The 72,089-nt window shown below is 41.7% G+C and overlaps 1 pseudogene across 1 annotated transcript; it reads right to left on the bottom strand.

Annotated features, from left to right (window-relative positions):
- Positions 1 to 32,236: 32,236 nt before the first annotated feature.
- Positions 32,237 to 39,503, bottom strand: LOC307103486 (neurofilament light polypeptide-like; annotated as a pseudogene). Its single transcript has 3 exons — positions 39,444 to 39,503; positions 37,460 to 38,470; positions 32,237 to 32,250 (listed from the first exon to the last, which is right to left on the bottom strand). The product of its transcript is annotated as a neurofilament light polypeptide-like (transcript).
- Positions 39,504 to 72,089: the final 32,586 nt, after the last annotated feature.

Consider the following 72,089-nt stretch of genomic DNA (forward strand, 5'->3'; position numbering starts at 1 on the left):
TCATATGCCATGGTTTCCTAAATCTTGTCTAATGACAACAAGGATTATCTGGGGCTCTTATAACAATAAGTTCTAGTTCAGACTCTTGAGATTCTGCTCCAGAATCTGTAACAATCTCCAACACATTGTAGTATAATTAGCTATTTACTAGCCAACGATCTCAAGAGAAAGTACAAGGCAATTGCTCAACAGTTGTCTGTTGAATGGATGAATGTATTTAATAAGGCTTAATCTTTTCTAAATAATTTGCACAATTATTAAATAGGAAAGGCAAATAAGCAATGATAGTATTCTCCCTCTAGACTAATATTGATACATTCATTAATACATAAATTTAACCAACTACAAATTTGTCTAAGTGGCATTACCTTCCTACTAAGGTTTTCTCTTTTTTTCATGGACATCATACAAAATGTGTCAAATGCTTGAATGGGAGAGAGAGCTTTGCAGGACTTAGGATTTGAAAGCCTACATATATCTTAATCATCCCTTCTGTTTTTAAAATTTTGCTAGTTGTCAGTCACAAGTTAATCTGTCCATTTTTTCTTAAATTCACTTTTAGTTGCTTTTTGAAAAACTAATATTTTATCCATCTCTTGTGACATTTTTCTAATCCTTCAATATTTTAGAAATTCTTGAAAGTGTAATATATTTCAACTCAGAGACATACTTCACCTGAACTGAATTAGCTGAATAACTTAGGTCTGCTGGTTAACTATGCATTCATTCATTCACTCGTTCATTCATTCTATGTGAACTCTGGTGGTGGGCATTCTAGGCTCATAAAACAACTAACTACCCACCACTCAAATTAAGTTGGCATGGGATGAGGAAATGTATGGAAACAATAATACTCTAGCCAGTAAGCTGGCAGATTCAAATAGGTTCCTATGGGGCTGGTGGGAGAGAATGAGAAATCCTATAAATTGAATTCTGAGGAAGCCCATATTCATTTAAGTCTTATTATAAGCACATGCTTTGTATAATCATGCTAGTTAGTGCTGTGTACTCCTTATCCCTCTCACACAGCCGTCTGGAAAGCTGGGATTTATATTTATCTATGGCTGTGCTGTCTATAATCAAGAAGTCTTGCTTTTGACTCCCACAGAAGTTTCCATTTAAATAAAAATAAAATTGAAATCAAATGCTGCATTTGAAGTTCCTCTGCTCCCTTTGCTATTTACTAATCAGCCTTCCTCATTATTCAACCCCAGAAATCAGAGCCTCTGAAACTGATGAGTGTAACTGCATACATGCCATCCATTTGTTTATTGACTCTGTGTACTCCCGAGCTCCCCTATGAAACTGTCCCACATGACTGTTTAATGGAGTCTAGAAAAATAAGTGTTTTTCAAAGGTGTGGGTTCCAAACCATGTGAATGAGACTCACTGGAAAATTTACTAAAAATGAAAATTATCTAGATCCCACAGAGACTTTCTGCATCAGAAGGTCGGGAGTTAATGTCCCAGTATCAGCATTTTAAACAATGTCTAGTGGATTCCTATGAATATTCACATATTATGCGCATCTGATCTGAGCACTGACGATGCACCAGTGCCAGGGGCTCAAAGTAGAATAAGGCTCAGTTCTTGCTGCCAAGCCACAGTCTGGTGGGTGACAAATGAGCACACTCATTTCACTCCAACTGATTAGAGCAAGGATGGGCACACACAGCATTTGCGGTTAACAAATTCAATGCTTTGGCATGGTGGTGGGTGATGGAACGGAATTTTTTGCTGTTAATAAAAACATCAGTCTGCAAATGATTTTTAACAAAATGTGTATTAAGTATGATTCAAGAATTTCCTGTTATTTAAAAATATTTGTATTACAAAAACTTTCAAACATACAAAAAAGTGGTGAGGATATAATATTAATGCTAATTTTAATAGTATAGTATAGCATAATATGGTCTAATATAATAAACTTCATGCACCCAGTATATCTCTCAGAACTTTGCCTTTGTTGCTTCACTTCTACTCCTCCCCCTGCAACTCCACCCAGTTATTTGTATGTTGTTTTTGTCCAAATCCCAGATCTCAAGTAATTTCATTCATGCATAGTTTAGGATACATCTTTTAAGAATATGGACATTTTCTTAGCTAACCATAGCATTTCTTTATACCTAAAGAAATTCAAAAATTTTTAGTTATTTCAAAGGTATGGTATTACTGTTGGTTTGTTCAAGTCATGGCCTACATAAGATCCAAACATACTGAACTTAATTGTTTTTCTTAAGTCTCTTGAAATTTAGAACAGCCCCTCCTCCCTGTCTCCTTTCCCTGATTCCTCCCTTTTTTATGCTGTTTTCTTATTGAAGGAACCAGGGCTTAAATAAAGTCTATTATTTACAATAGCCAAAATATGGAAGCAACCTACATTTCCATAGATAGATGAATGGGATAAGATGTGAGATATATATATGTAATGGAATATTACACAGCAATAAAAAAGAACAAAATCTTGACATTTGTAACATGGATGGACCTAGAGTGAAATAAGTAAAATTAGCCAGACAGAGAAAGACAAATACTGTATGGTTTCACTTAAGAATGAAATCTAAAATAACAAAATAAATGAACAAACAAAACAAAACAAAAACAGACCCACAGAAACAGACCAAAAGGATGGTTGACAGAGGGGAGGGGAGTGAAGGATGGGAAAAAAGGTGAAAAGAAATATAATCAATAAAGATGTGATAAGTTTGTGTGGTAACAGCTAAGTACTAGAATTAGGGGGGTGATCATAGTGTAAGGTGTAAACATGTCAAATCATTACATTGTACACCTGAAACAGTTATTTGTATGTTGTTTTTGTCCATACTTAATACACATTTTGTTAAAAATCATTTGCAGACTGATGGTTTTATTAACAGCAAAAAATTCCGTTCCATCACCCACCACCATGCCAAAGCATTGAATTTGTTAACCGCAAATGCTGTGTGTGCCCATCCTTGCTCTAATCAGTTGGAGTGAAATGAGTGTGCTCATTTGTAGTTTATACCAACTACACTTAAATTTAAAAATATTAAAAAGTCCCACATTCTGAATTTGTCCATTTGCTTCCTTATGGTGTCATTTAACTGTTTTCTATACCCTTCCCACTTACAGAAAACAGAAGTGAGTTCTAAAGTCTTGATGAGATGCAAGTACAAGTTTTTTTCCAAGAATGTTTCACAGTTGGTGCTGTGGACTTACGTTGCATCACTTTAGAAAGCAGATAAAATCTGGTTGTCTGGTTGTACCATTCTTAATAATGCTGATTTGATCAACAGTTTCAGATGGTGACAGCCTGTTATCTCCATTCTAGAATTTTTCTCTAAACTTTCATCTAAGGGTTTCATCTGTGGATAATCTTAGCTTGAACCAATCATTTCGTTAGGAGTTGAAAGGTGGCAATTTTGCCAATTTTGTCATCCTTTCACATTTATTGGCTGGGATTTTTCTGTCATGACCCATTATGTTCACAAACTATCTGAGTACTCTGAAACATATTTCATTGAGGAAAACCAGGATAAATGCTTCTTTCCCTTTAATTACTGATTTTCAGCTAGAACATGGCGCCTAATTACCACTAATGGTGAACACTGAGAACCTTGAGATTATTGATTTATTTTCCTATTGAGTCTTTTTACGAGCACATGGGTTTTTATATGCAGTGTGTTTCAATACATTGCAGCCATCGTTATTTTGGTTATGAGTCCTTTTACCATACATACCCTCGGTAGTCTTTGATAGCTTCCCTACCTCCTAGTACAAGAAGTCCCTAGAACTTTTTGGTCCAGATCTTAAACATCATTCATTTCTCAGAGGAATCCCTGTTCCTTTGGGAGGGGAATGGTATCTATAAGGCACAATTTGTGTGCTGGAAATGTTCACTGTCATGAGGTCCTTTTAGTGGGCAGAGCTAGAAAATACCTATTTAAAAAAGATCATAGGTTCAAATTAATCATTTCCAATTCAACTATAGTAACATAAAGTTTAATTTAACTATTAGATTTACACTTGTATCTCTTTTCTCATACACACATCTTGGTTCCTGATAAATTAGCATAAGTACTTATTTTCTATAAACATATTTCTTTGTAGTCAGAAAAGATGCTTGATATAATTTAAATCTTAAATTTATTGACTTGTTTTCTCTTTTTCACTCTCACTTGCATTCCAATAAAATTTCTTAAGTGGGAGTCAAAGGGGTGGAGTTTCAGGTGATATAACACTGGCTGACATTTGTTGGGTGCTTTTCATGTGGCGGGAAAAATTTAAATGGCTATGTTCAAATAATTAACATTTAATCCTTATGCCAATGCTATGAGATCAGGTACTATTATTACTTCTAAGTTATGATTGAAGACACCAAGGAATCAAGAGGCTTAATAACTCTCTCAAGATCACACACATGGTAAATGGTGGAGCTAAACTTTAAATTGGTGAAGTTGGCTGCAAAGGACCTGCTCTTAACCTTAAGGAAACCCTGCTATTATAAAGCTATGTTCTCATAGTAATAAAAGAGCTTGGGAAATGTACTACCTAACGTTCTCAAGTTTACATCCACTACTTGTTTCTCCTTCAGTGACTCAGTTTCTCCTTCACTGACTAACTGTAGCTTATTTTGTTCTCTATGCTACACTATTGAAAGTAGTAGGCATTTAACAAATACTTTCAGGTTTGCTTATGGTCATTCATTCAGCAAACCATAACTTTGAAGCACAACCTGACTCATAAGTAGTGGAAAGAGGAAAGATAGTCTATGTTGGTTGTAATTTTTTTAGAAACCAGAGTACTCCTATTTGGCTATTAGCTTTTTGAAAACAAGCATGTATTCCAGAACACAGATATTCTTGTGTGTAGGAAGCCACCACTTACCAATACTGTCACGAGCATGCACCAAGGAACGCAGAAGGCTGATAGACCTTGGGCGTTAGCAGGGCTGACGCTAAACACCTCATCTGTTGAGATTGTGGTGGCTCAAGGCAATTCCCAAACCTGATAATCCTTTTACTGTTTACCAAACTTTACCTTTGATATGCATTGCTAAAGGGAAAATGTGTATTGAAGTAAATAAATAGGGAACCAGGCCAGAAGTCGGTGTGTCTCTTCAAGAAAGAGGCTCCACCTGGCCCCCAATGCCTTCTAAATTCATATTTCTTGTATAGTATTTTCATTTGTGCGTCAGCCCCTCCTTCAGATCCTGAACCCCTCAGCAAAGGTCATGGCACTTTTGCCCTCCCAATCTCCTTTAACGTTAGTATAACTTAGCATTAAGGCTGGGTGGTATAGTGAGTAGTACATGGAAGACTTGGGTTCTCTGCAGTTTGTCTTTCACAGAAAAGAAGCTGATGGAGTCCATTAGTGGTACTGACCATGAGGGGTGCATTGGGACTGGAGGATTCTGGACCCAAGTTGTAGAGTGAGAGTACATACTCAGAACTACTTCAGGCAGTAGAGCTGAAGTGACAATGGGACTGTCCAAAGTGGCCAAAATCTTAGCCTTAAGTCATCTTGCTACGGGAAACACAAAAAGGATACCATTGAGAAAATAATAGGCAGAGCCAGACCAGTGTGGCTCAGTGGTTGAGCATTTACCCATGAACAAAGAGGTCACTGGTTCAATTCCAGTCAGGGCACATGCCCAGGTTGCATGCTCGATCCCCATGGGGCATGCAGGAGGCAGCTGATCAATGATGTTTCTCTCTCATTAATATTTATATCTCTTTCTTTCTCTCCATTCCTCTCTCTCTAAAAATCAATAAAAACATATTTAAAAAAGAAAACAGGCAAAGTCAGTAGAAATTCAATAGTGGGATAGAAACAGGTGCAAGTGATGGACAAAGGGAACAGTTCTGAACTAAGGTGGTGGATAAAGGAAGGACATGTGCTGAAGTCCCATTTATATGGTGCTTAGTGTGGATTTCCAAGGTGGTTATGGCAGTTTAAAGGCTTGCTACACAAAAGTGGTCCACAGTCACCATCTTTGTCTCAGCTCAGATCTACTGGATCAGAATCTCCTTTTAAACATGATTACCAGGTAGACTGAGGAACACAGAATCTGAGGAACACAGGTCTAAGATATAGGGAAGTCAATTTCCCTTCCCGAGCCTCCAGTTCCTCATTTCTAAAATGAACAGGTCTTATTTAAGGTTTCAAAGTATTTTTCAAAAACTGGAATTTCACTCCTGGGCTGTGCTAGTGTTGCCATCTCCTCTCCTGCACTTGGGTGGAGCACAGCATGAAAGGACTGGGTGTTCTGCTACCACTGTGATGGTGACAGAGCTCCCTGAGCTGTCTGGGGTCACAATGCCCAGGCCTGCTTGGCCCACATAGCTAACAGAACAAGTTGGACCACATGGAGGTACCTTTCCACTGAGACAGAGGAAATGCTTCCTGATTGTCTGGCTATTAAGGAGCCAAGTGATATAACCCAGAGGTGTGGGGAGTGAGCTTCTTATGGGATAAACCTTCACCAATGGAACAGGGAGACAATAACCAGCAAGGCAGATATATGTCTTCCTTTTTTCTTTTCTGTGGAATACTGAGCTGCAGGGTTTGCTTGAAATCCTTCTGGAAAGTCATATTGACTGAAGGAATGAACATATCTTTGCAGGATGAACATCATTTGGCAGCTCACCCTGAAGAGTGGCCTCAGAGCAATGTATGTATCACCTTAGTTGATATATCTCTTTCTTTCCCTTCTACTCTTCTTCCTCACATTGACCTTGCTTGGCTTGCACTTGCAACATGAAGTACTAGCATTTTCATCATCACCTCAGACTGCTTTCTAGCAGATGAAGACACAATTAAATGTCATCGTGTTGTTTAATAGGGGAAGGTACAGTCATTCCATTTGAAGGAATATAGACAAATGGTGTGTGTGAGTTGTCCCAAGGCCACACAATTAGGAATTGCCAGAGCTGGACCTTTATCCTAAGTCTGCTGGCTGCAAGTCCATGTACTTCTTTACTCAGACAAAGAACTGAGATTATGGAACACCTGTTAACATGCCAGTCCTCCCACTCAATTCTCACAATCACTCTGGGTGGTAGGGATTATTGACCTCAATTTACAGATAAGGAAACCAAGGCTTAGGAAGTTATTGAATTTGCATGAGATATAACAGCAAGTAAGTGGTAGAACTTGGGTTCAGTCTGCGTTCTGCTTCATTTCATAGCAGTGAGCCAATATTCCTGATTCCCATGCACTATGTCAGGACTCTGCCTCCACATCACTCTGATGGCCAAGGCTGATTAAATAATATGAAAATCACTGTGACAGTAATTATTCTGTACAAAAATGTCAGAGAGAAAGGCTCAAAGTAATTTTTAAACAAGTGTCTCTTATGGTTAATCACTCTCATTTCACCAAAATGTGGTCTATAGAGTCCTTTATAGTAATAATAGAGGCTTGGTGCACAACATTTGTGCACTCGGGAGGTGGAGGGGTCCCTCAGCCCAACCTGCACTCTTTAGCAGTCCAGGAACCCTTGGGGGATATCTGACTGCAGCTTAGGCCCACTCCCCCTAGGGAGTGGGCCTAAGAGCCTAAGCCATAGTCGGACATCCTTAGCACTGCCACAGAGGCAGGAGAGGCTCCCGCCACCACTGCTGTGCTCGCCAGCCGTTAGCTTGGCTTATGGTTAAGCAGTGCTCCCCCTGTGGGAGCGCACTGACCACCAGGGGGCAGCTCCTGTGTTGAGCGCCTGCCCCCTGGTGATCAATGTGCATCATAGCGACTGGTCATTCCACCGTTTGGTCAATTTGCATATACCCTTTTTATTATATAGAACTAGAAAATTCATACACTGGAGCGGGGGGGGGGGGGTCCCTCAGCCTGGCCTGCCCCCTCACACAGTCTGGGAGCCCTCAGGGGCGGGAGGCCATCCAGGCGATCAGGGGAAGGCGACACCCTCATCATACCTCTGCTGCTGCCACTGCCATCAGTGCAAGCCTCTGCCAACCCTGGTTACCTACGCCTCAGGCTGGCCCTGCTACCTGAGCCTCAGTCAGTGGGGGATACAGGAGGCCCCAAAGCCCCTGGTGGGGCTGAGGGGCCTCTGATGGCAGTCAGTTGTGCAGAGCGGCCAGCCCTACCCCCCCTGTGGGCGCTGCCATCTTGTGACGGCATGGCGGTCAATTTGCATATTACCTCTTTATTATATAAGATAGGCTCAAATTGTGTTCCTGTCCCCCCACCCCCCAATGCTTAAAAAGATAAACAACTGGAATTCTCAAAATACCAACACTCAGGTCCGTGGAATGAATATTGATGTGGTGACTTTAGATTAACACTAATCTATTTGCATAGCCTTCCTTAGCCACCCCAGTCTCTGATCCCTTCTCTGTTGATGGTATAGAATTATTGAAACAATCACTGTTTTTATCTTCATCTCTTCTTTATGGCATATCATTTGTGTGTTGGGTGGGTGGGTAGGGGATACAGGGGAGAAAAATCCCCATCCTAGATGGAGTGCTTTGAAAAGCTGGAGGTTCTAAAGTCTGGCCTGGACTGGAAGAAAACACAAGAAGAGCATCACCTTGAAACAGATTCAAAACCTTTCATCATGGCAAAACCTTTGACAATGATGGATCTGTGGAATAGTTCCTCATGGCCAACAGCTACAAGATGAAACTGAAGCCACAGTAGATTGCAGGAGGCCAGGCTGGTAGTTCCCTCAATGGTTGGGCCATAAAACTCCCCTTTTACATGAGCTTTCACAGTCCTGTACCAAGGCCTCATGGCCTGGAGGTTGCACCAGCCACGTTTACTTTCCCTGTCTCAGTAGACAAATCTGAATGGTGTCGTAAGATCCATTAACTTTCTTTCAGGATAAAATCCAAATGCTTGAGTATCTCATAAAAGGCCTTTCATTTACTGACTCTGCCTCTTTCCAATCTCCTTTCATTTTATATTCTAGGAACATGAAGCTCATGACAGTTAGGAGAAGTTACTGGCAATGGCTTATGTCTTGATTATGTTATGTTTTCACTGAGTGTTGGCTGGGCCTCTGCTCTATTTCTCACTCACTGGCCAAGGGTCAGGAAGTCTCTACCATGTAGCTACCAGCTACTTCCAACACAGTAGCTACCAGCCCCCTTTGGCTACTGAGCACTTGATGTTCTGTAAGTGTAAATACACGCTTATAGCACATCTCAAAGACTTACTACAAAGAATAATATAAAATAACTCATTAATACTTTTACATCAATGATGTGGTAAAATGGTATTTTGAATACATCAGGTTAAACATTTACTATATATTAAAATTAATTTTATTTGTTTCTCTCATCTCAAACATCATCTGTGACATGTTATTTTATTTGTCATGACAAGGCTGGTGTTCTTTAGAACAGACTCCTTGTCTCACAGGTTAAGCACTTAGTGAATGTTTAATGACCAAATGAGCTTGGGATTGTAGAGCACCATTTATAAGCTGCTTTTCCATCTCCCTATCCTATGTGAGCCTGGTGGTACCCATGAGGGGGAGACTGTATTGTGCTTGTTATTTCCAGTTTACAGACAAGAACACTGAGGTCCAGAGTAGTGCAGAGGTTAGGCAAGGTCACACAGAAATAAACTACAAAACCAGGAACAGAGCACAAACCTTCTGACTCTTGACGCAGTGGTCTTCCCACAATTTGCTTCTTTTTTGTCAGGCTACTCTTGAAATGCCAAATTTGTAACTGCCTAATGTGACACAGTGACCATTCTTCCTATGTCTTTAGCATTTCACATTCAGTATCTCTCTCCACTCATCCATCTAATCCTCCATGTATTTATTTCACAAATATTTATTGAGTAACCACTACATGACAGGGATTATTTTCAGGAACATATATTCTTGAAACAGACTAGATCAAGTAGCCCTGCCACTTATTCGTCTTGGGTGAGCTTAACCTTTCTTTGTCTTAGTTTCTCATCAACAAAATAGAAATTACAATGACTCTTCCTCACAGGGCTGTGTTGAGGATTTTCTATTTTCTATTGCTGCTGTATAAATAACAGATTTAGTACCTTAGAAATAGCTCCATTTATTATTTCAAAGTTCTATAGGTCAGAAGTCTGGGCACACTGTGGCTCAGCTGGTTCTCCTTTGGGGTTCACAAGGCTGAAATCAGGTGTCAGTAGTGCTATGTTCCTATTTGGAGGCTCTGAAAGATCATTCTACTTCAAGTTCTTCTAAGTTGTGGTCAGAATTCAGTTCTCTGTGGTTGTGGGACTGTGGCTTCCATTTCCTTTCTGACTGTCAGCCAGAAGTAGCTCTCAGCTTCTAGGGGCCACTTGCATTCCTTGGCTCATGCCTCCTTCCTCCCAACTGTCAATCTGGTAAAGACCTTTTCTGAACTGTAACCATGAAGCAGGTTGCATGAGGCAGACCCATCTCTTGGCATCTGTCTCCACTGACATGCCCCAGGTTAGAACTGCATCCTTGATCTTGGTAATTACAACCCTTGCTTAACCACTTAGCCATACACCATTGCTACAGCAATACTAGTATACCTAGAAGTAATATTACCTTTAATAGCATTAACTGCATCCAAGACTGAATGCCCTCCAGGCCCACAGTGGGAAGTAGGGTCTCCATCTCTCCCACCTCCCTTTACCTTCCAGCACTGGTTGAGGGATGTTGTCTTCCCAAAGAATCTTTGGCATGGAAACAGTTTAGTCACCTCTCTGGATGGTCTTGGTCCTCTTCTGGAATCAAGCTGAGCCATCTGAAGGTCAGTGGATTGCGTCATCAGAGTGCCTTGCAGATTCAAGTTGGCTTATATCCTCTTTCCCTTTGCTGCAGGGACACTGTTATGAAATGAAGTTCACACATTGAAGTCCTAACCCCCAGTACTTCAGCAGGTGACTGTATTTAGAACTAAGGCCTTTAAAGAGATAATTAAGGTAAATGAGATAATCAGGGTGGGCCTTGATCAGATATGACTGGCTTCCTTACACAAAGAGGAGATTAGGACACAGACACCCACAGATGAAAGATCCAGTGAAGGCAGGGAGAAGAAGGCCATCTACAAACCAAGGAGAGAAGCCTCAGAAAAACAACACTCCAACACCTTGATCTCAGACTTCCTCCAAACTGTGAGAAAGTAAATTTCTGTTGTTTAAACCACCCAGTTCATGGTACTTTTTTATGCAGCCCAAGCAAAATAATCAAGATACAATTGCAAATATTGTTCACTACATCACAAAGTGCCTCCTGTGTGAAGCCTGTGGAAGAAATTCTTTCAGACTTTCTGTCCTGGGAAAGTAATTATGGATTGGTTCTCCTTTTTGCTTTGGCTGCCAGGAAACTGGCCGTCAAACTTGAAACTATACCAAACAGTCACGTGAAGCTTTGTGGTCTGGATTTTTGTGTTCTTTTCCCCATATTAATCAATGATTCTTACATGTATTTATTTCCTCTCGTTTTTATTCTTTATGCACATTTCCCCAGTCATTGGAAAGGATTGAAATTAAAAATAAAGTGGATAGAATTGTAGAAGTTAAAGCTTCAGGTAATTATCATAATAGTGATAATGAATAACACTTATAACATAATATCCCCCATGCAAGGTTGTTCTAAGTCCTTTACACTTATGTATTATCTCATTTAATTCTCACACAAATTTCATGTGGTAGGTGCTAGATTGTCCCCTTTTTACAGATGAGAAAACAGGCAAAAGAACATACATTATTTGCCCAATTAATGCAGAAAGTAAGTGGCCACATCAATCTGAAGGTGGGACAGTCTGACCCAAAGTTTGAAGCATGAGGCATTCTGCTAAAGGAAATAGGCATAACTGACTCAAGCTTTGGGCAGACTGTCTTTGTTTATAAGGGAAGTGAGATGTTGTGCAGGTATGAGGTTGCTTAGGCCTGGTTTACCTCAGTAGCAACTAGAGGAGCTGATGGATCTGAGTGAGGCAGAAGGCTCTGGAAGGTTCTAGAAGATGATTCAGTGTCACCTTCTCTGGAGTGAGGACATTCCTGAGCAGAGCCAGGGAAGTTATTTGAGCTCTGAGAGCTTCATCATACACACCCCACACTCCCTTACAACTTTAAGCTTCAGCAAGGCCAATTTTTTTACAGTTCCACACACTGCCAACTCAGATATCCTATCTTCCGTGGGTGTGAATACCCTGCTCCTCTTTCACCACCAGGTTTTGCCTAGCTGATTAGTCCATTTTTTCAGGAAACAGTTCAGAAATTCCTCTCTCCAAGAGTGCTTTCTTAGGTAAGGTCCCCTCTGTCACAGTCCCCACAATTGCAATCTGCTGAGCACACTTTTAAAGTAACCTGCTTATTAGTCTATCTTATCTGCTAGACCCTGAAGTACTTAAGGACAAGGACAGTGTTTTATTCATTATTTATGTACTACAATCAGGTTTGGCTCAATGCAGGGGCTTAGTAAGGGTGTGTTGAGTGAATGATTTTATGAATGGGAGGTTGGAGTCCTTAAATTTTGATTGCACTTGCAGAGTCTTCCTCCATGAAGATTTATCAAGCAGAGAAATTAATCTCTCTGTACATCTGAACTGATAGTCTGATTGTTGTCCAGTGTTACATTACCGTGTGTGGTCTCATTGCAGAAAGAAATAGATATAAACAAACGAGCAAGCAAATAAACACATGCAACTCAAGTTTGAATAATGCTTTGTGGTTGATGAAATCATTTCATATAGATTATCTCAGTGGTGATAGCATCCTCATTTTGTAAATGAGGAAAAAGAGAGTGACTGCTCAGGGTTGCTGTAAGGTGGTTTGGGATGGGTTACACTCCAGGCCAGGGGCTTTGGATCAGAAGGTCTGGGCATAAAGCCCATCTTGATCCCTAGTGAATCTCATTGAAATTCTATTTTCTCATTTCTAAAATGGCAATAATAATAGAAGCTAGAGTAGTTGTGCAGATCAAGAGAGTTATGTTTGGTGAATAAATTAATATACAACTTGACTCTTTAGAAAGTTTTACAAAAAATTCCAGGATGTAAGAAAGCATTGCAATTCCTTGTGGATTCCTGATCACACACAATCTCCCCACTAAAATTCTGCTCATTTACTTCTCCATAGATCTTGCAGTTGCTAAGATCCTTAGTTTTTGCCACGTGGACTTCATTTCATGACTCTTGGCTTTGCTTTGGACTCTCACTCATCCCCAGTTCTCTCTCCAAGCCTTGTTCTTTTGCTGAGTTGGAAAACTTATTTCTCCTCTTGCACAACTTCTCTGATTCCACAGCTGTGACGCCCCACCTGGCAGAGAGCTCTGCGGTGGAGAAAGAGCTGGCTTGGAGGACTCAGCCAGGAACCCAGAGGCTTCGGTGCATTGGCCTGTAGGAGAACACCTTCCTCTGCTTCTAGGCAATGCACAAGAGAGGACCTGCACGATTCCAAAGCCAACATATTTTAGGCATTGAACAATATGATGGTGAAGTTCATTCCCTCCTTCCATCTGTCTGGGCTCATTGTGATCTGTCAAGTGGCCTTGGGGCCAGAAGGACTGCCAGATTGGGTAATTTTCTCAGAAAAGAGCTGTAAAGATGAGGGTTTCAGATGTGCTTTCAGCATGAATCATAAGTTGCAGGCACCAGGGCTAATGTGAGGCACATGTCCACCAAAGGCAGTGAGGCCAAACAAAGCTGGGGTTAGGTGTGACATCCTCAGGGCTGTTACATTTCCAAGGAGAATTTGGCACCTGTGATTTTTTAGTGCTTGTTTTGGGTATTCCCGCCCACCCTTTGGATTGCATTTATATTAATATTTATTCAACAGAGGATTATTGAGCCTTGAAACACATAGGTATGGTCCTGGCAGTGTAGTTGGGAAGACAGACATGTGAAATGACAATTACAATATAGTGTGAAAAGGACTGTGGTGAGGAAAGTACAGGGTGCTATGGGATGCTACATAAATGGGTCTTGATCCAAACTTGGTAGAGGTGGTGAATATAGGGGGATAGGTATCAGGGAGATATTGTCAGAGGTATTTGGTATTTATTATTTAGCCAAGATCTAAGGAATGAATAGAAATTAGCTAGTTTAAGAAGGGAGATGAGGAGTAAACCGGGAGGAAGTTATAATATGTACTAAGCCTGGAAGTGAGAGAGCATGACTTGTTTGAGGATCAAACATAATTTCTTCATGGAACTGGGGTATAGGTGAAAATGGAGTGAGGGCAAATGAGAGATAAAGGATCTCATTCCCTAATTTTCCCTCTTTTCCCTGTACCCCAACTCATGTTCAGGCAAGTTTTGCATGAGTAAAATATGTTCAAGAATATATGTGTCAAATGGAAAATTTCCTACAGTCATAGATAAATTCCTGAAGTTCTGATGGGACTTTAAGAGCCACCCATTTGAGCCCATATTGCTTAGTTCTGATGCTTATTCTCTATGTTTATGTCTTGCCCTGTGGTCTGAACCCCCATCCATCCATCCATCCATCCATCCATCCATCCATCCATCCCTTATTCACAAAACAACTCTTGAATACTAATGTGACTTTGAATGGCATTTTAATAAATTGGAAGTGTAACCTGAAGTCAATAAGGCTGCATCAGAAGCTTTTAAAGAAGGACAGAGTCAGTTGAGAAAAGAAGTTGGTAATATGAGAGAAAATGGACTGGAGAAGGTAAGCCCAGAGGCAGAGAAACTATCTAGAGGGAAATGTAGTAGTTCAAGGTAGAGAAAGTGACCATATGAACCAGAGCACTGGCAATGGGGATGGGTAGGGAGATTGCTGAAAAGGGGTACAAAATAACCTCTGTCAGACTAATGTGCTTGTTTCTTCATTAATAAGGGGAGTGGCCCTTATCCCTGGCTACACATTAGAATCTTCTGGAGGACATACAAGCCCAGGATGTATCTCAGATCAATTAAATGAAAATGATTGAGGGTCGGGCCCTGGTTCCCAGGTGATTCTATTGTGCAACCACAGTTGAGAATGATCATCCTAGGAAGAGTTCTCCAGGCCTTTGCTCTCTGGTCTGGGAGAGATGATTTACATCAGGAAAGCTAGAAAGGGGAAGTGCGCTCTTATATGGATGAATGGGTACAGTATGTTAATAAATACCTAGAAAGAATTGTTTATACTCAGGATTATTATATAATTTATCATCCAGATCAGAACACTTTTAACTGGACATTACACTAGACAATAGGTGCAGACTGGGATAGCCACAGGCAAACCCAAACAAATGGCAGCCCTAGCTATACTCTGTCACCAGTGGTATCCCTCCCATCCTCTCTAGAACTTTCCCCCAGTCAGGCTTTCACCCCATTATTCACAAAACCTTTTCTAGTCCAGCTCACCAATTTCTACAATGTTAAAACTGATAGTCAATTGTCCGTATTTTATTTGGCCCAACAACTAACATAGTTGATCTCTTCTTCACTTGGCCATACAACACACTCTTCTGGTTTTTCTCCCAGTTCACTGGCTACTCTTTTTTTTTTATTACTGCTTTCTCACAAACTCTCAGACCTCTTAATATCAGAGTTCATGTGGGTTGGGGCCCAGGCCTTCTTCTTTTTTCTATCTTTATCCACCCCCTTGATGAGGTCATCCAGTCTCATGGGTTGAAATGTTATCATTACACTGACTTGTCCCAAATTTATGTTTCTAGCTCTTTTTCAGTGAACTCAGACTTTTTCTACCTGCTAACTAGACATCTTACCTGAATGATAAAGGTATCTCAAACTTTAGTTTCCAAAAACTGAACTCCCAAATCCCCTTCATTCTTGCACAAGATATTTTTCTCTCATAGTCTTTTATAATGAGATATCACCTCACAACCATTATGATGGCTACTATTAAAACAAAACAGAACAAGTGTTGGTGAGGATGGAGAAAAGGGGCCCCTTGTACATTGTTGGTGGGAATGTAAATTGGTACAGCCTCTATGGAAAACAGTATAGAGGTTCCTCAAATATTAAAAATAGAACTAGTATATGATCTAGAAATCTGCCTTATGGGTATAGATTGAAAGAAAATGAAATCAGGTTCTTGAAGAGATATCTGCATCTCCATGTTTATTGCAGCATTATTCATAATAGCTGATATAGAAACAACCTAAGTGTCCATCTATAGATGATGGATAAAGAAGATGTGAAGCATCTCGTATTTCTATCTCTGTCTCTAAGTCTATGTAGAGTGAAATATTACTTAACCACGAGAAAGAAGGAAATTCTTCCATTTGTGATAATATAGATGGACCTAATGGCAATATGCTAAGTGGTTGCCAGGGGCTTGGGATGGGAAAAAGTAAGATTTTGGCTAAAGGATACAAAGTTCCACTTATAAAGATAAGTAATTTCTGGGGATTCAATGTACATCATTTGGTGACTATAGTTAACAACTGTATTATATATTTGACAATTGCTAAGAGAGTAGATCTTAAGTGTTCTTGCCACACACACAAAAAGGGTAAATATGTGAGGTGATGGAGGTGCTAAGTAGTCCTATTATGGTAATAATTTCTCAATAGATAACATGAGATAAGTCATCTATTGAGCCAGTGATTTGTGCTTTATATTATTTTTTAAAGACTTAGACAAAATCAGACAACAGTAGCAGCTTCCATGTCTCCTCTCCTCAACTGAATGTTCTTTGAAAATTCATTTCTCTGAGTTCCCGTTTCCTTATCAATGAAATAGAGATAATTCCCCCTCCCATTATTTTCCAGTGATGCTGGGATGGCAAAATGAGTTTATGAATGCAAAAGCATTCTTTAAACCATGAAGAGCTACACACATGCAAATAAACATTGCCCTGGAGGCAGGACGGATATGTGTCAGACTAGCACACAAAGGCCTCCCAGTGAACCATGTCTCCCTGTGACCATGTCCCTTTTTTTAATTTGACTTTGCCTTCAAAGGGTGGAGTCCATTTCGCCAATCCTTGATTCTGGGCTGACCATGTAACTTGCTTTGACCAGTGGAATATAGAGGAAATGACACTGTGAGGCTATGCCTTAAGAGACCATATAGTTTCTACTTTCTCTTTCTTGGAGCACCATGCCATGTGACGAGGCCTAGTTCTAGCTCCTTAAGTATGGGAAAAAAAGAGGGTCAGAGCCCTCGCTGTGTCAGCTGGGCCCAGGTCCTAATTAACCTCCCAGCTGAATGCTGCTCCATGAGTGGGCCCAGGCAAGATGAACAGAACAACCCACAACATGTCAACAAACTCTTGATATTTTAAATCACTAAATTTTGGGGTGATTTGTTATATGGCCAAGGCTAATGAAATAAGGGAGGTTATCCATATTTTCCCTAGAAAACCAAAGTCCAGATAGGGAAGATATTCAAACTAGGCAGCTGTAGAACTAAATTAGAATTTAGGATTTATGACTTCTAGTCAAGTGTTCTTGCCATCTCCATGGTTCTTTCTCTTTTCCAAATTTACTGGCCATCTGAATCTAAACTCCATACTACCTTAAAGTAACTTCTGAGGTTGAGCTTCTTGTTACCTCAAGGAACCCTGTGAAATGAGCTGTGTTTAATAACGCTGCTCTTAGCCAGGGCCCTAGAAACTCCCTTGAGTGAAATAGAAACTGAAAATCTTTAGCTATATTTTTAATTCCTATTGTGACTCAGTCTTTGGGAAAACAAATTTGAAAATTCCCAAATTGGGGTGAGTATGGAGCAAAGACTTGCAATATGCATAGGGTTAAGGGCTTTAAAAAAAATTACCCAAGCATAACAACTGCTTTTTGTGTAAGTCAAGTAGGTGTTGACTGATTCTATCAATTTGTAAGTCCAAACAACTTCCAGATGGTTCTAATAATGGTAAAAGTATCTGATACTTGATTAGTGCTTTTCATTTTACAAAGCAGTTTCACATCTGTGTCCTTTCCAACCCATAATGGAGCTTGTGAGGAAGTAGGTGAGGGGTTATTAGTTCCATTTTCTAGATGAGGAAACTGAGTCCTAGGAAGGGGAAGTGAATTGCACAAAGCCAATGTCTAAGCAAGTGGAAGAACCAAGATTTAAACCAAATCTGATTTCATGGTTGTTGGTTTTCCCACTCCACTGTTTTACTCTTTTCCACTGAGTTTCCTTTGAATAATATTTCCATTTCAATAACAACAATGAAAAGAGCAACTCTTATGTGACAAGTATAGGAGATAGGGACACAAAAAGAAGTTCACAGTCTGGCAGAGCAATAGATATAGAAACAAATACTTATAATAAAATGCCATTAATCCATGCTATGTGTCTAATCTTATTCTAAAAGAATTAAATGTCTTATTTAACTCTCAAACAGCTCTATAAAGTCCATGTTGCTATTATCCTCATTTTATAGATGAAGCAACTGAGATATATAAGTAACTAACACTTGTAAGCTAATACTCATAACTAACACTTTAAGAAGTTACTTAAAGAAACACAGCTTATAAATGATAGAATTGGGATAGTAAGTTCCAGAGTGGAGGCCTGGAGAGGCGAAGAGGGGCACAAGGGAAAGAGATCCCTAGTCTTCCAAGAAAAATCCAGGAAGATTTCATTGAAGCCAGTTTACATGGACCAGGATATGAAGGCTCTGGGGTTTGTCAGGCAATGGCAATGTGATGAGTAGGAGTGTCAGGGAGAGGCATGGTCCTGGAACCATGAGGTGCTCGATACAGTGAAGCTTAGTATGAAAGTGTTACCACACAGAGACATACATGCACATGCAGCTATCTGACCTCAGATGCTTATATAACAATAGCTGCTTTTGGTGTTTATTAAACCCTTTCACCTCAACGCAGGGAGAGCAAGGCGCATCTGCTTGTCTAGCTCATTAGCTTGGTTCTGTGGACTTTTGCCAACTCTCACTTGTGATGTTTACTCCCAGTTTCATGCTAGTCCACACCTGACGGGCCACTTCTCAGTATCAGTGCTAATTACCATTATTATTGAGAGTTTTTAATTAGCATAATCACCATCAACATCCATTTTGATTAATAGTCATTAACAGTAATTTCTAAGATTCATTTTAAAGCAGAGATTTAATTATTTAATTAATGTAACAATTAAAAATAACTTATATTTACATGAGGCTTGATAGTTTGCAAAGTGGTTTCAAATACAAAATCCCATTTGATCCTCCTCGAAACTCCAGGTGGTAGGCAGGGTGTGGGTTATTAACTGAGTTTTATAGACAAGGAGGCTTAGATGAGAGAGGTGTGGGGACTCATCCAGTTTCCTGCCTCCCAGTCTGGTTCTATTTTTTCCTCCATTTCATCAGCAATTACTCAGAGTTTCACCCCAAGGTGATATTTGAATCAGATCTTAGGGGATGGGTAGCAGTCAGCCAGCCATCAAAGAAAGGCCAGAGCAATTGCAAAGATGATGGTATGGCATAAGGAGCATGGCTCATTCAGAGAACTGCCAGTATTTCAGAATGGCCATGTGGCAGAGTGGAAAGAATTTGGGAGTCAGGTGGACCTGGGTTGGGTCTCTTCTCTGTCACCTGAGTGATCATCAGCTGTGTGTTCCGGGATAGGTTCCTTAACTTTCTGAATCTCAGTATAATAAAGGTATAAAGTATCTCATAGGAAGTTTCTGAGAATTTGTGAAAAAGTGTTACACAGAATCAGACACACAGTGGGCCCCTATAAAAGATAACTATGCTAGTGTCATTGCCATGATGATAGAGTAGGATAGGTATGGATGGTATGGGGGGTGAGAATGGCAATGTGATGATGCTGGGAGGATATGCAGAAGACCAATTATAGAGAACACCACTAAATAATTTGGACTTTGTTATCTAACAAATAGGAAGCCACAGAAGGGTGATCAGCAGGGCTGACATGGCCAGACTTGTGTTTTTGTTTTTTTTCTCTAAATATATTTTTTATTGATTTCAGAGAGGAAGGGAGAGGGAGAGAGAGAGAGAGAGAAACATCAATGATGAGAGCAAATCATTGATTGGCTGCCTCCTGCATGCCGCCCACTGGGGGTCGAGCCTGCAACCCAGGCTTGTGCCCTGACCAGGAATCAAACCATAACCTCCTGGTTCATAGGTTGATACTCAACCACTGAGCCATGCTAGCCAGGCCAGATCTGTGTTTTAAGAAGATTATCCTGTACAGGTGAATGACTAGTTAGGAGGCTGTTTAAAAGTTCCAAAGTGGAAGTGTAAAGATCTGGGCTAGAGGCTTGGAAGAGGACAGCCTGGAGACGTTCTGGGAAGTTCATCACCTCGCCTACTTCCTGATTGCACATGTGGGTTTAGGATGGGGAGGATTATACCACAGCTCGTGTTTGGACAAAGTTGTAACTGATGGGCTATAACCAGAATGCTTGCTGACCAAGGCTTCCATTAGAGTCCTCCAGTTATTTCCTAAGGATCGGAGATTATCCCACAGATCCTTCTTTGTTTAATTTCTTCTTTGTTAATCAGTACTTCAGAGCATGAGACAGTTCAGCAGAAATCAATTACAAGTCAATATCACTGAATTGGATGAAATGAAAAAATAAGCAGAAACTGGCTGGTGTCAGTGAAGAGTGGATCCAGGGGAACAATGTTTGTGTCTGTTTTAAAATAACAACAACAACAAAAAACACACAAGAGGAGCCCAACCTTTGAATCCAGGATAAATTAACTTTATCCCTATTTGCTTAGTTAAATTCTGTCGATCTAGAGTTCTTAAAAAATATAGCCTAAGACAGGCTTCCTCAAGCTACGGCCCGCGGGCTACATGTGGGTGTTTTTGCCGTTTTGTTTTTTACTTCAAAATAAGATATGTGCAGTGTGCATAGGAATTTGTTCATAGTTTTTTTTAAACTATAGTCCAGCCCTCCAATGGTCTGAGGGACAGTGAACTGGCCCCCTGTTTAAAAAGTTTGAGGACCCCTGGCCTAAGACATCTGGGTCTGCCTATTGGCTCTTTACAATATACTCTTATTTCAAAGGACTGATTTTGCTTTATATAAAGTTTTAAAATCATGACATCCTGGCATTGTGAGAAATAAAACGATACTAATACCTCACTTTTGTTATCATAGAGCTCTTTTCTGAGCACTTTCACTTTCAGTCTCACTTAATCTTGTGATCATAAAATTAGGCAAGCAGAAACTATTACTCTCCTCTTGCACACAATACAAATGAGGCCTGGAGAGATTAAGGGTCTTGTCCAAGGCCACACAGCTTGACAGTGGCAGCAGTGGATCCTAGGATTCCTGGATTATAACCACCTCACTTTAGTTTCTAAGGAGTCTAAAGTGTAAGGCAGCAGAGGGGAATTAAGTGTGGGCGGTGAGTGCATGGCTTTGGAGTCAGATAGTACAGGATTCAAATCCTACCCCTACCACTTACTAGATGTAGGTCTTTCGTCAAATCAATAGGCCTCTCTGAGCCTCAGTTTCCTTATATAAATATTGGAGATCATTACATCTCATGGTTGCTGGGAGAATCAGATGAAGATGGAACAATGTGCTTTCTTAGTTCAGAGCCTGCCATTCATTAAACTTCCCATAAATGAGAAATACTGTTATGAATTTGACACTCTGCAGTGTGACTTCTTAACTCACAAAGAATTTTGGAGAATGACCCTCTATATACAGAGATGAAGCCATATTTGTGTCCGAAGTCATAACTGATTGATTCATGGGTGGACACTTGACTCACATTGGGCCAATCAGTGATCTTTCCTTGAATTTAAAAACCAAAACAGAAAGCAGGTCTCTCTGTAGTGGTAGAGGCCTCAGCACGATGGGTAACCAAGCTTCTGTTGCAAGAAGGAAGGAAAAAGGCTGGCAGTAGGAGAGAATGAAGGACCATGGTAGAGAGTTAGATGAGAGGGACAGAGAATCCTAGTGAATCCAGTTGTTCCCTTGCCCAGATGGATTCCTGCCCGTCTTATGCCTGAGTACCAAACATTTCCTCAATTCTGCCGTATCTACCATCTACCACTTACCTGAGTTTGTTGAATTTAGATTCTTGTCATTTACAGATAAGAGCGCTGACTTAAATGCCATTAGTGTTTGCCAATCTTACTCACATACTTGGGTAATATTCTGATTGAACTAGAAAGTTTTTGGAAATAGAGTCACAGGACAGTTTCAGAGTCAGCCAGGAAGAATGGAATATTAATGCTGGCTCATTGCCTACTCTATGCGTGACCTTGGCCAGATTGCTTTACCTTCTGGGGCCTCAGTTTCCTCATCCATAGAACGGAATTCTGCCTGAAAGTATCTGGCACTTAGTAGGTTCTCCGTAAATATTAGCTCCTTTCCTAATTTGTTTTCTCTTTTCCACTTTGCCCTCCTTTCATGATGTTGCCACCTATCTTGTTAATATCCACAAGAACAGATCTCTGACCTGCGAGTTTGCTGTCAGAATAGTGTTCCTCAGTACTGTTATTTTTCTTTTTAATTTTTTACCTTTATTGATTTTTAGAGAGAGAGAGGAAGGGAGAGGGGTAGAGAGATAGAAACATGGATGAGAGAAAAACATCATTGGTCAGCTGCCTCCTGCACATTCCCCACTGGGAATCGAGCCTGCAACCCAGGCATGTGCTATGGGCTCAAACCAGCAACTTCTTGATTCATGGGCCAATGCTCTGCTGCTGAGCCACACCAGCTGGGCTTCGAAGCTACCCATTAATCACCACCAATGCTACCTCCTTTAACATCCGTGCTCTCATCCTTTGTTCATTTTAGTCCCCATGACCTATATAAGCACTTGTGATTCTCCAAACATGTCCTGTGCTTTTTTATCACTGGATCTTTGTGTATTCTGTTTCCTCTGTGTGCACTAGTCAAACAATCTTTCATCTGTTGAATTTGTGTGCATCCTCAGTTCTTAGCTTAGATATCACTACCTCCTGAAAGTGTTTTCCATCTTGAGCAGCTGAGTTAGCCTTACTCTGTTTCCATAGCATGGTGTCTTTCCCCATCATAACACTGATTCACACTTTCTTATACTTAGTTGCCTGTTTTACTTGTCCCTTTCTCTCCTATTTTTCACCACTTCCTCCAGCTTATGTCCCTCTGTCCCAACTATTAACCCAGTCTTGCCTAGTTATCACTTTTTCAGGGTCTCCTTCTCTGACTTTAATGACAACACAGGTCTTCTCTTCCCCACCCATTTTACCCATTTATGGCTCCTTGTACCACTTCTTCATGTCACCCATTATGGTGTGGCACCCATTCATGAAGGCCTGTCTCTGCTTTTTGCTCACCTAATTAGCATTGGTACCTCACACATAGTTGCCACTTGAACACATTCACATACTGACTAACTAGCCTAGAGAATGAGACAATCTTTAAATTCTCTGGACCTAGAATAGCACCTGAGACACAAAAGGTACATCCCCATCAAAGCATGAGCATTTTTTTTTAACCAATGGACTTCTGTGAAACCCAGGACAAAATAATGACAAAAATTATACTTCCAACCAACTACTGGATTAATGATTTTTGGGTGATGTGGAAAGAGTAAAGGTTTAGAGCTCAGAGAATTTGGGATAGAGATTCTGGCTCGACCACTGCTCTCTGCATGATCTTAGGCAAGCAACTGAGCCTTTCTGAGACTGTTTCTTCATCTGTACAATGGCAAAGAGGGCTTGCGAAGAGGAAAAGACGTGCTATACATACAAATTTCTGCCTGCAGAGCAAGTGCTCAGTTTTGACTATTATAACATGGCCATTTTGGCCTTGCCATCTGATTAACCTTCCTTCTCCACTTTGTTTGGCATATAGCCTCCTAATGGACTGGCAGTTTTCCCATCAAGCTCAACCCTGGATTTTCCATGAGAGACTTTTTGCTGAACTGGAACCACTTTGGCTCTAGGTATCAAGGGTCAACATGTCCCCATGGAAAGAAGTTAGATGAAAATTCTGTATACCATGAGTGTCCGGAATGAAGGGAAATCCAAATTATTAGAGCCCCCTGAAACCCACTGAGTATAAAAATGAGTGTAAAACAGAGAATTGTTCATTATGGATTTCACTATTTTTGACTTCCATAAAGGATGGAGGGGTTGCACCAAGGCCACTAGATGTGTAAGGTTTTTATTATTGGGTCAGTCTCAGATTGTCCCTCTATGGCCAGGGCCAGTTTCTTAGGATTCAGAAGCAATGTTAAAGTTTTCTTATTCCTAGCTAAGGCTTTGGGAGACAGGTAGTGCCACTAAAAATTGGTAAGTACCAGATGGAGACAGTATCTATTGTTCCTCTGTGCCTTTGCCTGTGCTGTTTTTTTTTTTTTAATTTTATTTTTTTCTGCTCAAAACAGTGTCTCCAATTTACCCACGTGCTAGATTCTTGTTCTTATTAATGGAAGGCACCATATTTAAATAGTCAATAGAGAGCATGGGTTTAGGAATTAGTCTGACCTGGGTTTGAATGTTGAGTCTGCCATCTTCTCGCTGTGTGGGAAAATGACTAACTTCTCTAAGCCTGTTTCTTTCTCTTTAAAAATTGTGGCTGGTAATGGTACCCACCTAAAAGGGTTGTTGTGAAGATTAAATGAGACAATGCACATAAAGTGTTGAGCACATTGTAATGCTAAGTAAATGAGTGCAACATTTACTCATTCTTTGATTCTCAGCTCAAACTGTATCTCTTCTTTGTTTCATTGCCCCATTGCTTCTTAGCCAACTCTCTATTTGAGGGCTTATGCACTTTATGGTGACAGTCCCAATAATACGGTGCAAGCCTGAGTCCTCAGGACCAGGACATGTTTTGATAACAACCACCTCACTCTATGACTTTGACAATCTTTCTTCCCCCCCCCCCCTCTCTTTTCATGATCTGTCTCCCAATTTATAAATGAGGTTCTATGGTCTCTTACAGTTTCAAGCCTTCTAAAAACTTGAACCAAATTAGGGTGGGATGCCAACAACCTCCCTTCCCGAATCACAAAAATGTCTTTCCTCTGGAACATTTATTACTTATACATCACTGAGCCTGGATCAGCCATTTCTCAAAAGAGCCACACAAAGTGAATTCTCCATCAGGGGAAACAAATGAGCAATTGAAAGGGATTTCACGCCTGAATGCTCGCATTCTGCTCATGCCTGGACATCATGGCCGCTACCTTTCTGTACATTATCAAGGGAACTGGGGTTTGTCACTTGCACCAGACCCTGGCCTCTCCCCGAGAACCTCCAGAGAAGGCCTCAGCGGTTACCGTAGAAACGTCTTCCTTCCTGGATGTAGACCCATGAAGGCTCAGGCAGCCATGACCCAAGAGGGGCCTTGTTTAAACAGGAAAGAGCAGACAGTTTAATGGGTAGCTTTGCAGCTCAGATTCCTACACAGTTTACAGTAGTTGGAGTAATAAAATTCATAATGAATGTTTCTTTATTTCACAGCTAAATTTTTGAGCTTGTTCTTTTTCTTTTCTTTTGTTTGTTTTCATTTATTTCCCCTGAACATTATCTAACTGATGGTAGTCAGGGAGAGTTTTATTTATTGTTAATTTTTAGGGAAATAACATTGAGAAGAATTGTGCTCTATATACATTTATCTCATTGATTTTCATGATATTTTTATGACATTTGGAATTATGATGTTGGGAAAATTGAGAGTCATAAAACTTAAGTTACCAGCTCAGGGACACTTGGCTGTTTGTAAGAAGTGGAACTTTCAAATGGATGAGCACAAAAAAAATTTCTGTTCTGACTTCATTAATAAATTATTAATTAAACGTGGAATTTCCCATAGGTAAATAGCACTTGTAATTTGATCCACAAAAAAAGTGTAACATCTAGCTTGCAGGTACATTAATGAGTTACTAATTTAAGGAAATAGTCAAGGAAGCCAATTATTAAACTCTTGTCCTTGGCTGCCTTTGGAGACTTGAGACCTCACAATTGGTTAAGAAGCACATGCTTTGTGGCTGAGACTAAGGAAAATCTATTACAGTCACTGAGCACCCATTACTATATATATCAGGTGCTTTAACCATGCTATCTTATTTAATGCTAGTAATAATTCTATGGGGTATATCCTACCATCTCCATTTTACTGACACAGTTAATAAAATCTCAGAAAAGTAAAAATAATTCATTCAAAATCAAAGTTAATTGTTTCTAATTACCAAGATCAGTGCTTTGTTGGCACTTAATACTGTATCTCCCCAAAGGAAATCCTTATGAGAAAAGTGAAGATTTTCATCTCAAGGTGAACAGCATTACTTTAATGTAAAGGCAGGTAATCTATTAAGGAATTGGGCCTGAGCTATAGGAACTGTTTCTGCAGCTCAGAAAAGGAGCTGGAATACTGCAGTATCCAGTGGGCACACTGGATGGAGACTAAACTCTCTCTCACATTCATGGTGCAGGAAAACAGCAACCCTCTGGAAGGCAGTTATTACCCTGGGAAAGTCCTGGGGAAGAGCAGGCAGCTGTGCGGAGTTGTAAACCATGACAACTGCCCAGACCCAAGGAAGCAGGTAGTTTTAAAAGCCAGTCGAGAGTTTTAACAAGCCATGGGGAGTTTTAATTGATGGAGTCTCACTTACACTTAAGACAGGTACTGTCCTCTGTCCTCTACTATGCTTATTAAGCCAAGAACAAAAAAATTACTGAGTGTGCATGTGTGTGTGTGTGTGTGTGTATGAAGAGAGATGAGTAGAGGTTTTGCAGCAGGGTGGCTGGAAAGCACCTGTTGATGTATTACATTTATCTAGAAACCATAGTAAATGCTAATTAATATTTGTCAATTAATAAACAAGTGAATGAATTAATACATAAAGAAGGGTAAGAGGAGAAGTGACAGATCCTGAGGTTTAGAAACACCTTTAGCTTATCTCTCTGTGCTGTTACCAAGTGAGACATTTTAGCAAATTTCCACGCTCCCCATTCTGTCCCAAGTTTCCATGTCTGTGCTCAAGCCTTGTCCTCTGACTAGGATGTCTTCTTCAGTCCTCCTCCCTAGACAGTAATCACATGGTAAGTGCCTCTTTTTTCCCCCCCACAATCTATCTTTGCAGGCAGACTTCTTTTACTTCCCTATTTTTCTACTTTGTTGTACATAGCTCTCTGAGATCAGTTGCCTTATGCTCTCTATTTGTTCATTTGTATATTTTAATTCACACTAGAGTGTGACTCCTGAGCTTTTATGTTGTTAGCACTTAATGTATTTTCTTACACACAGGAGGATTTGTAAATTAATGAATGAATGGATGGATTGATGGATGCAAGCGTGCACTAGACAAACCCTCTTACTTTATTTTATTATTTTTTTTTTTTAAATTTCTTTATTGATTAAGGTGTCACATATTTGTCCTCATCCCCCCATTCCCATCCCACACCCCTCCCCTTGGATGCCCCAACCCTCTGTTGAACTTAAGCATTGGTTAGGCTCATATGCATGCACACAAGACCTTTGGTTGATCTCTCCCCCCTCCCCCTACCCTCCCCTATCCTCCCTCTGAGGCCCGATAGTCCGATCGATGCCTCCTTGTTTCTGGTTCTGTTCTTGTTCATCAGTCTATGTTGTTCATCATTTCCCCTAGATGAGCGAAATCATGTGTCACTATAGATATACTTATAAGAATTGAATGTGCGACGAGCAATAATAGTTATGCTGACAGGCAAATGAATCAGTCTGTAGTGAGTTTCTTTCTGGACCAACAGTTCTTTTGAGACCCAATATCAATGTCCACCGGTTCCCTATGAGTACATGTCGGCACTGACCCCTCAGCTCTGGATGGTGGACAAATGGTGGTAATGCAGGTCCGACTCCCTCTGGTTTGGTCTCGGCTGGACCCAGGGGCACTGCTTCACCCGGATCCAGGGGTCCACGGCCTCGCCCGGACCCGGGGCCAGGCTCACCCGGATCCAGGGGCCCGCGGCCTCGCCCGGACCCGGGGCCCAGGGCTCACCCGGCTCCAGGGGCCCGCGGCCTCGCCCGGACCCGGGGCCCAGGGCTCACCCGGCTCCAGGGGCCCGCGGCCTCGCCCGGACCCGGGGCCCAGGGCTCACCCGGCTCCAGGGGCCCGCGGCCTCGCCCCGACCCGGGGCCCAGGGCTCACCCGGCTCCAGGGGCCCGCGGCCTCGCCCCGACCCGGGGCCCAGGGCTCACCCGGCTCCAGGGGCCAAACCCTCTTACTTTAATATGTAGACTAGGCTGAAAACAGAATGGTCCTATGGTTGCAGAGAAAATATTGGTGTGGAGCTCAGGGAATTGGGCTCAAGTTTAACCTCTGTCACCAGCTTACTGGCTAACTTTGGGAAAGTCACTTGCCACCTCTGAGCCTCTTGGCTGATATGAAAGTGTTGGACTACAGAATGATCAACATCCTCTTGCATTCTGAGTTCTAGAACTTAAGGTTTTAGCAAGAGTTTGTATGGATTAGAAGCCATCTCCCTACCCAAATTGTTATTACTGAGGCCACTTTTCTGAAATTGTACTTTGTAATGTGCTGGTCCTGCAAAATGTGATTAAGCTGTCTGCAAAAAGGGAATTAGAGTCAGCACTTGGAGATGGTGGGGAAAACAAAGTTAAGGATGTGACTCTCCTATAGGTCTTCTTGCTTTGTTTAATGTTCAAATGACATTGAACATCCCCAAAGAGACAAACTATACCCGGTATTGCTCCAGTCAATACTTAGTAGAACAAGTGATCTGTAGAACTCATTTTGAGAAAGTTCTATGCTGGATGTGTAAGAAAGTCCCTCCAAGGTCAAAATTCTAGGAATTTGAGTTTTGATTCAGGTTGGGTTGGAATCTCTTTCTAAAGGAAGCTCTTAGTAATAAAGGAAATTAAAATTTGGGGGTGGCATCAGAAGGGTCAGAGAGGAGAATTAGGACTCTGTGCTGATTGGACTGAGGACCCAACTCTGAGTCACTCCTCTCTGTAGTGATCCAATTAATGGGTGTGAGGAAGTGGAGATTGGGATTTGACATTATGACCCTAGAAATCTTTCACTTACAGATAGAAGACTATGGAATATGGTGAAGATTTGGAAAAGGGGGACTACTAATTATGGAATAGTCATTACATCCTTCACCTCATTTAATTCTCACAACAAGTTTAAGAGACCGGTGGTACTTTGCCTACTATTTTATAGCTGAGGCAACTGAGGCCCAAGGTCACACAAACAATGGGTAACAGACCTATAATTTGTTAATGCTCACCGAGGACATTTTTCCATTGATTTTTAGAGAGAGTAGAAGGGATAGGGAGAGACAGAAAGAAACATCAATGTGAGAGAGATACATTGATTGGTTGCCTCCTGCACCCACCCCAACCAGGACTAGGGAACTTACAACCAAGGTATGTGCCCTTGACTGGAATTGAACCCAGGACCCTTCAGTCTACGGGCCAACATTCTATTCACTGAGCCAAACCGGCTAGGGCAGACCTACAATTTAAACATGGGTCTTTTGGGCTCCAAAGCTTAAAATCTCCCATACTACATGGATTTCATAGTAGACCACTCTTTTTAATTTATTTTTGTCACAATTTTGTTGGCTATTGCTTATCTGTCCTGTTCTGCTATCTATGGGCTATATTATTTCATATGTAAAATTGTAATAATACTTAATTTCACAGAAGTTGTGGTAGGGATAAAATGAACACATTTTCTTTCTTCCTCATACTTCACCACCCGCCCCTTCTCCCCCATTTAGTTCTTTAAATGGAGGCTCACTAAAAAACGTTGACTATGTCATTTGTTTTTATGGAAGTGTCAATCTAAGCAAGTTTATGGTTAATGTAATTTACAATTCCCACGACTTCCCATGAATATTGGGAGAATATGCACACATTGCCGGTTTTATTAAAATGCTTAAGTCAAGTAGATGGTAATCGAATGTAAAAATCACCCCACTCTGTCCTTGAGTAGGTTATAAGCACAAGTAACAAAACTTGTCTTTTTATTTGTGTTATAAATAAAATTTATGAGAAAAAAATAGCTCAGAGGGACTAATATCGTATGCATTAATTTTTAGCTGTCCCTACTGGTAAAGCTTGTGAATGGAAGAAATTCCTGAGTGTAGTATTTGGGATACACATAGTCTTGTAGTTAGTTCAGGTAGAATCATTTGTATTTCCTGAGGAAAAGTCTCAGAAATCCAACTGACTTAACACTTTCTTGTTTTGCTTTTAGTGGGGCAAGCTGGTTGGCAGGGCTTCACCTGACCTTGGATTGAAGGTAATTGTTGGGGTTTTAGAGCATTGCCTATTAGTGAAAGTGAAAATCTGACAGAGAATGGAAGTGAAAATCCTGTATGTGCTGTGGAAACAGCAATACACATTATTAAAGCCTGCCATTATTTAGGGAAGAATTAAGGTAGGCTGGATATCTCAGCCTGACCTGAATCTCATTTCACACTTCCCCTCATTCTCTGTGAAGTCACATGACTGTCACCTCCATTATGAAGTAGTCCCTGACTACTTTTTACCTGATATTTTTTTCAATTTTGGGGAGATTTTGTGTTCCAACTATGGATTCTCACATAACATATTTCTCTCCACAACCACAGTGTTTGTCATTCAGACACATCTATCATCATATTTAATAAAATTCTTCATGGGCAAGGACCACAATGCCTAATCTTTCTGTGTTTCCAGGGTGTGGTGCAGTACCTAGCACATGGTAATGTTAGAAATAATAACTTGCATTCCAAATGGTTCTAAGTGCCAGGTGCTCTTTAAGCATTTAACATGGATTAAATAATTCAATTTTCACAACACCTCTGTGAGGTAGGCACTAATATAAGTTCCATTTTAGCTTAAGAAATCAGACAACGTAACATTAAGTGACTCATCTGAGAGAGCCCAGAGAGCAAAGGTCAGAGTGCAGACCTAGGCAGCATGGCTCCGAAGCCATGTTCTCTGTTACTACACAGTATTGTCACAGGTTAGGTTCTCTGGAGGCAGACCCAAAGATAGAGCTTGGGATGCGGGATGTTTACTAGAGGAAGCAAGATGGGGAAGAGGGAGAAGTAAAACTGGGCAGAGCTGTTAAAGAGCGCTGGAGTGGTTATTGCTCAATGGAGTTGATCTGATCTGCTCTCAGATGACCAAACCTCAACTGGTCTCCAGATATGGGCTGCCCCGGGGAAGGTGTGACCATGGGCCAAGCAGCTCCGTTCAGCTAATGCAGACCTTATTGGCAGCTGGAGGCTGTCTGTGCATTACATCCTCCACAGCTGGTCAGAAAGTTCTTCCTAAAAGGCAATTTGGATGGCTCGTATACATGTCAGTCATAGATAATTGATTGCCTCTCAGGGGAATGTAATAAACATTTGCTAAAGTAACATAATTTTTATTAATGGTAATAACTACATAACGGCTATAACTTATTAAGCATTACTATGTACCATATAAAGATGGCTACAATTTATTGAGCCATTAAGCATCATTAGAATATACTGAGGTTAATGCTATGTTACATAACCTCATTTTACTAATGATGAAATAGAGATCGATTGATGTTAAATAACTTGTTCACTGTTATATCATTAGTAAGTGGGAGAGCTAGTAGTCTCTCTTCCCAGCTCTTCTGCCCCTGGAGTCCATACCGCAAACTTCTAGGCTAGTGTATGTATCTTCTCAACTTGGTTGCTGTGAGCTTTTCTATAGTAGACACTGTGTTTTCTTCAGTTTTGTGACTCTCAGCACCTAGCAATGCCTGGGACACAGTATGTATTGAATATATACTTGTTGAATGAATGATGAGTTGGTCATCAATTAAAAAATCATGGTTTTGATAGAAGCTAGCACAATGATTTAGTAACTCAGTGACTTTGATTAGAAGCAACTGGGTATTTAATAGGGCACATTAAAGCCATAAATTTTCATTTGTTTAATAAGACTTGTCAAAGCTAAGAGCTGTTAGTGGAAACAACAGGAGGAATCCACATGCAAAGTTGCACAAATGGCCAGCATACTGAGCCAATCAACCAGGATGGATGAGAGGCCACAAGCTGCTCTGGCATGAACATTGGCCTAGAACTGAGGTTTTAACTCCAGACATTTCGCTCATGTGTAGTGTACTCTTACTTCTGAAATGGGAATATTGAAGGAGATGATCCTCGAGTTTCATTTAATACTCAAATGCTATGATTCTGTGAAAATAATATGGAAGTGAAAGCTGGCATTCTGTGAAGGAACAGAGAGCAGAACCAGACCTGGTGGGTGGTAGACACCACAGGAAGAATTTAGCTGAATATGAAACAGAATATTCTGAAGAATATCCCTGTGAGGAATTGACTCTTCCTTCATTAGAAATTTCAAGTAGAGGCTGACCATGGTCAGGAGTGCTCTAGGTGGACTCTCTGTGTAGGATCAAAGGCTGGATGAGGTGACTTCAGAGGTCAACTAAATCTCAGAGTCTGGGAATATAAAAGGCAAGGATTAAATCTCAAATATTAAGACCTGTCAGAGTATAGAGTAAGAAATTGTATTGAACAGTGCCTAGGACATAATAGCTGCACAGGGAATATTTGTTGCATGAATTAATATTCAAATCCACTTAATCAGGATTAGTGTTTTGAATTAGGGTTGAATGTAATCAATACCTGCAATTCTGGATAGTGTGAGGTCAAAATGAGATAATCAACATGAAGGTGTTTTGAAAATTTTTGATGTTATGGTTTGGGTTCTCTAGAAAATAGAGCCTGAGACAAGGACTATGTGCAGATAATACAGTTGCATTCCCAGTAATTAGACAAGAATGAATCAAAATCATTGAGAACACATAATAAGGCCTAATTTGATGATAATCATGGCAACTATTCCCACTGTTTAGAGATGCTCTAGGAAGGGAAGATCTTTCTATTTTTATAATAGGCGCCCAGTGCATAAATTTGTGCACATTGAAAGGAACTGTGGGCCACGAGGCTGTGGTGGGCACAGGGGCGGGTCTCAATCCATCCTCCGCACCCCCACCCAGCCCCTCCCACCACGGCCCCCAGTCCCCTGTCTGCTGGCAGCCCCGTTCCCGCTGCTGCCACTCCTATGCACTGACAGCGCCGGCCCCACTCGCACTAGCTGATGGCGCGGAGCAATTGGGGCAGGCGCCAGCAGTGGGTGCGAGTGGGGCTGGCACAGTCAGCAGGTGTGAGTGGTGGCTGCTGCCCTGATTGTCCCTTAGGAGCAAGGGGAGGTGGAGAAGCCCTCAGGGGCAATTGGGGCAGGCTGATGGCTTCAAGTGATCGGGACCAGCACCAGGCACCAGCATCGGGTGCAAGCGGCACCTCCAGCGCTGGCAGTGGGTGTGAGTGGGACTGGCACCGGCAGCAGGTGAGAGCACTGGGCGGGACCACAGTGTGCGGGAGCAAAGAATTTTCAGTAGCCACCAGTGGCTCACCCCAATGACAGCGACTGGCACCCTGCCTTGGTATGGCACCCCCGCCCACCTGCTCCACCATCCCGCCACGGCCAACACCCACCATGTTCTGTGCTCTGCCACCTGCTGCTGACTCACACCATGTTCTGTGCATGCCCCCTGGTGGTCAGTGCATGTCATAGAGACTGGTTGTTCAGTTGTTCTGCCGTTTGGTCTATTTGCATATTAGCCTTTCATTATATAGGATTTTGATTGCTAGTGCGTAATGTAAGTTTGGCACAAAATAAGATACTCAGTAAACTTCTGGTGGACAAATGTGTAAGCAGTCTCTCATTATTCATTATAACAACCTGAATTGCTATACTGATATTAGTTTGTTTTTTTTTAAGGAGAAAGTGAAGAGTAAGATAGGTTATGTAAGAAGCTAAGGTGTTCCCAGTTAGAGAGTGATAGAACCAGAACTCTAACAAAGCTCTGCTAACTATAAGTTGCGTGTACTTTTCACTTCACTATTTGCCTTCCAAAACCCAAATTGCATTGCAGGTTAGACCTGAGGAGTGGAGAGATTTTTAAAAAATTAATAAAATGCAACTATTCCTAATGCTGTATTTAATAAATTGGAACTTTACAAGCTTAGCCTTAGAGAACACAGACAATATAGAGTTGCAGGAAATCCTTGGTCTTGAGAGATTTGGACCACACTCCAAACTCTGACGTTCTCCATTATTCTTACAGCTGAACAAATATGACATATATAATTGTCAAGCCCACCACTGATTTTATGAATTAATTCTTGGGATTTATAGTGTTTTTCCCTCTCTTTTCAAAGCACCTCACAACTGTTAATTATTTAAGCTGCCTTACATCCCTCAGAGGAAGGACAGGGATGTTATTCTGCCCTGAGCCTGGGGGGAGGTGGAGGTCGAGAGAGGTGGAATACCAGTGGTTACCAGAATCCAGGGGAGGAGAGATCAGATTGCACCTGAATGAACTCAGAGGGTTTTATTATGGAGGAAATCTGACTTGGGAGATGGGACAAAGGCTTCTCTTGTGGGCTTTTGAGTCAGAAGATGAGAGAGAGAGTGCAAGGGCCATTTCTGATACCTAACAATAAGATGATAGCTATCATTTATTGAATACTTACGACGGAGCTGGTAGTGTGCTACCATTTAATTTTATAAGAGAAATATAAGTTGAATGATGACAAAAATAGCAGCTACCATTTATTGAGAACCCTGCCATGTACACACTTTACATGTCTTGCCTCTTTAGATCCTCACAGCGACCTCATAAAACATGCATTGTTATTCCAACACTAGAGGCCCGATGCACGAAATTCATGCAAGAGTAGACCTTCCTTCCCCCAGCTGCCAGCACTGGCTTCCCTCTGGCACCCGGGACCCAGGCTTCCCTTTCAGCCTTGGCTTCAGCTTTGTCCGGAAGGTCATCTGGTCTAATTAGCATACTATGCTTTTATTATTATAGAGTATTATAGATTACAGAAGGGAATGAAAGGACCCAAGTCTTTTACTGATCATAACAAAACTGAAATTTGAACTAGGACTTTGCCTCCAAAGCCTGGGTTCTCTCTATGTAGTTTACTGGCAAATCATGGTTTTCTCATTTGTATAAATGAGAATAATAATATCTACATCACATTTCAAAATTATAAACAAACTTAGAATGCTCCTCCTTGTGATTTAGCAAAAATTAATTGTAAGCTTTTTTCAACTTTATTTTTTCAGCTGATTAAGAGTCAGAGCTGAGATACATGTTGTCACTTAGTGTTCTTTAAATAGTTTTTAGCTAGTTTTAATTTGAAAAAAGAACATACTTCAGTAGAGACAGGGACAGGAATTACCAAAAAATAAAATAAATAAGTAACATACTTTGGAAACTTTTGCCATTATGTCATAGTACATTACATGCTATCTTGGCAAATTTATGGATAATTTTAATTTTTTTTCAGTCTCACTTGGTACTGGTATGACACAAAACAGTGATATCATTGGCAATGATTCTGTTATGTGCTTGAAGATTTATTTGGAGTTTTCTCTGTGCTCTTTACAATAGACTGTTTTTCTAAGATAATATTATTAGTTGATTTATTGATATATTTATTGGTTTATTTAAAATTTTATAAAATAAATTGATGAACAAAATAGAGCCAGAGACATCAAAGCATGCAACTGACTGATATATTTCAGAGAGAAGTGGGTGGATACAGACAATAGTGAGGTGAAGGCCTGGGGAGAGGGCAGAAGCAGGGTAGAGGGGGTCAATTGGGAAAAAAGGGGACATCTGTAATACTTTCAACAATAAAGATAAATTTTAAAATATTATAGATAACTACTATATATATATATTTTTAAAAAAAACTCCAAATATTTAGCAGAACAATTCTTTGATAAACCTGCTTTGAACATTATTGAAGTTATCAATCTATGTAAAAATCACTTATTCAGGTGACATTCATATAATAACATTAACCATTTTAAAGGAAGCAATTCAGTAGCATTTAGTACATTCACAATATTGAGCAACTACCATCTCTATCTATTTCCAAAACATCTCCATTACTTCAAATTAAAGCCCCTTATTTCTAAAGCAGTTTCTTCCTATTCCTGCTTCCCTCACCCCCACCATGGAAACCACCACTCTTCATTCTCTCTGTATATGCCACATAAATGGAATTGTACAATATATGACCTTTGTGTCTAGCTGTTTTTGTTTTATGGTTTTTGGTTTGTTTGTTTGTATTTTTTTAAAGTAGTAGAGGACAGGATGCTTGCTTTCCAGTGACTTACAGTTTATTAAGAGAAATTAGATAGGTGAATCTTTAAAAAAGGTATTTTGATTGTTTTCAAAGAAGAAGGGAGAGGGAGAGTTAAAAACATTAATGATGAGAGAGGAGAGAGTATTGATCGGCTGCCTCCTGCATGCCCTCTACTGGGGATTGAGCCTGCAACCCATGCATGTGCCCTTGACCAGAATTGAACCTGGGACCCTTCATTCTACAGGCTGACGCTCTTTCCACTGAGCCAAACCAGCTACGACTGTGTCTGGCTGTTTTTTCACACAATGTTTTCAAAGTTTATTCATGTTATAGCATATATTAGTATTTCATTCCTTTTTATAGTTAAACTAGTGGCCCAGTGCATGAAATTCGTGCACGGACAGTGGGGTGGTCCCTCAGCCTGGCCTGCATCTTCTCCAATCTGGGACCCCTGTGGGATCGGGCCTAAACCTGCAGTTGGACAAACCCCTCGCAATGTGGGAATACTGGCTCGTAACCGCTCACCTGCCTGCCTGCTTGATCTCCCCTAACCACTCTGCCTGCTGGCCTGCTTGCCCCCAACTACAACCCCCCGCCAGCCTGATCACCCCCAACTGCCCTCCCCTCCTGGTCTGATCACCCATAACCGCTTCTGCCTCAGCCCCAGCACCATGGCTTTGTCCAGAAGGACATCTGGAAGGTCTCATGGTCTAATTAACATATTACACTTTTATTAATATAGATAGGATATGACATACTGCCATAACTATAACATATCTACCAGTATTACTCTATGAGAATACATACTTCATCCAATAGGAAGGCATCTAATACATTACATTGTATATGTTGTAAGTAGTAGGAAATACTGTATTCGTAGCAATAATATATACCCTGTGACTTCCCTTCCTGATCTGGGAATGGTTCCCCAGTTCTTTTGACGTTTCCTGGCCCCTAATGTATTTTTTTTGTCATTCAGTGTAACTTTATTTACTGTTTATTGCACATGATTTGAGGTCTTTAATTTCTAACCACCAAAGATTCAAAGGACTATTTTTTCCATGAAGTTTAACATTAACATTAGTGAATTTGTGTATTCATGTGTTTTTATTGTAAACATCTGAATTATTCACATTGTCATAGATCCTGAACTCATAAGCATGGACCATGCACAGGCTGGCAGCAAGCCAGGAAGCCACTCTGCAAGCGAACAGATACTCTGCATAAGGAGAAAAGTCATAGCACAACATTTAATGTCCAACCTGAGTCACCTCAGAATGTTATATATATTGACTTCTTAATTCATATAGTATTGGGAACTCAACTGCTTGGTTGGTGGCGGGGTTGACCTGGTTTTGGGAGGATTATTCCTGAAATAATTAAGGAAAAGCTCAGTCTTTCTTCTTGGTTGCTTGCTCCTCCCCAGCACCTTCATCTTTCTTCTCGTCCTCAGCTTCTTGGGCATCTTCTCCTTCACCTCCTTCTTCCTCCTTTGCATCCTCAAATTCTTCCTTGGCACCTTCTTTCTCTTCCTCTCCTTCCTCTTCCTCAGCCTCTTCTCCTTTTCCTCCTCTTCAGCTTCTCCTTCAGAAGGGGTTCATCCTTAGCTTCCTCGGCTTTTGTAGCCTCAATGGTCTCCTCCACCTCAATCTGCTCCTCCTGGATGTGGCTGGTGTATTAAGAAGGGAAGGAGTGAGCAGACATCAAGTAGGAGCTATTCTGTAAACCACCGTAGGCAGATCACCAAAGACCTGGGAACTCTGGTAGTAGCCACTGGCTATGCTTCCCAACGCTGGTGAAACTGAACCAGGTCTCCTCACCTTCCAAGAGTTTCCTGTAAGCTGCAATGTCAATATCCAAAACTATTTTCACATTGAAGAGGTCCTGGTATTCTTTTAAATATCCTGCCATTTCACTCTTTGTGGTTCTCAACTCATTTTCTAATTTGTTGATTGTGTCCTGCATAGCACTAATGTTGGAGTTCTGCTTATCCTCCATCTCTTGCAGCTGCTTTCCCAGCGCTTTGTTCATGCCCCAGCTTGCTTCAATCTCCAGGGTCTTGGCCTTGAGCAGTCGCTGGCCCGCACCACGTAGGTGCTCTGGGCAGCGCTCTCTGTCAGCATGGTGAAGCGGCTCTTGTACCATTCTTCGGCATTCTGCATGTTCTTGGCAGCCAGCTTCTCATACTGGGTGCGGATGTCCTTGAGCATAACGAGAGGTCTGACTTGGAGAACATGTCCATCTCCACGGAGATCTGAGCATACTGGACATGCACCTTCTTCAGAAAGGCGATTTTGTCCATCAGGCTTTCGATGCACTTTTCCAGCTCAGTGCTGGCAAGAGCCGCCTCATCTGCACCTTTGCTCACCTCCATCAGCCAGCCCTCTGCATCCTCATGGTTCAGCACCTCTTCCTGGTAGCTCGCCTGCAGGTTGTTCCCAGCCACTTCAGAGCCCCGCTGCCTCCTAACTGCCCACTTCCCTCTCCTCTCCAGGGACAGGGTGCGGTGGTCAGGGCACAGGCATGCATTTTCATTAAAATGTTCAACCCTGGCCTGCTCCACCGGTGTCCTCAGGTGGCCCGGGGGCAGACAGTGATCCCAGAGACCCTGGCCACCCCCGCCTACGGAGCCCGCAGGCAAAGTCAGGCACTGACCACGCTACCTGCCCAGTCCCAATTGCACCCTGGACCCCGCGGGTGGCATCAGGTGCTATCCATGCCACCTGCCCGATCCCGGTGGCTGCCTGGACCCCACGGGCAGTGTCAGGAGCTGTCCATGCTGCCTGCCTGGTCCCGATAGCACCCTGGACCCCACGGGCAGTGTCAGGCGCTGTCCATACCACTTGCCAGGTCCTGATCTCCCCCTGGACCCCGCGAGCAGCATCAGGCGCTGCCTGCTGGAACTGCCCGGTCCCGATGAAAGACTGGACTCTGCGGGCGACGTCAGGCGCTATCTGCCAGGCCAGCCCAGTCCCGATCGCCGCCTGGACCCCACGGGTGACAACAGGCACTGCCCATGCTGCCTGCCTGGTCCCAATGGCACCCTGGACCCTGCGGGTGACTTCAGGCGCTGTCCATGCCGCCTGCCCAGTCCCGATTGCCCCCTGGACCCCATGGGCAGCGTCAGGCACTGTCCATGTCACTTGCCAGGTCCCGATCGCCCCCTGGACTTCCTGAGCAGCGTCAGGCGCTTCTTCCTGGAACTGCCCGGTCCCGATGGAAGCCTGGACTCCACCGGGCAACGTCAGGCGCTATCTGCCGGGCCAGCCCAGTCCCGGTGGCTGCCTGGACCCCACAGGTGACATCAGGCGCTGTCCATGCCGCCTGCCCGTCCCGATCGCCCCCTGGACCCCGTGGGCAGCGTCAGGTGTTGTCCATGCCACCATGCTTGGTCCCGATGGCTTCCCGGTCCCGAGGGTGACATCAAGTGCTGTCCGCTAGGCCTGCCCGGTCCCAATTACCGCCTGGACCCCGCGGACAGTGTCAGGTGCTGTCTGCCGAGCCTGCCCGGTCACTATCATGGCCTGGACCTTGTGGGTGACATCAGGCACTGCCCACCAGGCCTGCCGGGTCCATGGCGGCCTGGACCGAGAGGGCTAAGTCAAGTAGCGCAGGCTTGCCTCCTTCTCCTCTGGCCCCACCTGCTTGCTTCTCCACAGCTTTGCTCCCTTCTGCAGCCCTTGGCTTCTTTCTATGCTGTCTTGATATGCAAATTAACCACCATCTTGGTTGGGTTACTTTGCATACTCTCCCTGATTGGCTGGTGGGCATGGCTTGGGCGTAGCGAAGATGCGGTCAATTTGCCTATTACTCTTTTATTAGGTAGGATAAGATTCCATCTGCATGTACATACTACAATTTATTTGTCCTTTCATCCACTGATGAATATTGAAACTGGTTCCACCTTTTGCTTATTGTAAATAACCAATGCTGCTATGTGAGTACATGTACTTGCTTATGTACCTGTTTCAGTACCATAGGGTATATATGTAAGAGAGAAGTTGTGTGTGTATTTATTTTCAATTCTTTTGAGTATCTATACTAGTAAAAGGGTAATATGCAAATTGGCCAGGACGCCCTCACAGTAACAACCGAACAGCAGGCTGCATGGGGCAACCAGGCTGTCAGGGGGGATAGTGAGGGACAACCAAATGACTGAACAGCAGGCTGGGTGAGGTGACCAGGCCAGCAGGGGGGGTTAGTGAGGGACGACCAAATGACCAAACAGCAGGCTGCATGGGGCTACCAGGCCAGCAGAGGGAGGCAGTGAGGGGTGACTAGGCCAGCAGGAGGGGAAGTTGGGGGTGACCAGGCTGGCAGGGGGGGTAGTTAGGAGTGACCAGGTCTGTGGGGGGGCAGTTGGGGGCAACCAAACTGGCAGGGGGCAGTTAGGGGTGATCAGACTGGCTGGGGGGGCAGTTAGGGGCAATCAGGCAGGCAGGCAGGTGAGCAGTTAGGTGCCAGTGGTCTCGGATTATGAGAGGGTGCAGGCTGGGCTGAGGGCCCCTCCCCCGGTGCATGAATTTCATACACCAGACCTCTAGTAGATCATAAGAGGGTCATATGGTAATTTTATTTTTAACTTGCTAAACTGTTTTCCATAGCAGCTGCACCATTTCACATTCCCAACAGCAAAGTGTAAGGGTTCCAATTTCTCCACATCCTTGCCAAAATTTGTTATTTTCCACTGTTATTGTTTTTATAGCCATCTTAGGGGGTGTGAAGTGGTACCTCATTGTGGTTTTACTTTGCATTTCTCTAATGACTAATGATGTTGAACATCATCTCATGTGCTTTGGCCATTTGTATGTCTTCTTTGATGAGGTGTATTTCTGTCCTCTCTCTCCCCCTTAAAATTTTTTTGGAATCTTTTTATTGTTAAGTTATAAAAGTTCTTTATATATTCTGGCTACTAGACTCATCAGATAAAAGATTTGCAAATATTTTCAATCATTCTATAGGTTGTCTATTTACTTTCTTGATAATGTCCTTTGACACACAGATGGTTTTAATTCAGATATAAAGTATATTTTACTATTATTACTTTTGTTGCTTATGCTTTTGGTGTCATATCTGAGAAACCATTGCCAAATTCAATGCCGTGAAAATCCATCTACTTTTAATGTTTATACTTTTTTTAGTATGTCTTCTGATTTTTAGTATGTCTTCAATTTTATATATATATATATATATATATATATATATATATATATATATATATACATATATATATATACATATATACACACATATATATATATATAAAACTATATATACATGTGTGTATATATGGATCACACACATGACATGTTCATTTCAAAGCATTTTAAAATTTATTGATTCATTTGATCCTTTTAACAATGTTGAGAGATATACAAGGCAATAGTGATGCTCATTTTTAAGATTAATTAAATCCTGAACTTGAAGGAAGAAAACTTTCAAAGTCTCATGGATGGTAAATAGCAGATGAAAGATACAAATTTCAGCTATATAACCCCCATCATGTATCTCTCTCATTTCACTGTCTGACTCCATAGAATGCTTCAATGTGTGCTGAGTGATGTGAAACAGAGGAATGGAGGAAAAAACCCTAAGATTTGCTATGTCCCTGTTATGCACAAGGTATTTCTGCATGCATCATCACACAGTTCTCACACCCTCCTAGAGGTGGATGTTGATATTCTGATTTTAAGATAAGGAATGTGAGGCCCAGAGAATTTATAACTTACTGTGTAGCATAAAGATAGCCAATGGCAGAGTCTTTGTTCAATCCCAAGTGAGCTTGACTCCTTGTGATAATCTAGCACTTAGTGGACAACCCAGTGGCAGGAAATTATTTCAAAGGTGTATGATAATAGAATTTTAAAAATGAAAAGTAATAAAAGAATTTTTCTTCTAGGTCTTCAGACACCCATCTACACTAATAAAAGAGAAATATGTAAATAGACCATCACTTCGTGATGCCCACCAGCCAATAAGGAGTGAGTATGCAACTTAGCAGAACAAAGATGGCAGTGGCCACAGAGCCAGCCAGAGCCAGTGAGAGGCTTGGGTCATCCCTGGCAATGGAGGAAGCCAAGCTTCCTGCCTGCCTGGACTGGCTGAAGGAGGGGCCTGTGGGCAGCAGACACGGAGCCGGCCTGGGTGCACGGGAGGCTTGGGTCGCTGTTGCCTGGGCTGGCCGCTGAGGGAGGGTCCTGCAAATGGCCCTCAGCCCCTTACCCAGGCTGGCCACGCCCCCATGGGGTGAGGGTCCCCACTGGGGGGCATGGCCAGCCTGCAAACAGCCATTAGCCCCTCACCCAGGCTGGCCAGGCACCCCAGCGGGGACCCCCACCCTGAAGGGGGTGTGGCCAGCCTGAAAACAGCCCTCAGCCCCTCACCTAGGCTGGCCACATTCCCCCAGCGGGGACCCTCACCCCATGGGGGTGTGGCTGGCCTGCAAACTGTCCTAGCCCCTTGCCCAGGCCAACACCATCCTCAGTGAGGACCCCCACCCCAATGGGGGCATGGCAAGCCTGCAAACCACCACAGGCCCCTTGCTCAGGCCACCCTGCCCCCCAAGGGAACCCCCACCCTGATCCGGGACACCCTTCAGGGCAAACCAGCCAGCCCCCACCTGTGCACTAGGCCTCTATCTATACTAATAAAAGGGTAATATGCTAATTAGACTGGGAGACCTTCCAGGAGAACTTCCAGACGTTCTTCCAGACAAAGCCATGGTGGTGGGGCCAAGGTACAGGTGGTTAGAGGCCAAGAGGGAAGGGCAGTTGTGGGTGATCAGGCCAGTGGAGGGGTCCAGTGGGGGTGATCAGATGGGCATGGGGGCAGTTGGGGGTGAGCAGGCCAGCAGGGGGAGCCAGTTGGGGCGAGCAGGCCGTCAGTGGGGGTCAGTTGGGGTCAGTTGGGGACGATCAGGCCAGTGGGGGGGCAGTTGGGGGTGAACAGGCTGGCAGGGGGGCAGTTGGGGGTGAGTAGGCCAGCAGGGGGGGTAGTTGGGGGTGATCAGGCTGGTGGGGGTCAGTTTGGGGCAAGCAGGCCAGCGGGGGTGGGGAGCAGTTGGGGGTGAGCAGGCCAGCAGGCAGAGTGGTTAGGCACAATCAGGCAGGCAGGCAGGTGAACAGTTAGGAACCAGCAGTCCCCGAGGGGTCCCAGATTAGAGAGGGTGCAGGCCAGGCTGAGGAACACCCCTCGCCCCGTGCATGAATTTTGTGCACTGGGCTACTAGTATTTAATAAAATTTGAGCATCTATTTCTTAAACTGTTGGTAATTTTAATGTGATCATTTTATTAGACATGACTGTTTTGATTGCTTGAGAAAGAAACACATTAAATCTGACTTAAGAAAACAAAGGGGGAAATTTATTATCTCACTCACCTGTCTTAGCTGGACTTTCTCCCTCTTTGTCTTGGCCTCGTCTCCTCGTTCTCAAACAAATTCATGTGGCAGCAAGAAGGCCATTGGTATCTTCAGAACCTCAGGCATATTTTACCAGTTTGGCAATTTTAGCTAGGAGACAGAGATGCTATTTTAACTCAAATCCTAGGACTGCTTGTTATGTGCTCATCTCTGAGCCAATCATGGTGGTCACAGTGCTGTTGTATTTCTATTGGCCTGGCCAGCCTGGGTGAGGGGCTGATGGCTGTTTGGAGGCTGGCCACGCCCCCCAGTGGGGGACCCTCACCCCATGGGGGTGTGGCCAGCCTGGGTAAGGGGCTGAGGGCCATTTGCAGGACCCTCCCTCAGTGGCCGGCCCAGGCCTCCCATGCACCCAGGCTGGCTCCGTGTCTGCTGCCCACAGGCCCCTCCTTCGGCGGCCAGTCCAGGTAGGCAGGAAGCTTGGCTTCCTCCATTGCCAAAGGTGACCCAAGCCTCTCGCTGGCTCTGGCTGGCTCTGTGGCTGCTGCCATCTTTGTACTGCTAATTTGCATACTCACTCCTTATTGACTAGTGGGCATCACGAAGTAAACTTGGGCAAGTTACTCTCTGGGAGTCTCATTTTCCTCACTGTAGAGTAGAGGAAATGACCATCCTTGCTTGAGACTATCCTGAAGATTAAATGAAATGCTGTATGTAAAATTCCCTCCCCATGCTTGGCAATTAATAGAGGTTCCATCAACATTAGTGAGTGTTTTAAATTATATTATTAAATAAGAAGTCAGTAACAGCAGAGTAAATAGCATTTTATCTTTTAAAAATTTCTTGTTTGGATATTATACAATGACCCAGGAATTTCTTTAGTAATCAGGAAAAACAGTGAAGATGAAAATCAGGTTTGACTCACAGGGAGTGAAGCCTGTTGTGAGAAGCTGGGGCCTCTGATGCAGCAGGTGCTGAGACTCCCAGAGCTGATGGGAATCCTCTGACCTCTCTTCTGGGAAATGCTCAGCTACAAATGTGCATTTACATAAATAGGAACACACAGGTAATATCAAGACTGATCCTGAAGGAGTGAGGTGAGACATTCCTATAACCCAAACCTCCATGTTACACAGTGGCCTGATGCTGTTTGGAGGGCTCAGAGATGGTGGTCAGGAGACCTGGACTCCAGCCCTGTTCAGTGTTACCAGCATGTATGACTTGGGCAGGTCACCTCTCAAGCCTATTTTTTTTAAAAAAAAAAAATCTAACACACAGGCTTATTATGAGGCTCAAATTAGATAAAGGATATAAACAGAGAGCAAGTTAAAAGGGGATGCTACTACATATTCTTTCAATTACCAACCTTAACTGAGTGTACCCTTATCACATTAAATTCTGTTCATGTTCATTATGCTCCAATTTTCACTGTTGTAATTCTTGTTCTCACTACTTCTCTCTTGACTATTAGCCTCTTAATTGGTCTTTCTGATTCTTTTTTTAAAAATTCTTTTTTGTTTAAAGTATTACATATGTCTCCCTTTTTCTCCCATTGACTTCCCCGGCCACTCCCACACCCCAGCACATGCTCTTACCCCCCTAAGTGTCTGTGTCCATTGGTTATGCTTATATGCATGAATATAAATAAGTCCTTTGGTTGATCTAGGTCTTTCTGATTCTTGTGTGGCTTTTCTCTGTTGATCCTAACAGAATAATCTTTCTTAAACACACCTTCTGCCATGATATTCCACCAGTACATCTATCTACAGCTCCCTATCACCCACTATATGAAATGGTTGAGCATAAATGAAGGAAAAGTATTTGTCAAGGTATAGAGACAAATTTTATTTTAACCAAAAAGTCCCCAAAAAGAGCTGTGCACCTTGTTTTCCTGATCCTGTTGCTGGGACACCAGTCTTCTGGCTCCTAGAGGAGAGCATTGAGTGATCTATCCTTCCAGAAACAAGGGCTATGGGTCCTCTCCCTTGTCTCTGGTCCTATCCTGGTTCCTGGCCACCATTTAGATCTGACACTAAGTGGCTTACATCAGTTAACCAGCTGCTGATCTCCTGGATATTTTGTACTTACTCACTGGTTACTTCTCTGGTAAATCACCTTTTTTAATTTATGAGTTGACACTCTTTGGTCCTATCTAGACTTATCTATGAGAGGGAATGGTTTTCTCTTTCATCCTATACTGTATAAAGTGTCTAATAAGTATTAGGAACTATGCTAGCTGATATGGTCCCTACCTTCATGGAACTTTAAGCTTAGCAAAGAAAATAGCAATTAAAAAAGTAAGTATGCCGAGTGTTACTAAATAGGAAGAACAGAAACAGAGTAGTAGAAACCCTAACTTAGGTAGGAGTGTCAGGGAAGACCACCTTGAGAAAGTGACATTGTATTGAGACTTAAAGATGCACTGAGGTCAAATGCCAGTTGGAATCAGCATGCAGGAAGAAATGAAGTCTATCAATGTCTAAAAGCAGCCTCCTTGCTTCTTCTAGTCATCCAAGCACATAGCCTAGGTCACACCTCAGAATGTTTATTGGTACCAAGTTACAGATAGAAATCTGGGCTGGCTGGAAGCAGTGGCATTAACACTAAACAATAACATAGTTCTATCACTGCCACTGTGGGCTTTGGGATATTTGGTAAGTTACTTATCCTTTCTGACCCATAGTTTCCACATATGGGAAACACAAATGATAACCCTTCGAGGTCATTGTGAATGACTAATGAAATAATGAATATGAAAGCACTTTGGGAACTGACAGCCATGTGAATCAATAGGAGGAAGTTGATTATAGGGTATGTGACCCAGCATTGAGATGGAACAAGGAATAGAAAATGCTGACCCTATCAGAAGCCAGTTCTTTCAGTCTTATACTGTCTTAGAACTTTAGGAGTTCCATATATGATGTGGATACATGTTTTCTGTATATATTATTCAAGGGGGTAAAAGCAGTTTTAAATATCTACATGGCTAAATTGTCCCAAAAGAGACAGCCCTCTCCCTAAATGATATCACTGAAATTCAAGTTGCGTGGCTTAATGGAACCCAATACCCCCATAAATCTCTGGGCTGTAATGGCTATCCTACCCTGATAGGGTACGATAACATGGGTGAATTCTTAGTGGTGCCCTGTTGCCAACAAAAGTCCACAATTTTCTGTCAACCTCATGGCCAGTAATAGGTTGGCAGAGAACAGCTGGCTTATTCTCTACAGAAATCGCTTTGTGCTGCGAGGAACAAAACCATATTTAGTGATTCCAGTCTGGGGCCAAGAGCTCCAAGCCTCACATGGGTTCTGGAATAACTGTAGGTTTCTGGAGATGTAAAGCATTGACATGAAAGACTTTGGGCATTTTGCAATAAGATGAAATGGCAGAGACATGCATAGCCCCGGATTGCTGCATGCCCACCTATTACTTTTTTGGATCATTTATGAATGAAACAGACTGATCCTCACAGTGCTCTTTGGCCGATTAATCATTGGTTACTTTCAGTTTGAGGTACAATGCTCTTTTAATTGCTATTGAGCAAAGCTGGAGTGAAGAGCCCAGCTATTGGATGGACCCTTGTAGAGAGTGGAGATGGCTTCTCCCCATGAAACCTGATTACATAACAGCTGCAGGTGTACTGGTATGTTGTAATGGTTAAACGTATTCTGCAAGTAATACATCAGCAGAATGCCTGATAGAGGGTGAATATTCTATATGTACACGTCTTATCAATGACTATCACTAGTGGGCATAGGAATTAGGGGCTAAGCTCACCAAAGAACAAAAGGCTATAGAAAAACAGCACATCCATTTTCTTTATGTTTCCCAGTCCTCATAACCTCTTTGGACTGAGCACTAGGGCTATTTTTTAAATTATAAAGGCCAAATCACAAGAGAAGAAAAGGATAGTAGAGATAGGTCATTCTTGGAATTTGAAATGGCCTATGTCCAAATGCCTGGTTTATGGTGTGTGTGTGTGTGTGTGTGTGTGTGTGTGTGTGTACTAGGCATCTGAAATGGGAATTTTCAGGTGACTATTTCTAAAGGCCATCTGGCTGTGAATTCTGTGTTCACTTGGTATTAGTGCCTGAAAAGATCAGAGAAGGAAGAGATCAACAGGGAAGGGGAGAATGTGTGGTCCTCCAATCAGTTTGGGACCAATTCTCATGTAATGTCTGGCATATTGCATTATTTAACCTCACAACTATCCTGTGAGACACATGTGAGTACTCCTATTTTATCAATGGAAGCCTGAGGGTAGGAGGTAAAAGAGTGGTTCAAATCATGTAACTAGTAAGTGATAAGGCTTGGTGTCGATCGAAAGTAGTAGATACTGACCTGGGGATACCAAGTCAATCAATGTGAGGGAATGAATTGCTCAGGGAACAATGCAGTCAGAACTTAGGAGAGCTTAGACACAGGATGTAGTAAAAATATGACAGTGAGATTTAGTCCCTAGAGATCTCAGTGGAGGTCTGAAGGAAATAACATTACTCAAAGGTCTCTTACTTTGGCCTTCTGGGAAGACCAAAGAGGAAGAATAGGAATATCAGCTCCCAGAAAAAGATAATTCCAAATACTCTATTCAACAGGAATGGATTGGGCTAAGCAAAGAGCATTTGTGATTAAATTCCCTCGTGTGTCGCTTTCCAAGGACAAGTTTTATATTATATATAGGACAAGAGTTTGAGCTTTTAAAGTTTGCGCCTGGACTTTGATTGCTATCTGCAAGGGAAACAGACAGTGGAAACTATTTCATTAGGACTGATGGGAAAAACACATTTTCACAGTGCCCTGAATAGCCCTGCTTAGTGTTTGAAGTCATTATCGTAATAGTGAGTAAGCTGAGAGGAGGAACAGCCACTACAAATGACTTTAAAGAGCTAGAGAGGGAGAAAGATAATCATGAAAGTCAGACTGGGTATTGGTTGTTGGTGAGAAATTTCCATGGAACATGAAGCTCTGCCCGAAGCTTTCTTCCCGAAGCCTGCCTGGACCATAGGTGAAGGGAAGTAAGTATATGTGATTGGACATTTTCTGGATGCAGCATAGTCAGGGCTTGCCAGAGCTTCCTGCTAGACCTAATGCCTCATCAGTTCAGTTCTTGCTTTATTCTTTATTCATTAATTTAACTAATTTTTTTTTCATTTGTTACATAGTCTCTCAATACTTCCTACATGTCAAGGCTATGATTTTAGTGCCAAGATAGCAAAGAGGAACAAATAAGACTAAGCTTACAGTATAGTGAAGAAGAATAGTATAGATAATTATAGCTCATGTGATAATGCTAGAATGAAGGTATCGAGGAATTTCAGGATGTAGAGAACAGAGTCTTAAATGTTTCATTTTGTCATGCCTACTTTATGCTTCAGAAATACAGAATAATCAGAAAGTGCTCCCTTCCTTATCCAGGCCTCACAGTCTAATGAAAAAAAAAAAAAGTCTAATCTGGAAGTAACTCAAATCAACAACTCTAAGCCTATGGAAGATGATGTCTTTTCTCTTGCCAGGTCTAATGAATGAGAGATATGAGAAGACATATGTAGATTCCATTTAGCTCAAAATGTTATAACCCTCAGGGTTCACAAACAGAGTTCATCAGAAAGCTGAGAACTCACAGAGGCTGCACTTGGTGTCTCTTAATCCAGTGTCTTTTGATCTGCTGGTAGCATTGCTCGTTACTGAGGTGGAGAACATTGGATGTGAAGCAGTCCTGGGAGGAAATGTTAAGTTTTATTTTGGCCATATTTAGTTTTGAGATGCCTGAAAGACATCCACGAGAATATGTTAAGAAGGCTGTTGAATATATGATACAGAAAGTCAGAAAAAATATAGTCTGGTGATATAATTTGGGAGTTGTTATCATGGAGGTAGTTATTGAAACCAAGAACTTTAATGAAACCATCTCAACAATGGTTCTATGGGTAGTCAGTGAGTTTTGTAGGTAACTCCCCAGGATTTAAGAAGAATGGAATCACAAGAACACTGGGTAAGATGGCTACTTAAGGAATCGTGCAGTTCATTTTATGCAATAATAGACATTGGCTCTTGACTCAAACGGGACCATTTGGTCACCAACTCAACTCCTACTCAATGCAATAATCCACCCCATAGCATCTTGGTCTTACATTGATACCAGTCATAAAAGGTCTTGTAACCATTGCTGAACAACATAGTTTAGGGCAAAAGAAACAAGTTTCTGGTTGCAGACTACACTGTGTTTAAGCCCTGGATTTGGCATTTGATCAACACTACCATCCAGTCCTCATTGCTGTATTTTACCCATAAGACCATGGCAGAAGACCTGTTCAATGTATACCTATTAAAAAATCAGGCCTGGTCTAGTATCTTTAATAACAAGTCTAATCTAGGGTTACATTTTCCTGAACTCACGTGAATTTCTGGTAACCAAAGTTCCTTTTATTTATTTATATATTTTTTTTAATTACAAAACATCTTTTAGACTTCTTTTATCAAACTGTCCAATTTTGTGTGAGTTCTTAGTGACAACAGTGACCTTTGTAAAAATATTGGCCTTTTCCACATTAGAGGACTATTATTAGTCACTTTGTATAGAACTCAGTTGCCACTCATTTGAAACCCTCATTTCACAGGACGAGATGCCTGTACCCAGAAATTAAGGGAATGCTTAGGGTACAAAGATTTTGTAGCAGAGTTGAAACTGCCCTCTGTTTTCTTGTGAGTGTTTTTTGTCCATCTGCTGAGCAAACTATTTCCCTCTCACTCAGGAAAGAAGCTAGGGGATATGTGAGTTGGAACTTTTTGTAAGTCAATCGGTATTACAACACCGCCCTCTGATGAGTTAAGTGCAAATGAATCAGAACCAGATGGACACATTTTCCTAAAAACAATGTGTTTAAAAAGTGGAGAAGAAGAAAATAAATTTTTGGTGAAATTCTCAAACATCTGTGGCTACATCAGATGCATAGCACATTGCCTTGCTTTCAGATACTCCCCTTCTTACCACCGGGAGAGCTCCAGTGGGGAGCAGAGCAGTCAGGGGTAGAGATTATCCTCATAGTCTGATAACTAACATGGCTGTCTTCAGCCGTTGTTTTCTCAGAGGTCATTCTTGGCAGGCAAATGAGGTTTAGATGAATAAAGCAATCATAAGGAATCAATTCTGTAGAAATATCCAGGCTTACACTTTTAACACGCATTTCTCTTGGACTGTTATGAGATTCACATTTTCAGATTCAACTAAAGTCTCTTGAGAACTTATTACATGCAAGGTTTTGTGCTAGACGCTCACATGGTTCTTTTCTCACTTTGTCTACCCAACGCAGCGGTGAGGTGGCAGGATCATGAACAGATGAGTGACCTCAGGCTCAGGGAAATAAAATGACTTGTTCAAAGTCACACAGTTAGGCAGCAATAGAGCTGTGCTGCCCAACCCAGGAGCCACTAGCCACAAATGGCCATTTACATTTAAATTAGTTAATTATAAATAAAATAAAAAACTGAATTGCTCAGTTGCACTAGCCACATTTCATGAGCTCAATCGCCGCACATGTTTAGTGACTACCATATTAGACAGCACAGATACAGAACATTTAAATCATCTTAGAAAGTAATACTTTACAATGCTGCTACAGAGCCCGGGTTTCAACTAATACTTTTATGACAAAGTTCTGGGCTCCTTCCATTATACCATCTGGCGTTGTCTCAGATAAGACAAGCTTCTAAAATGGAAAACAGCTCCTCCTAAGCACAACTAGAAACATTCTCCTCTTCATCCTGGATAGACCCTACATTGAGACTCAGGCTGATTCTTTATTAAATCTGCTCTGTCCTTTGTGTGGCTGCCATGGAGTAGCTATGAACAGGAGTCAGATGGGAAGGAATGAGAACGTGGAATTGGTGTACTGTGACCCCCTCCTTGACACACCTACATTTCAGGGACATCTTAGCACCAGGCAGAGGAGTTGCCAGGGGCAGTGTAAAACTCAGCAAAGTTAGGAAGGCATACAAAGGAAATCAAGCATGTAGAGTGGAGAGATAATGCAACTTTGGTCAGGAAAATTTGGCACATGGACTTGGGCAAGTTGTGAAGAGGAATGGTACCATCTCCCTTACAGACACGTGAGGACTTAAATGGGTTAATAGTTGTAAGACACTTTAGCATAGTGTCTGATGCACAGTAGGTGCACCACAAAATTAGGTGCCTTTGGCCACTTGTGCCCTCCTTTCCTGGTGGGAGTTCCCACCAGTTCCATAGTGGTCAAAAGAAAACACTCTAATTTCAACACTTTCCTCCCATTTTCAGTGGCCAGTGAAATGTGCGGGACAATTGAATATCAATATAAAAAAATGGGAGTTATTCTCTACCTTGTACATACACAAAAAATAAATTTCTGGTTGAGTTTAGATCTAAATGTGAAAAGCAAATAGTAACAAACATTCTAGACTATACTTTATGATAATATCTTTATGACCTTGGCCTAAGAAAAAACTTTCAAAAGGCAGAAAAGACACTAACTATAAAGAAAAAGATGAAAAAAAAAAATGGAGCACAACAATCCTAATCCTAATATATAAAAACCCAGAGTCCGTAACATCCAAAACGACTGAAGTCTTGACCGACTGGAAGTCAGTCCTGTGACCCAGCACTGACTGCCACTGCTGCGGGCGCAGCAACCCAGCACTGACTGCCGAGGGGGCTGTGGATCAGGCCCAGAGAGAGGCCGGGGAGAGAGAGATAGGGTCTGATCCGCAGCCTCCATGGCAGCTGTTGATCAGCCATTGCCTCTCTCTTTCTCTTCAGGCTTCGCCAGCAGCCATGCCTCTGTTTCTCTCCTGGTCTCTGCAGGGGCTGATGATCAGCCCTGCCTCTCTGATCAGGCCTGGAGATAGGCCCGGAGACTCTGACTGGCATAGAAACCACCCAATCAGAACCAAATCTGGGTGAACTGCAAAGGCAGAATGTAAGGTGGGGGCTGAGGAGGGGTTTTAAGGGCAACAGCTGTTTGGTGTAAGGTGTAAGAAAGCAGTTCAATTTTTTAATGACCGTTTGGCAGTATAGTGCATATGGTTGGCTATCAATCCAGATATTTATTTATTTTTGTCTGCCAAGTGTATCTCCTCCTGCTGAAAAAGGCCCCCCCCTCCATCATTTTAAGCAATCCTATTCTATATAATCTATCTACACTACTAAAAGGGTGATATGATAATTAGACCAGTCGACTGGCCATATTCCGGACATCTGACTTCCTTCCAGCAAAGGCATGGTGGTGGGGGCTGAGGCAGAGAGTGCAGTTGGGGACAAGATCAGGCTGGCAGGGGAGGGCAGTTAGGGGCGATCAGGCAGGCAGCGGCAGTTAGGGGTGATCAGGCTGACAGGGGAGAGCAGTTGGGGGTGAGATCAGGCTGGCAGGGGAGGACAGTTGGGGGCAACCAGGCCAGCAGGGGAGGGCAGTTAGTGGTGATCAGGCAGGCAGAGGCAGTTAGGGGCAATCAGGCTGGCAGGGGAGAGCAGTTAGGGGCAAGATCAGGTCAGCAGGGGTGGGCCATTGGGGGCGAGATCAGGCTGGCAGGGGAGGGCAGTTGGGGGTGAGATCAGGCTGGCAGGGGAGGGAAGTTAGGGGTGATAAGGCAGGAAGAGGCAGTTGGGGGCGAGATCAGGCTGGCAGAGGAGAGCAGTTGGGGCGAGATCAGGCTGGCAGGGGAGGGCAGTTAGGGGCGATCAGAAAGGCAGGCAAAGGGGTTAGGGGCAATCAGGCAGGTAGGCAGAGGTAGTTAGGTGCGATCAGGCAGGCAGGCAGGTGAGCGGTTAGGAGCCAGCGGTCCCAAATTCTGAGAGGGATTTCCGACTGCTGGTTTAGGCCCAGGGATCGGGCCTAAACCGGCAGTCAGACATCCCCCAAGGGGCCCCAATTGGAGAGGGTGCAGGCTGGGCTGAGGGAACCCGCCCCCCCCCCCCCAAGCCGTGCACGAATTTCATGCACAGGCCACTAGTCAATAAGAAAAAGACATACAGATAGAAAAATGAGCACAAGATTTGAATAAGTACTTCAAAGAAGAGAAAATACAAAGTACTTAATAAAAATGAAAAAGGGCTCAATTGCATTAGTAATCAGGAAAATGAAAACAAAACCATAATGAGTAACCACTACCTACCCACAAGAACAGTAAAAAAAAACAACACACAAAACAAATCACTGGCAAAACAAAAGTATTGACAAAGAGATGGGGCAAATAGGACTCTTATGACCCGATAATTGAAGTATGAATTGGTATAACCCCTTGGAAGACTATTTGGCATTAATTACTAAAGTTGAACTTACATATTATCTGTTGACTCATCAATTCCACTCCTATGTATATATCCAATGGAAATGAGTGTGTGTTCACCTAGAGAAACACACAAGAATGGAGAGCTACATTTTTTCTAATAACCCCAAGCTGGGAACAAGGCAAAAGCCATCAAAATTAGAATATATAAATATATTTTGTTATAATCATTCAATTGTTATGAATTGTATGAATATACAACTGCAAACAATACTGTGGATGAATCTTGCAAACATAATGTGGAATGAAAGGCCCCAGACTAAAAGAATGTATACTATATGATTCCATTTGTATAGATTGCAAAAATCTGGCACTGAGCTATAGTGTTAAAGGATGCATATGTTTGTGGTATAACTATAAAAATATGCATGAATGGGATTACCAGGAAAATTATAGTAGTGGGGATGTGTAGAAGAAGTAAGGATAGCAATGGGTACACAAGGAGTACTTTTGGGTCCTGGCAGTTTTTGATTTCTTCTTAGAAGATGATTACAAGATGCTCAATATGTAATAAATTGTTGAACTTAACATTTTTGTTCTATATGTCTTTTCTGTATGTGTGTTAAAACAAAAACACTGAGTTCTCAGGAAAATAGTTGATATTGTTCTTTACGACATGTATGAATTACAACAACCTTTCCAGAACAATATCTTACCTTTTCTTTTCTTCCCTTGCCTTATCTAATCTTGTAAAAGTAAGCATCTCTATTTTAACCTTCACATTAGGGTAGGTTTGTGGTTGGGTAATCAGAGAATGAGATCGGATTTACTTAGGCAAAGATGGTGAAGTTTAATCCTGGCACATTTCCCTCTGCTCTTATTTGTTTATATATCACTGTCACATTTCATTCTACAAACTATTTGTGGCATCTTGCTCAATAGGGCAATACTACAATAGAAAAGTGGAAAATATTTACTATTCAGAATCTGGGGAAAATATAAGTTAGAATACAAGGTTAAGGTTGCAGAGAATAATATAACCTAAAAATGTAAATCATAAGGGCAGGTACCAAATGGACATGATGAAATTGTATAATTCACACAATTAACCATTAACAATTAGTCAGTAATATAATGGTTATTCCTTATGTTTGACTAAAACTTTATAGCTTGATTCACAGTACGTGCTGCATAAGAGAGATTTTGTGAATATTTCTTGAATGGTGTAAGGAAAATGAACATCCAAGGGATAAATCATCTCTCAAGGTCACCCAGCTACTTAGTGGCAGGGCCAGGATCCAGGCCCAAGTCTCCTCACTCTAATTCATTGCCCTATGGAGTGATGACAAGTCACATTTATTCAACAGTAAAAATATAAAAGGTTCTTTTATTTCTGGGCTTCTATTGAGCTGCCCCACAATCCTGGGAGGTGGGCATTGTTGCCCTATACTACAGGTGAGGAGTGACCCACACAGCTAATACAAATGCAGTAAGTATTTGAATTCTGGTGGTTTCACTACAAGGCCAGTGTTTTTTCCCCCCTACAACCGAGGCCTTTCTCTTTCACACTGTTCACAAAAGAACAAAAGTAAAAACAAAAACAGAAATACAATATTTCCCAATCAGGTCATTACACATTATAGGGGTCCTGGGGGGTGATCTTTCCATCTCCCCATGACAGAAAACACCCCCAAGGGAAGTCCCCTTGGGTCAGTAACTTGCAGTCCCTTGGAACAAATGCTCTGATATTTGCTTTCATTAAAGGGCACTTGGTTCTGAATGTCCATTGGGGGCTGATTCTAGGCTAAGCCTGTGTGTCTTGGTGTGTAGAACATGTGGAAAAGATTCAAGGAATGGTCACGGCCATGTCACCAGGGCTGTTCAGTGACTCCATTAAATCAGCGCTTCCCAATTGGCTATTTATTTCCTTTCTTAAAGACACTGCTGGGAGGGGTGTGCTGATCTGCCCTGTGTGTGGGCATGTTGTGTGTGTGTGTGTGTGTGTGTGTGTGTGTATGTATTAAGGTGATTTTTTCCAATATGTGTTGCATTTTATGATCTTCACAGATGTAAGACTTTACTATGATGAGAAGAGTGGGGGGAGAGGCTATTATTTGGGTGAAGAGGAGAAAGAGGTGAAATTGATGGGAGGCAGGAAACAGAATTGTGTAGATTTAATTGGCCCCATTTTATAGCGTTTAGCCATTTTCACGAGGTAGCAATGAATAGGCTCATAAAGGTAAACCATTTTTCACTATTATTGGGCCAGGAGTTGAAAGTTTCATTGTTATTCTTCCTTGGCGCTCATGTGGCCATTCTAAATATTAACTGCTTTTTGCCTCAGTGAGTCAGAACTTCAGTGGAACCATTTGAACATTGACTGGACTTGTAGGAATGATTCCATATGTTTGTAAAGAGATTCAGTTTACAAAGCATTGGTCTATGTTATCCCATCTGCTATTTGCTCTTTAGAAATATCACAGAAAATACCAAGTGCAGATTATTATTCCCATTTTTTAAGTAGAAAACTGAGGTCCAGAGAAGTTAAGTGACTTACTACAATCACAAGCAATACCTGGCTGAGAAGGAAGGAGAAGGGCACCAATATTTGCTGATTACCAATTCTGTGCTACCCACAGCACTGAAAGAAGACCCTAAATCTCAGAGAGGGGTCATAAAGGCATTCAATTTAGGCTCCACTAACTGGGAGGTCACAATCAGAAACTGAGACTGCCTCTCTCGAAAACCAATGCTCTTTTCTACTACACCACCAACCCTCTGTGTATAATAGCCAAGGGCATGTTTTGAAGGAAAAAGGAACTTGGCATTGATTACCCCAAACCACTGACAAACCAAACATTATGTAAATCAGGACCCACCATGTGAATAATAATTCACATGTGTAAGGCACTTTCCAAAGCACTTTGTGTAGATCTTTCTTTAACCCTCACAACAGTCTTGAGAGCTAGATATTCTTCTCATTTCCATTTTACATATGAGGAAGTTGAGGTTCAGAGATGTAACTTATCAAAGGTCACACAGCTAGTGGTGGCAGAGCTGAAATTCTAACATAGATCTGACTAGAAAAGATTGTCTTTTAACCCATGTTTTCTATGGGCTCATTCTGTTTCATCTGGTTTGTTTCTATGGTCATATGTCTTCAACTGAACCTTCTCTATCCTATTACCTACAACATGAAGTTCAAACTGCTCAACCTGAAGTTCAAGATCCTCAGGTTATCCAAGTTCATCTTCCTCTACCTCTTGACCACCTCATGCCCCAGCCATGTGCCAGTGAATGCTTTCCCCTGTTGCTCTCCAATCCTTCAGTTGTGTCTAAAATAGCATTTTAATCCTGCTTTCCCTCTGAGAACTCTTTTCCTCTTTGAAGGATCACCTCAAATGTCATCAATTCCAAGTACCATTCCAGGAACCCCCAATTGAGTGTAACGAGCCACCACAGTGCTCTCCTATGGCCCATTAAACCAGCTCTTCCCAACTGGCTATTTATTTGCCTTCCTGACCCTCCCTGGATTCCACCTTGAGTGCCCAGGATGAGATTCATTGCTTCATCCTCAGCCCTGACCACAGTAACTGACAAGCACTAAGCACTGTAGATAAGGAATGAGCATTTCTTTAGATATCTAAAAATTTACTTATACATCACAATGCATTAGTGGCTTTCAAGCATTCCTTTTGGTGTAGTACAGTGGTCGGCAAACTCATTAGTCAACAGAGCCAAATATCAACAGTACCACGATTGAAATTTCTTTTGAGAGCCAAATTTTTTAAACTTAAACTTCTTCTAACACCACTTCTTCAAAATAGACTCGCCCAGGCCATGGTATTTTGTGGAAGAGCCACACTCAAAGGGCCAAAGAGCCGCATGTGGCTTGTGCGCCAGTTTGCTGACCACGGGTGTAGTAGAACAGTATGGGGCTTTGGAACCAAATAGATCTGGGTCCAAATCCCAGCATTTTTTCTTCTCTGCTGTAACCTTGGGCATTACTAATCTGGGCCTCCTAACTCTCAGTTCATCCACCTGGTAAAATGGCCATAGTGCTGCCTTTCCTGCAAAGAGAGTAGCTGTGAGGACTGAACAAGAGGAGGACACTCAGGACAGTGCTGAGCACACAAAGACTCTCAGTAAATGTTAGCTGTTAGGCAGAGCTATTATTGTTCTAGTGGCATTAATATCTTCCTGCAATGTGATTAGGTTTTCTTTAGATTGGGGTATGCAATCATGTTGCTTTAGAATTTAACTCATCATCTTGATGTACACTCAACTCTTCAGTTTGACTTCTGCCATTTCCCAGGTCTGTTTGTTTTACGATGGCTGGCATTATCTATTTAGCATTGTGGCTTTGTAAACCATTTCTTAAAATGCTCCTGTGCTTTAGAAGGTAGCAGCTTGGGAAATGACATTAGGTAGAAGGGAACAGGGAGGAAGGGAACAGGGTTGGAATCCACTTCTTAGGAAAGCCACTCATCCTCTCTGGGACTTCTCTCCTCATCTGCCTACTGAGGAGTGGTTGGTAGTATAGGGTGTAAAATCCTCTAGTGCAGCAGTCACCAACCGGTGGTCCTCGGACCAGTGGTGGTTCGTGAGGTCCGAAAGGTTGGCGACTGCTGCTTTAGTGCTTAAATGTGCTGCTTGTATCCACCTTTCACTTTCCAATGCCTATTTATCACATGCTCTTATTCATAAAGATGAAATGTATGCAAGCATCTCCTCCTGACCTCCTTCCAAAACACATACACCCACACCAAGTGCCCAGAGGAAATCCCCAGTTCTGTTGTTTGAACATGTTGTTTTCTTTAACCAAGTGGTTGTTTGCAAATGTTTTCTGATTGTAGCAGCAGTAAGGCCGCCTCTCCGGAGGAGATGGAGTTCTTTCTCTTTGAAAGATGCTGTTTAGTGAAATAAATTCCACCTCCTTCTTTGTTTGGCTTTTCCTTTGTAAACAATCAAAGCCAACTGGCAGAGCTGGCAGGCTCAAGTGTGTTCAGTTCAGTGTGGCATCTGGCTTTATTCTTTTCTTTTTTCTCAGCTGAAGTACAGGCTGTATTGTGAGCCCCAAATTCCTTTGCAAGTGACAATTAATTCTGTAAGCGTTGACCAAGAGTCCATCATGTTCCACGCGCTATGGGGAAAAGGAGGGGAAGTGGTTTGGATGCTGAGTTCAGGATGGTAGAGGGTCATGGCAGGTCAGGGAGAAAAATCAGAGACCATATATATAGTCTAGTGTCCTCCAAGTGTAGCTTGTCCCATGAGTAGGTTCTCAGAAAAAGGCCCAGTGACAGATAAAATTAATTAAACAAAGAAAGGCACAACATAGCTTCTAATCTGGATTCACAATGCACCTGAGCGTATGAAAAATTCTGAGACTTACAATTCAAAAAATCATGCTTATTTTGTCTAACTGAATTTCTTAAGTTTATATGATTATGTGATTGTGTGTGTGTGTGTAAGCATGTGTGTGTAGAAAACACTAATTATTGGCAGTAGTGAATTTGTACCAAGGCATTTTGACCTCAAAGTCCTACTCTCACCATTCCTCCAGTTGTACTTGCTAAAAAGTCAGCATTCAAAATTGAGGCCACCAGCTATACCTGGGTCATGGACAGTTTGGTTTGGTCTTTGCAGTATGGGCCTCGGAAGATTTTACACTTTTGAATTATTTGCCAATATTTAGAAATGGGGTGTTGGTTTATAAAAAGCCAAGATTCTTGCTTTCCTTGAAAAATGGGAAGAGCTGGCAATATTTGGCCCTGTGTGTCATGGTGACAAGAGTGCAGCTGTTCCCTTGGGCAGGGCATCAGCTCTCAGTTCAGCACATTCCTGCCCAGATTGACGTCACACACTGGTGTCTCAGGCTTGGCCGGCCCTTGTTGGCATTTGAGCTGGTGATCCCAGTTCAGAACAGCTCTAATGAGGCCACCACTTTGCTCTTTGTACTCGCCTGCTTTTCACTCCTTGCTGGTTTTAATTAGACCGTCTTTGACAGGTGAAACCCAAGGGCGCCTGGTATAGGTGGACTACTGCAACAACAACGACAACAAGACAATATTTATTGAGAGTTTATTCTGTTTCAACCTCTGTTTTTAGCCTTTAGCAAGGATTCCTTATTTAATCTTATAAAGTAGGAATGATTATGTAACTAATTTTTGAGATGAGGGAATTGGGTCACAGAAATATTAGTATAACTTGTCCCATATGATGCAGTTAATAAGTAGAAGAATTGAGGTTTAAATACAGGGGACATGATTTTAACCACTATACTACTTTTCGTAAAACATTGTTTTATATAAGTGACATTATAATTAAGGTTTTTAAAAATGTTTCATTTTGAACTAACATTGAACTTATAGAGAAATTGAAAAAAATACAAAAATTGACCTTATATCCCTCCATCCTCTTCCCTAGTGTCAACATCCTATATAATAAGCCTAGCCCTAGCTCGTTTAGCTCAGTGGATAGAGCGTCAGCCTGTGGACTAATAGGTCCCAGGTTTGATACCAGTCAAGGGCACATGCTCAGGTTGCGGCCTCTATCCCCAGTAGGGGGCGTGCAGGAGGCAGCCAATCAATGATTCCCTCTCATTATTGATGTTTCTATCTCTCTCTTCCTTCCTAACTGAAATCAATAAAAATATATTAAAAATGAATAAATAAAATAAAATAAAAGCCTAATATGCTAAGTGTCTGGTCATCCAGTCGTCCATTCAACCAATCAAAGAGTAATATGCTAATGATATGCTAAGGCCATTCAACTGCTCACTATCATGTGCACTGACCATCAGGGGGCAGACAATTTGACTGGTAGGTTTGCTTGCTGCTGGGGTCCAACTGATTGGGACTGAGCGAGATGGGCTAGACATGTCCTGGAGCCCTCCTGCAGTCCCTCTCTGGCTGGCCAACCTCCCATGTCCCTCCCCAGCACCAATGATGCACCAGTGGAGTCCCTGGGCCTGGTCTGTGCCCTCTCGCAATCTGGGACCCCTTAGGGGATGTTGGAGAGCCGGTTTCGTCCCGATCCCGTAGGTCAGGCCGAGGGACCCCACTGGTGCATGAATTCATGCATTGGGCCTCTACTTTAAAATAAAACCATAGTCTAATTATCAAGTAGAGGAAATGAACACTATTAACTATAGACCTTTTTCTAGTTTCACCGTTAATATTTTTCCTTGTTTGTTCCAAGATGTTATCCACAATCTCACATTGTGTCTCATTGTTATGTCTCATTCTTCTCTTCTAGTCTGCAGTCTTTCTTTGGCTTTTATGACCCTGATACTTTCAAGGAATATTGGTTAGCTATTTTGTAGAATGGCCCTCAATTTGAGTGTATCTGATGTTTTCTCATGATTGGAATGAGATGTGCATTATTTTGGCAAGAATACCAATAAAATGGTGTGTCCTCAGCATATCACATCAAGGAGTTTATGATGTTGATTGTCTATGCTGGCAATGCATCTTCATCCCTGGTGTCTGCTGGGTTTCTTTACTGTAAAGTTACTATTTTTTCTTTTGCAGTTGATGTTTCTTGGGGGAAATTAATGTGAAATTATGCAAATCCTGTTTATTTTCAAACTTTTGTCCACTAATTTTAACATTTTTTAGTTGCTCCAAACTGTGACAATGTGCTTCTTTTGTTTTCAGTAAAAGACTTACAAAATAAATAGAAAATACTGGAAGATTATAGCAAGAATCAAGATGTTCATGCAAAATGCTTGAAAGACACCTTTTAAACTTAATAACTAAAATTTATCTTTTGGTTGTATAATGGAATTGATATTCTAAGTTCACAGGAGTGAATTTTGTGACTTTGAGCAAGCACCGAGCATTCAGAATGTCAGTTTCTCTATTGTCAATAGGGACGACAGTTGCAGTTTGAAAGTGCTGCTACATGGGTAGAAACTCAGTAAGAGTAGATGCTCCAGTCAGACTGGTGAAGCTGTCACTCATGTACTGTGTGACTTTTGGTAGGTTATATAACCCAGTTCTGCCTCAGTTCCTCTAAGATCCAATGTGAGGGTTAAACAAGATAATAGATGCCCATTGTTTACTTAGCTCAGTGCTTGGAATATAAATGATCAATAATATATTTGATGAACCTGAACGTGATATACTTAACCACTTACCTTAGAAGTAACACTGGTTAAGAATTGTACCGGGTCTGAGATTTTATTCTTGCAAGTTAATACAGGTTACTCTGATGGATGCTGACAGAAGTCACAAGATTCCGGGATCAGAGACAGAGGACTTTGTTAATCATAGGACAACAAGCAGCATGAGCATTTTCTTCTCATTGGCTCCCTGGACTTCCAAATTGATTGGGACGGAGTGGCCTAGTGGATGCTGTACACAGAGTGGTTTGCTTCATAGCTGAGGAATCCTGAGCTTAGGAAACCTTTTTGAATGGACAGTGAAGGAACCTACTCCCTTCTCTGGAGGGAGACATTCTCTTTATTCTCTCAGGTTTTTACTATGTAAATATCCTTGAAGAATTAGTCCAGAAGAAAAGATGTCAGTGCTTCTGCTCAGATATGCAAAAATGGGAGAGACCCTGGAGAAATGTCTCTCCAGAAATACTGAGTAATATTTAGGCTTCCCTTGGAAAAGGCCAATTGACCTATAGGGTTTTTGTGGGGTTTTGTTTGTTTTTAACCAGGATTCCAGAAATTAGTCTACTTAGTTAATTCCATAACTACCCCTGGTTTCTTATGACTCTTTATTTCTTTTGCCACTCACTGTATTTCAACCTCTGTTGAGCTTTCCACTGTATAAATCCTACATTAATGCTTTTTCCCCTCTAGCTGGGCAATAAGAATTTCCAACCACTGACGCTGGTCTTAAATATGTCTCAGAGCAACCAGCTCCTGAATCAGTGTTCTTTCTTGTCTATAAGGAGAAAACAACCTTCTCTACATATATGGGCTGGAGGGTGGTGAAGAGCTTTCTTCCTTAAGGGCAGAGAGATGCCTGTGGAAGTTCACTGTAACTACAGCTATGCCCTGGCTTCCCCTTTGTCTCTTTTCTGCTTTTTATAGTGGAAGCTTTTTAAATGTCACATCTGTTTCTAATCACTGCCTTTAGTCTTTTGCTGTATGATCAACTCAGCAACCTGACTTGTAAAGGGATCCAGACTATTTTGTAAGACAACTAACATATGTTGAGGAAAACTGCCTGTTTAATACTCCAATAGCAAAACAAACAAACAAACACACACACACACACACACACACACACACACACACACACACAAGACAACTTTTTTTCATTGTTTATACTCAAGACAGAAGAATGAACTGCCCTTTTATGACAAAGGATTTACTGTCCAACTTAATCACAAAGAAAGATGTTTAAAGCAACACATAATGGTTTATTAAAAAGGAAATATTTTAAAAATGATCAAACACTTCATGTGCAGAAAATCATCTAGCAGACAGCTATTATCTACGACAAAGATTAAACAGATATTAATATTTTGCCATATTTGCTTCAGCTCTTTTTAAAAAAATATAGTTAATCCCAAATCTTTCCCCTTTTTCAAAGGTATAACTTCTGCCTTGTGTGTTTTTAAAATTACTGTAAATGATATCACACTGGAAGTATCCTTTTTACATTCAACATTACATTTTCTGCATTTATTTCTGATGATATATTTTCACCTAGCTTATTCATTTTAAGTGATTTAATATCATGTTAGGAACTGAACTCTGTCATCAGAATTTCTGGGTTAAACTCTGAGTCTACTCTTAACTAAGCACATGAACTTGGGAAATTTACATAATCTCTTTGAGTATGGATTTTCTCATATGTAATATGGGAATAATAACACTAACATCATTGAGTTGTGAAGATTAAGGAGGTAGTGCAGCTACAGTGAATAGAATGGTACATTAGTTTGCTAGAGCTGCCTTACAAAATACCACAGACTGGGTGGCTTAAACAGCAGAAATTTATTTTCTCACAATTTTGGAGACTGAAAGTCCAAGATCAAGGTGGCTTCAGGTTTGGTTTCTCCTGAGGCAAAGGCTGTCTTCTCACTGTGTGCTCACATGGTCTTTTCTCTGTGCGCATGTATCCCTGTTGTTTCTCTGTGTGTCCAAATTTCCTCCTCTTATAGGCATGCCAGTCATATTAGGGCCTAACCTAATGGCCTCATTTTAACTAAACCACCTCTTTAAAGGCCTTTTGTCCAAATACAGTCACATGCTGTGATATTGTGGGTCAGGGCTTCAACATATGAATTTGGGGAGGGGAGATAAAATTCAGTCCATATCAAATAGGTATTATTATTATTATGGTGTTACGTTATATGAATGTTCCTTAGTTTATCCATCTTTCTACTATCATCACTGAGAAGAAGTTGAGCTTTCACTTTTTGACAATTCCAAAAAGATGTGCAATAAACATTTTTCTAACAAGTCTTTTTGGACACATGTAAGACAGTTTTGTTGCTGTTTTAGATAGAAATCTATAAGTGTAATTCCTGGGTTATAGAGTGTATGAGTGTTTAATTTTAATTTATTTTTTTAAACATTTGAAATAATCATAATATGTAAAAAGCCAGGGGCCGTCACAACTGAAACAATTGGACAGACAACTGAACAGCAGGCTGCGTGGGGTGACAAGGTCGGCAGGGGGGATAGTGAGGGACATCCAAACAACTGAACAGCAGGCTGCATGGGGCGACTAGGCTGGCAGGGGTGGGCAGTGAGGGATGACCAAATGACTGAACAAGCAGGCTGCGTGGGGAGACCAGGGCAGCAGGGGGGACAGTGAAGGGTGACCAGGCTGGCAGGGGGGGCAGTTAGGGGTGACCAGGGTGGCAGAGGGGGGCAGTTGGGGTGACCAGGCCTGCAAGGGGGGCATTAAGGGGCGACCAGGCTGACAGGGGGGCAGTTGGGGGTGACCAGGCCACTGGGAGGGAGGCAGTGAGGGGTGACCAGGCTGGCAGGGGGGGCAGTTAGGGGCAACCAGGCTGGCGGGGGGGGTTAGTGAGGGACGAACAAACCACTGAACAGCTGGCTGCATGGAGCAACCAGGCCGGCAGGGGGCAGTGAGGGGTGACCAGGCTGGCAGGGGGGAAAATTAGGGGCGACCAGGCTGGCAGGGGGGGGCAGTTAGGGGCGATCAGGCAGGCAGGCAGGTGAGCAGTTAGGAGCCAGTGGTCCCGGATTGTGAGAGGGATGTCTGACTGCCGGTTTAGGCCTGACCCGGGATCAGGTCTAAACTGGCAGTCGGACATCTCCCGAGGGGTCCCGGATTAGAGAGGGTGCAGGCTGGGTTAGGGACCCCCTCCCATGCACTAATTTCATGTACCAGGCCTCTAGTCTTTTAATATATTTTTATTGATTTCAGAAAGGAAGGGAGAGGGAGACAGAGATAGAAATATCAATGTGAGAGAGAATCATTGATAGATTGGCTGCTTCCTGCATGCCCCCTACTTGGGATTAAGCCCTCAACCTAGGCATGTGCCCTGACTGGGAATTCCTGGTTCATAGGTTGACACTCAACCACTGAGCCACATTGGCTGGGCTGAGTCATTAATTTTACCCTGTATCATCCAAAGTGGTGGTACTAATTAATGACCTTACAAATAAGGTTCCTCACATCCTTGTCAACATTAGGTGCTAACAGATTTACTATATTTTATGAATCTTAATGCTCTAAATTAATATCTAATTGTTTTAATTTGCATTTTTAATTAATTAATTTTGCAAATCTGAATTTTAGCAGATAATATTTGAGTGTCTTACTATAAACTTGTCATTCAGCTTCCCTGCTCCCTATGAACTAACAGTTCATATCCTTTGCCTATTATACTGTTGGATTGTCTTTATTCTATAAATTTATATTATCTTGTAAGTCCTGAATAATAATCACTGGTTAGTTATATGCATTGTGATTGTATTTTCTGAGTCCATAGATTGATTTTTTATTATATCTTCTGTCATACAAAAGGTTTCAATGTAAATGCAATGAAATTTTTTAATCTTTTCATTAGTAAGTTTTATTTTTTTGTCTTAAGAAGTCTTTCCCTATCAGAATTCATACAGCAAACTGAATCTCACTTTATTATTTTTCTTCTTCCATTTTGTTTTAGTTATTTTTGGCCATTTATTCTTCTGTATGAATATTATGATAAGCTTAGGTTTTTTTGAAAATTCTTGTTTGAATTTTGATAATGAGGCTTATGACTGAATGTATAGATTATTTAGAATGAATATTGGCATTTTTATATAAATTTTTTCAACCCATGGACATGGAATTTTAAAATTCATTTGGGTATTCTTATGTCTTTCAATAAAGTTTAATGAATTTCTCTAAAAGATATTACATACATTTTTCAGTTTACTTCTAAGTTTTAATATTTTTTATTGCTATTAAAATGTATATATTCTCCAATTATTTTTAGCTGAAATTTAGAAATATTTTTTATAGCTAGATTTAGTATTCAGAACACTGAAAGTTTCTGGGAGTTTATCTGAAGATTCTTTTTGATTTCCAATGTAGAAAAGTATATGATTTGTGAATATGGACTGGTTTATTCCATTCTGACTATACTTATACTTTTTTTTATTTTTGGTCTTTTCACATTGCCTAATACCTTCAGCACAATATTAAAGAGAATGGGATTAGAGGTTTTTGCTTTGCCTAGTTCTTGTGTTTAAAAGTATTGTTTCTAACGATTCACCATTAAAAATGAGGTTTGCTTTACTTTTTGTTTGTTTTATCCTATATAATAAAAGCCTAATATGCAAATCGACCAAACGACTGAACAACCAAACAATCAGTCACTATGATGCACACTGACCACCAGGGGGCAGACACTCAACACAGGAGCTGCCCCCTGGTGGTCAGTGCACTCCCACAGAGGGAGCACCTTTCATCCAGAAGCTGGGCTCAGCAAGCCTAAGCCAACAGGCAGACATCCCCCAAGGGGTCCCAGACTGCGAGACGGCACAGGCCAGGCTGAGGGACTCCCGTTCCCCCCCCCCCCAGGTGCACAAATATCATGCACTGGGCCTCTAGCATATCAATAATAAATTCTTGGCAATTAATTAATTTATCAATAAACTATATTATCAAGATTTGTTTAATGAATTTTAAGGACTATCTACCTTTGGTATGTCTTTACTCACAACACTCCTGACACTAAATGTGCGTGGGGTTTTTCACATTGACTAATTCTCCAACTCTTGCAACACCAACAGGGTATCCTACAATTCAATTCAATTCTGACAGTTAGTGTCAGCATCCACTTCAGATGCCAGTTATTGTGTCCCCAGTTTACTCACACTCTGTCCAACATGGCTTCAAAGTTGGGGGATTCTCACAGATCCCTCCCTTTCAGGTTTGATAATTTGCTAGAATGGGTCACAGAACTCAAGGAATTACTTTACATACTCTTATTGGTTATTACAAATGATACAACTCAGGAATGTCCAAATGAAAAAGATGCACAGAACAAGGTAGGGGGGTAAGGGATGGTGGTGTGTGGAGCTTCCTTGCTCTTTCTAGACATGCCACCCTCCTAGTACCTCAATGTCTTCACCAACTTGGAAGCTCTCTGAACCCTGCCTTTTAGGGATTTTTATGGAGGTTCAATGATAGAAGCACCATTGGCATTGGTGATTAACTCAGTCTCCAGCCACCCCCAAGACTGGGGAATAGAGGGGAAAGCTCTAAGCCTCCAGTCATGCCTTGGTCTTTCTGGCAATCAGCCCATATCCTGAAGCCATCTAGGGTCTCCCAGCAACCAGTTATCTCATTAGCATAAACCGAGGCTTGGCTGAAAGGGGCTTATTATGCATAACAAAAGACACTCCTTTTACTCCCATAACTCAGGAAATTCCAGGGGTCACAGAAGCTCTTGTGCCAGAAATAAAAACAAAGATCAAGCATATATACTTTTCATTATATCACAATATCACACACCATATGTTAAAAATTGGGCTAGGTGCTACGGCTTTTGGGAATTTGTAATTCTTACCTTGATGGCTGATCACCTAATGTAATAATAGTCACATATATTAACAATGGCAACATGATGTGAAAAATGCTAAAACTGAACTCTTGATTCCCTTTTCTGAAGATCTCCCTGCCCATGAATGTCATTGCCATTTTGCTCCATTGCTCAACCAAAATACTTGAAGTCATGTTGATCCTTCTTTTTAACTCTCTCTTTCACACTTTGTATTCATCTATCAACAAATCCTATTATGTTCTATCTTCAAAATATATTCTAAACCTGCCCACTGTCTATAATTGCACTACTATCACTCCCAAGCCACCATCATCTCTCCCCTGATCTATTGAAACAATCTCATATTGACCTTCCTACTTTCATACTTGCTATTTAAGTCTATTCTCAGTAGGCCAGCAGAAGGATTCTGTTAAAAGACAAGTCAGATGATCTAATTCCTTGATTAAACCCCTCCAGTGACTTTTCTAATTATGTAGAATAAACTCAAAATTCTTACCATGCTCTACAAGGCCCATCTCAGTCTGTCCCTGGGCTTCTTCTCTGCCTTTACATGCCCTCACTCTTCCCTTATTCATTCCATTCCAGCCACACTCATCTACTTGTTCCTCGAATACATCAAGCATGTTCCCTATGGACTTGGCATTTGAGGTCCTCTTTTTTTTAATAGTCACTTCCTCACAGTTTATCCAGATCTTTTCCAAGTGTCATCTAATCAAGAGGTCTTCCTGGACTACCCTACTGAGGGTATCCTGCCCCCATTATGCCCTTACCCTGATTTAATTTTCTGATTGTATGTTTATTTGTTTGCTTATAGTCTTGTCATAGGAATGTAAATGCCATAAGGGTAGATCTTTGTTTTGTTGATGTGGTATTTGCATACCCCATAATCTCCTGCTTCAATCACTATGCTACTTTTCTAGGTAACAATTTCAAATCTTTGCTTCTCTTCCCAAACCTCCAACACATCTCTCCCTCTTCCTCCACTCTTTAAGACCTTGCCTCCAGTATCATTGAGAAAATACTACATACTTTTCTACTTATTCTCACCACAGCATCTACTAATCAACCATACTCCGCTTTTCTTCCTTTAATATAAATGGATAGTCATGAGTTTATTAAAGTCCAATTCTTTTTATTATGCAGTGAATCCATCCCCTTTTACCTATCTGTCCTTCTCTCTCTACTGGATCTTTCCCATCAGGATATAACATGGTATTAGATATTTAATCTTCAAAAATAATACTCCTTATACCTTTTATCCTGCATCCCCTTCAAGCTGCCTCATTTCTCTGCTTTCTATATAGCAAAACTGTGTACTTCTCCTAATTTTCTTTCTTTCTTGGAAAAGCAATTTGAAAATGAAACTAAGATATTCAGTTTTAGTGGATCTTGGGTGAAGTCAGGAAATTGCATTATATGTTTTTAAGACTCCCTTGGTGAATGTGTTCAGGATTGAGAACTATTAATTTAAGTTTTTGTGTTAAAAACTATTATTAACTGAAGATGACCATAAATGAAAATTAAATTCTTCAATTTTACTGGAAGTCAGTAGAACAAAGCATTTGATTTATAAGATATATTTAGTTTACCAGGAGCATGGTCATGATGGAAAATTTGGTATACCTCTCTGTTATTTCCCTGTTTATGTGACTGTCATGAAAATCTGGGATGAGTAACAGGATATCTTAACATTAACTTTTTCCCTATAGGCTAATGCTTGCCTTTTCCAACTTTATTGATGTGGGAAGCAGGCAATATATGAGGTTGGATGAAGCGGTGGAAAGGGTGTAGGAAAATTGTGATTTTTCTACTTACTAACACTGTTTTCCAAACATAGGTGAGTAAGGTCCATACATATTCTTGTAAAAATTTTATAGCATTTAACATATTGCCTTTCATGTGGTAGCTGTTCAATGCATATATACCAAATAAATAAAAATAGGAAACTGATCATGCCCATAGGCATCTCCATGTTTGCATTTCTGGAAGTTCTCAGGAAATTCACGATGTTTAGCCAAAAATGGCTTAAAAGCAGGATAAATCTTACGAGTTCCTTAGAATAATTACTCATCCATTCATTCGCTGACTCCAGAAATGGTCATTGAGTGGTTTTTACATACTAGGCACTGGGATTAGTGGTGTGGATGCATATCTGGTGTCTACCCCTAGAAATTTTAATCTAGTGTGATTGTAATCCAGGCAAACAATCTGATTTGCACTGGTCTCTGACTATGTGGTTTTATAAAGATCATTTCTGTGGTCTGTGCCTTAGCATCTATATGCAAAAAGAGTATACATTTTGATAGATTAAAATGAGAATTAAATGAAGACTTATATAAAACTAGAGGCCCAGTGCACGAAATTAGTGCACTCGGGAGGGGGTCCCTCAGCCCAGATTGCAAGAGGGCGCAGGCCAGGCCAAGGGACCCCACTGTTGCACCATCAGTGCTGGGGAGAGACGCGGGAGGTTGGCCAGCCTGAGAGGGGCCACAGAAGGGCTCCAGGGCATGTCCAGCCTATCTTGCTCAGTCCCGATTGGCTGGACCTCAGCAGCTACCTGTCAGAGTGTCTGCCCCCTGGTGGTCAGTGCATGTCATAGCAAGTGGTTATGCATATCATTAGCATATTACACTTTGATTGGTTGAACGGACGACCAGACGACCAGACACTTAGCATATTAGACTTTTATTATATAGGATATTGCTTATGAAGCATGGTTTCTGTAGAAAGTTTACACCCTACACTTTAAAAAAATATGTTGGAAAAAGAGCACATGTGAAGGGTGAAGTTGAATACTTTTGCTGTCAAAACTGCTAGTTGTCATGCTTTCCCTGTTAGGGAGGGATTTTAAGGTTTGCTGCCTTTAAAGTTGATTATTGTGAATAAAATTCCCCCTACTTCCTTCAACCATCAAGTGTAAGGCATCATGTTGGCCTTGCTGGGCTGGCAGGGCCATGGGGCAGTGTGTTGTTTGTGGGGCTCTTACAACCTCAGGCCCTCTGCTGCATGTGGATAGCTCCCAACAAAATAAGCATCAATCAACCATTGTCTTTGATCACCAGATTCTTTGAGTAGGGCCTTTCCTGTGGTGTCCAGCTCCCAGTGGTAAGCCACTTAATTAAACTCCCTAGGAAATCAGCAACATTATAAGCTGCTACCTATCATCATGGGACCATGCTTTTTTTTTTTCCCCAAAAAACACTTTTGTGTTGCCTTCAGAGAGGCCAAGCTTCAGAAATTAAAAAGACCTTTGATATCACCGAGGATGGTGACTCCTAAAGGCCAGTTCTCAGCTCAGGCTTGGTCACAATGGTGTTTACATCCATCTCATCAGCTGAATATATTCATTTTAAAGGATTAAGCTTTGTTCTGTTCTTTTATGAAATGATAGCCTGATAGTGATCACAGTAAGGTGGTTTCACACACACACACACACACACACACACACACACACACACATATATATATATATATATATATATATATATATATATATATAATCTCTGAAATCACAAATTCTGGGAGCCAATTTTGTAAATAGGGAAAATAAAATTCTGCTGAAACTCAAATGACATGATTTCCTCAAATGATGTAGTCCATTATTTAAAGTACAGGAGTCAACCTTAGATCTACTGATTAATAGTTGAATGCCAAAATGAAGAAACCGAATTATATATAATAAGTAATTTTCACATTTTAGAGAATTCCCAGCTTCCAGAGATGGTATGCCAATGTAGACCCAATGTGCTTTGTTATTTTCTTGTATTTGGCTGAAGGAAAGTTTATATATACCATCAGTGCCTACGCATTTTCCACTTATTTGCCCTTAAAACCACCACCAACAACAACATAGAACTAGGAAGGACTTTATAGTATATTGGGAAGGCAATTATGGATAAGGTTGGTACTTATGATGTGTTAGGACTTGGACTTAATTCTGCCTTTGTTATTGGCAATGTCGCTTAATGTCTTGATCCCATCTCATTATTTGTAAAACCCTTCAGGTCTTGCTAAGCTTCATACAAGGATAAAAAGGGAATACACAGATGAACATGCTATGCAAATTGTATTGTGGTCTACATACTTAAAAAGCTCTTACTGATGGTAAAAACTTCAGGGATTCTGGAGTCGTGTGTGAATACATGTTGGCAGGACAAATAAAGGATTGCATTCTCATGAGCCTCAGCGCAAGCCTCTCTTAAATGTTGCACCCTGGGTACCTTCCTGCCTCACCCTGGCCCAGCCCTGAGTGTTTTCTTGCGTGAGGTGGCTCTTTGGCTGAGGGCAAGTCCCAGAGAGAGATTAAGCTCAGAGATATCAGCTGCCAACATTTCTAGCAGACGAGGGAATGTGTGCTTTAGTCCTGCAAGGGGGAATCTGGCAGCAACCACAGCAGCCAGTGTGCCACTATGTGAAAGTGTCTTATAAAGTTAAAATACACCTACCCTGTGACCCTGTAAGTCCATTCTTGGGTACATTTTCAAGAGCAATGAAA

This window comes from Cnephaeus nilssonii, assembly GCF_951640355.1.
Source record: "Cnephaeus nilssonii genome assembly, chromosome: 7".
Lineage (NCBI taxonomy): Eukaryota > Metazoa > Chordata > Mammalia > Chiroptera > Vespertilionidae > Cnephaeus > Cnephaeus nilssonii.